This window comes from Camelus bactrianus, chromosome 1 (assembly GCF_048773025.1).
Source record: "Camelus bactrianus isolate YW-2024 breed Bactrian camel chromosome 1, ASM4877302v1, whole genome shotgun sequence".
NCBI lineage: Eukaryota > Metazoa > Chordata > Mammalia > Artiodactyla > Camelidae > Camelus > Camelus bactrianus.
Genome location: NC_133539.1, coordinates 126,262,832 through 126,334,394, shown reverse-complemented (window position 1 = coordinate 126,334,394; position 71,563 = coordinate 126,262,832). Strand labels below are relative to the sequence as shown.

The following is a 71,563-nucleotide window of genomic DNA, read 5'->3' as shown; positions in this document are numbered from 1 at the left end:
CCACAAAATGGATAAAATATATGAAGCAATGATTTTTAAGACACTTGAAAACGATCATCCACTAGGACCTTGTCCTGCCACCTCTATGCCAAGGCTGCTAGGCCTCCTACTGCCATCACCAATAATGTCCACCAAGAGGCGGCATTTCCTTCCTCTGCTCCTACTGCAGAGCCAGTCCTGAGCAGTCCTTTTCCAGGTTTTGGCAGGCAGCTCCCAGAAGTGCTCTCATAGGCCTTGGTCCCTTTTAGCCACCAGCAAAGGGATCAAGGATTATCAGTGAGCATCCTTCCTCATCCAAGACCTAGGAACCTATCTGACTTCTGAGCAGCCCTTCACTCTTGTCTGCTGTCTGGTACTCTCCGCCCAGCTTCCCGAATCCCTGGCTTGGGCAGCCTGTACGCTGGCCACAGCCCATCAGAATCTGTTCCCCCGCCAAGAGGCCACGCATGATCGTGAGCAGGGCTCCAGGCCTCTGGAACAGCGTGGCTTGGACTGCGTCCTGGTCCTGGGCTCGCTAGCTCCATGTCCTTGGTTGAGTCAGTTAACATCTCTAAGCTACAGTTTCCTCATCAGTGAAATGAAGACATAATCAATATGGAAAAAAAATCAGAATCTGAGGGGGACTAAATTTCTGGTGATTGAAGATTATTTTAATTTTGAATTATACAGCCAAGGACATCATACAATTTTTACTACTTCATAATTCTAAAGGACAGCTTCTACTATTAAAACTAATACATGCACGTACACACAAACACACGTGCAGACACACTGGCTCTGCTCCACATACATCCCCACGGGCACACACACATGGAGTCATGTAACACACACACACTCATAACATACACACAACCACACACGTTCTCAGGCGCACACACATACATAACATACAGAACCATATACATCCCCAGGCATGCGCATGCACACACACACACACACAGTCATGTACCACACACGTCCCCAGGTGCGTGCATGCGTACACACACGTCTTACACACTTTGGCGTTATTCTAAATCAATTTACAATTGAGGGTCACAGTGTCCATTGTTTTATCCACTCAGAAGATCCTGACTTTGGAGCGTGAAGCAGGAACCCCTCCTCTCTGGAGATGGTCTTTACCACTTACAGTCTCAGTAGAGCCAACATAACTGCTCTGGACCTTTGGAAGTGCAGGGCCAGAGCATACCTGGGAGCTCACATCCTATACATGTAAACATGTTAAGTGCAGTAGGGTCTAATCTCCTGCCTTTACAAATATACATTCATTATAAGGGGGAAGGCCAGGTTCAAATTTAGAATTCCCAGACACAGGGGAGTCCGGCAAAGAAAGTGAGCGTGTGGGGAGAGCTGATTCCCAGTCTCTGATCACTAGCCTGACCGTTTTCTTCCCAATGCTGGGTCCATCCCTTGCCACAAGGGGCCTTGGATGTGCACAGGGGGACACACAGACCTCATGTCCGGGCTCTGCTCATACCCTCCATGCAAACAGCTATGCTTTGGCCTCTCTGTGAGTCCTAGGAATCTGAACTCCGGGGAGAGCTGATGCAGGCACTAGAAATGGGTCAGGGGCTGCTGAGACAGGGCATTTGTGGTCCTGGGTTTCTAGAGCACAGGGCGGAGCCAATGACCATGTCCCCTTGGCCCTGCTGACTCCACCCCATGGAGGGCATGGCCAGAGGAAGTGTCAGGGCCAGAGGGACCCTTTGTAGTGCAGGACCCAGGTCAGAGGGCCCCCTTGCCGGGGTCTAAGGGCAGAAGCCCCAAGGAAAGGTCTGAGGAGGCTGTAAGGTATCTTCATTCCCATTAATTAAAAAAAATAAAAGCATACCACAATCGTGGGTGGAAAGGTTTTGTTACAAGGGAAGGCACTTGACAAGGTCTGGCCATAGAGGGCTGGTAGGTTTGCCAGGTTGAGGAACCAAGATGCCGTTAGTCTCCACTGGGTCTAAACACCTCCTGAATTCCTCCGGGTGACACTGAAATGCAGTGAGACACGGAAACCTCTTAAGTTGTTAAAATCTTCATGGTGAGCCATTCAACTCTCTCCTCATTCTTGGCTATGAAAGCACGATAAACACAGGCCAGAAACGCATCAGCCTGTTGGTTGGTTCACTATCCGCCTGGTGCTCCCTCTTGTAGGAGCTTTTATCACATCACCCAGGGCTGACCCGGCTCAGGATTATAGCTGATTTTCAGCACGTGGCATCACTTGCTGGTGACACGAATCAGGCAAGTTAGCCACCTCCAAAACTCTGAGGCTCCTCCTGGGAGGAGCCTGCAGACCCCCAGTCTAGCCTCTGCACCACAATGCTCCTTAGTGCCACTCCCATCTTGCTGCCCTGGCCTCTAGCTCTGACCAGAACCTCGCTGGATTGTCGATAAATGTCACCCATATACCACGTCTAAGCTTGGGGTCCAGATGTGACCATGGTTCTTATTTACTTCCCATCGATTGATTGATCTTTGTGTAATCGTGTTGGCAGGAAGGCCATTACCACCCTCTTGAGGCCTCCTCGAGCCGCCTCTGTGTATAAATGTCCTAGCACCCCAGGGGATCGGGTCTGAATCCTGGAACTCAGACAAGATGGCACCTGGAGAGACAGGAATCCACTCTTGCCATGGCTTCTGCTGAGGCTCGGTGTGGCCATAAAAACGAATCCCACAAACCCTGACGTCACTTGACTCGCTGCAGGGATGCTCCCACACTGCCCGGTTCCCCCCAGAGACTGAGGGCTTTCTGCTTGTTCCCGAAGGCCCCAGCCCCGTGGGGGCACCGGGTCCAGTGGAGCATCCAGCCTGGTTCCCCGCCAGCCCTTAGGGCCTTGGTGGGGACTGGAACATCAACTACCCTCCCCTTAGGGACCCGTTTGTCTTTTCCAGCCAACAGACCTAGGTCTTAAGCACTTTAACTCACCTGAGGGTGTTTTCCTCACTTCAGGGGCAGTGAGGACTGGGCTTCTTCACACTCCAAGAGCCCCCGGTCTGGATGCAGACAGTCTGGCTCTCCCCCCAGTCCTGCAGTTCCCGGCCACACCTGCTGCTGGTCACAGTCTGTGCTGTGTTCTCTTCCAGGACAAGAGGTGCATTCTGACCCCAACCCCGCCCCCACCAGCGGTGGCAGAGGCAGCGGACAGGCAGGTGAGCAGGGGCCTGAGACCATCTCCGAAAATCAGTGCCCCAGAGGCCGCTGGTGACTAGAGGGGCCACTGGGCAGAAGGCAGCATGGGATGGGAGGAAGAGGAAGGCTCAGGACAAGGAGATGAAAGGGGGAACAGATAGCACTGTGAAGACCTCGGCCATGAAAGGGAAGAAAAAAGATAGTGACAGCTGAAGCGGTGTTGGCGTTAAAAGCTGCGGGCTTTTTCATTTAATTTTATTAATTACCATTACATATAGTGGCATTTTTTATTTGATTAAAGATTAGGTGCCATGTCATATAACAGGATACAGTATGTTATTATTTATTAAATAATACATAATAGTAGATATACTACCATAATATGTTCTGTTTATTTATTATCAGATAGTATATAATACGTATGTAGGTATTTATATACATAATATATAATTCATGCATCTATATAATATATAATACATAACAATGTAGGATTATGATTAATATATTTTATAACAAGATTACATAACAATAATGATGTAATATTACACATTGTATGCCTTGGTTCATGACACAATCTCACCTTAGGTGCCTTTGAGAAGTATTTATGTATTAAAATTAATATTATAAGAAACAGTTGTGAACCTATCACCCAGCATCAGAACAGGACTATTGACAGTGACATACTGTGTCCTAACCTGCACTTGGCCTCTTCTCACAGGAAGTAACCAGCATCCTGAATCCTGGCTTACCCTTGCCTTGTGTTACTTTCACACACACAACACTTAAGATCAGTTAAAACAAATGAACTGCAGGTACATGCAGCGAAGTGGATGAATCACACACTCTATGTTAAATTGAAACATAAGCCCTAGAAGGTAGGCGATAGTGTGCTATGCTTTTAAATGTGTATATATATGTCAACTAAACTCACTGAATTAAGAACTACAGCTAGAGTCCAGGTGGGAGAGGGACAGATAAAAGATGAGGTGAGAAGATTTGCTGCAGGTGAGCGAGTTCCTTTCCAGTGACATGTCATTCTCTCTGAAGCAGGAGGGAAGACCATCTGCTGGGAGTCAGGGAAGAGACAGAGGGAAGCTTAGAGGTGTGCAGAGAGCAGAGAATGTTGACACCACTGAGTGATAAGTGGGGAAATGTGCTCACTAGAGAAATCCTGGAGGATTGCCTGGCAGTGGCAACACGGTGGGCATTGATTTGTAGTCTTAGAAACCTGTGCTGGGAGAGCCTGCTGCCTGCAGGCTCAGAACAAATAGAGCTGGGTGAACCGAGATGGAAGTCGGCCTGGTGAGGAACTGAAAAGGTCAAGGCTCAAGGGGGTTTTGTTTGTCATAAAGAGAGTGCTGACTGTGGATGCAGAGCTGGAAGGTGGGGTAGTGGAAGTAAGAGGAATGTGGACAGGCAGGAAAGCAGAGGAGTCAGTGCATGATGCCTTAGTGAGGGTGAATGAGGGCCAACGTGGCTGGTGGAGAAGCAGCTGGATGGCTAGAGGTGGGCAATTAAAAGAGAGAGGCTAGACCTGGGGTGGAGACACACCCGGGTATGAGCCCGTGGGTAGGGTGAATGGGGGGTGGCTGGCTCAGGCTGACGGTGAAGAAGACCCTAAAATGAACATACTGGGTGGTGGAGGGAGAATGAACTTTGACGTCTTGATGGTAGGAGGCGAGGCAATACAGAGCTGGTGGTCCAGGTGCTCCTGACTGAGGCAGATGAGCAGGGAGGCCAGGGTGGCAGGCACTGCTAGGAAAGGATCTGGGTTTTCCAGGTGCTCCCAGGAGAGTAGGAGCAATCATCTGAAAGGGGAAAGTGAGCACAAGGAGGCAAACCCAGGCTCCTTATCAAACGGGGGGTGTGAGGGGGCAAAGTGTCAACTCCAGAGATGGTGGGCCAGGAAGCAGGGACCACGGGTGAAGTGAGGGGACACTCAGAAAAGAGAGGGAGAAGAGTCTTCTGGGTGTAGGGGAAAGAGAGGCCCCAGGACAAAGTAGCACAGGGGCACAGTGATGAGGATGGTCTGGCTCTATGGTGACACTGCAGGGCTGGCTGGATCTTTGTCCTGAGGGCTTAATTTGGGGGGGCTGCTGGCCTCAGGAGGACACCCCTCTCAGCAGCCTGGACAGACGCTCCCGTTCTTGAGAGCTGTGTGGCCAACACTGTTCTCGGAGGGGCTCTGCCTCCATCTTCTATCAGACTTTCCTGCCCAGCCCCCGTCCGCCAGCGAGGGAACCTGGGCCTTGCAGCTGTTTCCCCTGGAGGGAGACAGGCTCCTTGGAGAAGCAGGCTGATCTTACTTTTCTCCGTAACCCAGGTCCTAGCAAAGCTCCAGTGTGGCCCATTCAGAGGCTCAGATACTTAATAAATTAACTTAAAGCAGTAGAATAGCAGAGCTGGAGGAATTGACCACTGAGCTCACAGAATTCACTGCCCACACCCCCATTCTACAGATGTGGAAACAGAGACCAAGCGGTGAAGCAGCCTTGGCCAAGGTCACGCTGCTCCTTAATGCTGGCCTGTGTCGGGCATGCCAATTGATGAGCTGCAGTGAAAGGCCTGAGAGGGGGCTCTGGGGCCAGACAGCTTGGGTTCAAGTCCCAGGTCTGCCATTTACTAGCTGTGTGATTAATGGCTGTCCTTCCTGTAAAGTGCCACCTCATTGGGTTGTCGTGAACACAGAGTTCCTCGAACAGCAGGACAGAGTTCTGTAAGGGTTTGCTGTTGCTTTGTTTACTATTATTATCACCAAGTGAACCCTGAAATGAAGAACAAAGACAGCAAGAATTTTTATTTTAAAGGATTTTAAAATCCGATGATGAATGTTTGATTTAGTCAATTCAAGTCTGCATTTGACCCTTATTAACAACTACACAATGGATGACTTTTGAGGAAATGTTGCTTCATGTCTTTAATTCTCACTAACGACACAGGCTATTCAACAGGAAGCAGCTTTTTTCCAGGAAGAGGGACAAAAAGTTAACAAAATCTCGATACCTCTCGGTCCCCAGTGAATTGGTTGTGACCTGTCAACCCAACTCTGGGGAACTGCCCGCTCCTCCTGGGCTTGCTGCACTGCCCCGCGGCATCCAGGGGGCGCTGTACGCCCACACGAATCCAGTCTCTTGGTTCATATCTTTGCTTCAGATCCCTCAAGGACTGCCCATGCCCCAGGGCCCCATTTGCCCCGCCAGCCTCGCCTGCTGGACTCCAGGACACCATCCTGGGTCTCAACCATTCTCTCCTCCTATGCCCGCCCCACTACTCTTCACTTTGTCCTTCAAATGTGGGCTCCTGTGGCTCTCCACCCAGCAGGGGTCTCCCTGTCCTCCACCTCGGGTAACTGCATCGTCCTGCACGGTGCGGTGCGTAGCAAACCCATGTGGAGTCAGGAAGAATACAGAACAACAGGTGCTCAGAGGGGCTGCCTTTCCCACTGCAGGGGCCCTTGAGAGCTTTCTCCCGGCTGGTTATTCACAGGCGCTGAAGCTGTAGAATCTTGATCTCACCAATTTAAAGGGCATCATCACTAATTACAAAAGAAATCATTTTTTCAGTAGCAAAAGGACAAAAGACTTTGTGCCCCGCACCTCCAACTTTCTTCCTCCGCCTTCAGAGGTGATTCTCACTCTCTGGGCAAGGGTAGAAAGCAACACACAGAATATTATTTTTCAATGTTTTCTTTCCCACTATGAAGATTGCTTTCCCAGAACCGATGAAGGCAAGGATGGTTTGGCTTCCCTGCACTGAGGATTCAGAGACGCAGGGGGGGAGGGGAGTGGGGAGATAATTCAGCATTATTGAACCAAACCGAGACATTAAAAGTTTCTATTCTAAACAGAAAGAAAGCAGGATGCTATACAAACGGGAAACCATAGTTGGAAATGCAATAACGAGTTACAAGACAATAAACATGAAGATGGAAAAAAGAAAAAGTACATCAAAATACAAAAAGGTGGTAATGGGAGACGGTAGCATGAAAAGATAGATTTTTTTCTCTTTCTTTCTTTTTTTTTTCTCATTATTCTTAGGATGTGTTGGAGCCTACGTGATTATCAGTCTAAAGGAAATAGATATAGTAATGAGTTGATATACTTGAAAAAATAGATAACCACAAATCGAAAGCATACAATAGAGTCGCAAAAAAAAAAAAAAAAAAAAGAAACAAGCTCAAAATTGCTTAAAGACTTAAACATTAGACAAGACGCTATAAATCTCTCAGAGGAAAACATAGGCAAAATATTATTTGATATATATCTCACCAATGTTTTCCTAGGGCAATACACCCAAGCAACAGAAATAAAATACAAAATAAACAAATGGGACCTAATTACACTTATCAGCTTTTTCACAGCAACAGAAACCATAAGCAAAACAAAAAGACAACCTATGGAATGGGAGAAAATTTTTGCAATAGATGAGACTGAACATGGCTTAAATTCTAGACTATATAAATAGTTCATACAACTTAATAAGAAAAAAAAATAAACAACCCAATCCAAAAATGGGCAGAACAACTAAACAAGCAATTCTCCAATGAAGATATACAAATGGCCAATAGGAATATGAAAAAAAGGTTCAATATTGCTAATTATCAGAGAAATGCAAATCAAAACTACAATAAGTTATCATCTCACACTAGTCAGAATGGCCACCATTCAAACATCCACAAACCACAAATGCTGGAGAGGCTGTGGAGAAAAGGGAACCCTCCTACATTGTTGGTGGGAATGTAGTTTGGTGCAGCCACTGTGGAAAAGAGTATGGTGAGTCCTCAAAAGACTAAAAAAAGACTTATCATTTGATCCAGCAATCCCATTCCTGAGCATATATCCAGAGGGAGCCTTAATTCCAAAATATACCTGCACCCCAATGTTCACAGCAGCATTGCTTACAATGGCCAAGACATAGAAACAAACTAAACACCCACAGACAGATGATTGGATAAAGATGTAGAATTTAGATATAGAAGAATATTACTCAGTCATAACAAAGAAGGAAATAATGCCATTTACATCAACATGGATGGACCTGGAGATTATCACACTAAAGTGAAATAACTCAGAGAAAGACAAGTATCATATGATATCACTTGTATGTGGAATTTTTAAAAATGATACAAATGAACTTATTTACAAAACAAAAACACACTCACAGACTTAGAAAACTAACAGGAGTTTGGGATTAACAATTACAAACTACTATATGTAAAATAGACAAACAACAAAGATTCACTGCAGAACACAGGGGGAAATATTCAGTATCTTGCAACCTTTAATGGAAAAGAACCTGAAAAAGAATAGACTATGTATATGTACAACTGAATCACTATGCTGTATACCTGAAACTAACAAAACAGCTGTATATCTGAAACTAACAAAACATTGTAAATCAACCACATTTCAATTAAAGAAAAAGATAAGTTCTAAATACCTTTATTCAAAGAAAATCTTCAACTCTTACCTCTTACGGAAAGTAAAATGGGAAGCTTGAGCAGGACCAAATTATACTGAATGAGAGGTTACATACCTTCTCCAGCACGTGGCCCATGCTACACACACATCGTGTTTTCCTTCAGGTAAGAATGGCCCTTACTGCCCAGGGAGCGAGTCCTCTTTAGACAAGGCCTGTGTGGCAGTGGCCTTCTTGTCACCGCTCCATCTCACCAGGAGGCCAGGATTTTCAGAGCGGAGGGAACACATATCTCATACACTTCAGATCTATTTCCTGAGAAAAACTATGGAAAGAACAAATTCACCTGCAGTGCGGGAAACATGAGCAGGACCCCTTAGCAGACCGACAAGCCCGAAGCAAGATGGCCTGATGTTCACATCAGAACCAGAACAACAACCGTCTGGCCCCAGTTAAATGATCACCATCTCCCCTGCAATGAACGGTTGGTACTCAGTGTCAGGGATGTTTCTGTTGAGACTTGAGAGATCAAAAATTCAGACCAGGGAATCCGGACCTGGTGGATGTCCAGGCTCTGCCAATGGTAGAGGCGGCCCCAAGGGGGTATCACCAGCACCGATTCCTCCATTTTCAGCAGGGTCTTCAGGAGGAAGGCGATGTGGATACAGACGCTCCTATGGAGGCTGAAGCCCTCTGGAGGGTTGACGTCACACAGAAGGTACCTGGCAGGGAGCAAAGGAGAGCGGGTCTTCAGGGCCAAGCCTCTGCACAGGAATCCCGGCTTAGATAGAACAGATACAACGGGAATCCCTGCACAGCCCATGGCCTACAATCCAGACACATTCAGCAGCTTCTGGTTTGTATAGTGGAGGCACTGCCCACCCGTCTCCATGTGGCCAATTACTTCGAGTCCGGGAGCACATGCAGAAGACATCTTGGCATCTGTCTAACAACGCTAAGTACCTGACTAGTACCTGAGCACACGTTCTCCAGGGGCTCTCAAGCTTCTTGGCCTACAGACCCCTGTACACTCTTAATTACTGAGGACTCAAAAAGGCTGCTGTTTATGTGGGTTAAATCTATCAATAGTTCCTGTGTTAGAACTTAAATAAGAACTTTAAAAAATGCTTATGATTTCACTTAAAAATAATAACAACCTACTACATGTTACCATTAATACTCTTAAGCAAAAAATAAGTATATTTTTCTAAACAAAAATCATTAATGAGAAGAAGAGCAGTGATTTTAATTTCTGCAAAACTCTTTTGGACTGGTGAGTTCTGAATTCTATCTGCCTCTAAATTCCCTGTTTTGTGATATCACAGACCAGGTTTTCCCTGGAAATCCCCACAGGAAACTCGGGAGTGCAAGAGTGTGCAAAAGGCAGGTGACATACCGGCGTTTCTATGAAAATAGTCTTGCATCTCAGGGGCCTCAGACACACTTTGATAACTGCTGCCCTACCCTAGGCGAGACTCTCCTACACAAGAGCCAGGCAAGGGTCCTGGCTTCTTTAATGAGTTATCGCAGCCACACTCCTCCCTTCTCTGTGTTAATGTTCCCACAACCTCCATTACCGCAGATGAAGATGTAATCCTCAACTGGGGCCTCTAATCCCAGAAGACTGCTAACTTTGAGAGGGAAGGCCCATCTACCATCCCTACACCCCGCACAGTCTATTTTGAGTCAAGCCCTAGATAACTGCTAATCGGCAATGACCCTTGTCTTATTCCTGAGTTTTACCGAAGGAGCCAACATCTGGATGGAACTGAAATTTCCCTGCAGATAAACAAGGCTGATAAACCACCCCATTCAAACATCTGATTCTGGGGCTCTTCAAAACCCGGATAAGGCCCCGCTTCATAAAAGTCAGGTCCTCCTCCTGCCCTTCCCGGGGGTTCTGGGAGGCCGCGGCCAAGCAGGGCTACCCGGACTCGCGGTCCCAGCCCCAGTGCCCGAGGGGGAGGAAAGCCCGAGGCTGTGCCCCAGCCCTGTCCTCCCCGCCCCAACCCGCTCCCTGGCACCACAGCGCCTCCCCGGCAGCCACACCAACCCGGATCCCACACCGGTCCATGTCCACTGGCCCCGCCAACGGCGCGGCCGTACGTTTACCGTCTGTGGGACGCCGCCCCAGACAGGTTGTCGGCCGCCGACTGACCAGGCAAGAACTAGTCGCCCAGGCGAGCAAGCCGCCAGCCCCAGCAGCAAGCACCGCCATGGTCCCGGGTAGCTGCACACTTCCGGAGCCCGCTGCCCGCCCCAGAAGCACACACCGGCCCGCGCAGAGCGCGGCGCATGTAGCCATGGCAACGCCGCGGGGCCCTCCTCTAGCGCTTGCGTCTGTGTCCTCCCGAGGCTAGATGTGAGAGGGCAGAAATTGCGGAGCCAATGGGAGCCAGGGCTCGGCCAGGACGGGGGCTGGGGGGAGGCTTATGGGGCAGCTGGGCGGGGCCGGGGCGGGCGGTGCCGAGCAGACGTCCTCACCTGCAGCTGGCGCCGGCCGGATGCTGGGGCGGTGCTGCCACCAGTGGGCGGGGCTGCGGGGCGGTGGGGCAGCGGGGCGGGGGCACCCTCACCTGTCCGTGTGTGTGGCTCAGCCTGGGCTCCGCGGCCTCCCCTTGCACCGGACGTGGACCCAGGCTGCCGTTGGGCAAGATAGAGGACTGAGCCAAGGCACAAACGGCTGGCCAGGTAGGGCACCTGAAGTGCAGATCCTCCAGGCCCGCTGCCGGCCTTGAATTCACGCTGCTGGGCAGTTTCCAAGGAGACGGGATCTGTCCTAAGAGGGGAGATAGGGCAGGGGTGCCAGATGCCGGGTTAGGTGCGGTCTTACAGGCTAGCCACGGTGAGAGTGTTCAGAGAAGCCCCTGTGTTGGCGGGGCTAGGAATTTGGGGTATGGGGTGGGGATTGTGTGTGCCATGATCTGTGGTCTCCCCAAGAACTCTCACCCCCAAGCAAGGGACCCTGCTCCCTCCACCATTCACTGCAACCCCTGCCTTCCCCAGCACCACTACCCCTGCCCCCGGAGTGTCCCATGACCTCTCCCCACACCGGGCACCGTCCCTGTTACAGGTACTGAGGTCCTGGTGGTTCCAGCCCGAGGGTGGGGGCTGTATCTGACCAGTTAGGATGCCTGGAGCTTTGTATGAAACCTCAGAGCATAATGCAGACGTGCACAGAGGCCCCTCAAACAGGATTCCCTGCATGGCCCTCCCACCACGGACCCACAGCGCAGCTGCCACACCAGGCCAAGCCTGCTGGAAGACCGCTGGTCCCTCTCATCCTGTTCCTGATCAAGAGTGCACCGGCCACACTGCTGGGTATTTAGGGGGCCTTAGAAGAGCAGCTGGTATTTTCATGGGCAAATATTTGCTCTTTTGGGAAGATTTCAGTGCAAAGGGATGTAGGATATGCTTTTTCTGTTGCCCTGAAACTGGTGACTAGGATGCAAACTTAAGTCAAAACAGGTTTTAGAGAGAGCTGCAAAATATCTAACCCAAAGATCACTGTTCCCCAGCAAAGGCAACACCACCTGGCCGGTGGGGTCCTGGTCCCTCATTCTGGAGGTTGGGGTTTGCACCCTCCAGCTGGGACAGAGCCCGAAACAGCTCTGAACACGCTCCAACAGGCTTTCCCAGCAAAAACGGCCTTTATTTTGCATCTGGGTGAAGGAACCAGCTGAGACATCTGAGTAAATCTTCCTGGGTGTAACCAGGCCTTTTATGCTGAATGAAAGAGCTGCTCTCCACATGCTAACTTCTTAGAACTGAATGTGTGTCAAAACCTTCATGCATGTAGCATGTTGGGAACAGCGTTTCATGGTGAGGGGAACTATATAACTTACATGTGTATGGGGAAGCCCTCACTCCAACCGGCTTTTCCTGCGCACAGTGCCTTTATTTCGAAATTGGCTGTTGCTGAGAAATCTTGGTAAGCTTTCCTAGGTGTAACCATGCCCATTATGCTGGACGAAAGAGCGGCTCTACACTTGTTCACATCTCAGAAATGAATGTGTGTTGAAGCCGTCATTCATGTAGCGTGTTGGGAACACAGTTTCGTGGTGAGAAGAACTATGTAAATTACATGTCTATGATGAAGCAATTGCTCGAAATGGGTATTCCAGCGCATACTGCCTTTATTTCGAAACTGGCTTCTCAGAAGACCTGTGGTCTCCACTGCAGGTCTGTCTCCAAGCTCTGGGCCAGCATGGTGACTCTGCTCCCCCTGTCTATTCTGGGAGGTCTAGGGGTCCTCCATGGCCCTTCCACCATTGTTTCTTTTGGAAACACCCCACAGATGAAATGGGCCTGAGAACAGGAGAGCTGGATGCCAGCAGCCACTGCCCAGTTTGTGGCTCCTGGGAGGGGCATCTCCTCTCTGTGGGCTCTGATCTCCCCTACCCTCTCCCCTACCCCCACCCCTCTCCTCCTGCATTTCCCGATTGATCCCTGGATAATGGTCCATACCAGGAATGACCTGGGAGAGGTTTTATGAGTCTTTAAGGGAAAAAAAAAAAGAAATCTTTAAACAAATTACTGAAAGTAACTTCCAGCTTTCCCGGGAAAGCCCTCTTTCCAATGTTTAAGGCTAGTTGACAGGGTGTCAAATTGCCTAACCACTCACATCTGAGCAACTGCTAACTCTTTCCAGTTCCCCGCAGGATCCACCTCTGGCAGCTTGGCCACAAGAGGGCAAGAAAGCTCTTTCCCCATGCCAGCTCCAGCGTGGCTTTGGAGGCAGTGGAGGCTGAGAGAAAGGGCCCCGCCCTGAAGTTTGGGGGGCCTCCAGCCACAGCCAGAGGAGCAGGAGTTTTCAGAGTGCCCCAGGAGGGAAACCAGGCAAGGCTGCCTGGCCCAAGTCTTCCCTGCCCAGAGAGCCCCATGAACTGCTTTGGGCCCCACTCCCCATTTGGGCCCCCTGCAAAAAGGTACCACGGGATCCACACCTGAGAAGGCAGAAGGATGGCCCTTTGGCCTGGGGTCCCAGCAGGTGTGTCCTGTGATACCTGTGGCCACATATCTTCCTTGTCTCTCCAGGTCAGTGAAGGGTCTGTGCTGGGCACCTTGGTGCTCAGGAACATGGGAACAACTCTAAACTCAGAAGGACAGAGAGACTCTGCCTGGAAGCAAGGATTCCAGGGAGACGCCTTGCCCAGAACTGGGGGACTGTGTGCTGAGTAGACCCCTGGAGGCAATGTGGGGCTGTGGGGTCCTCATCAGAGAAGGGAGCAGGTGTGCTTTCCGGGGGTGGAGCCCTGCTTTGTCCAGTCATGTCCTTGTGTAAGACTCATTTACAAACACCTTCCAGTCCACCTAGGGGTGGCCTCAGAGTTGGGGGTAGAGGAGGAGAGTGAAGGGTGCAGACTTAGGGCCCCCTGACCCACCCAGGGAGCCAAGGGTCAGTGGGAACATCGTGGGAGTCTAGTGCAGGGGTGGAGGACGAGAACTAAGAACATGCCAAGTCATGCAATAAAGTGACCTGTGATCACGAGACACAGGTGGCTGTACACCAAAGGAGGGAGATAGAAATTTAGACCCAAGCTCTGAGAAACTTGAGAGGGGCTGGAGGGTCCCAGGAGCCCTGAGGAACAGCTCTTCTAGGGGCACAGATATCCCAATAAACACATTTCTCATGGATGCTTTTTGGGGTGCAGAGTGAGTTACCAGGATCCTAAAACTAGTATGGAATCCCACCCCCTTGTTCATCACGATTCCTGGCAATAAATTGCTGTCATTTGTTCCTGGACATGCACAGGGGAGGTGACTGCTGTGGTGGTCACTGCAGGACTAGAATCTTCTGGTGTGGGCTCTGTGACCACAGAAACCCAGGGGGATTTCTTAACGGGAGCACCTGGAGTCCATGCCTGCAAGGACCACCCTCATGGGATGGCCAATGATCCCGTGGTACCCAGGTCACCAAGTGACGAATTTGTGAGGTTGCCTGGGATAACCTGGGGACATGTAGGTTTCTGTGGTCAGCACGTGGGCCCAGCACTGCGGGATGGTCTGCACAAAGAGGGGCCTGCCCTCCTGATGATGGCTTCTAACACCTGCAGGGAAACTGCTCCCTGGGCGCCTGGAGGTCCATATTGAGAGCGTCCTGCCAGCCATGAGGGATCACCTTCCCCTGATGCAGAGGCAGACCTCTCCCCCTTGAGGCCCAGGGGACACCTGGCTCAGGTCCCAACTGTGTGCCCTGGACACACAGAGCCCCAGATCTCTGGCACAGACTGGGGTGTGGTTGTGTCGGGGCAGAAAAGGCCCAGGTAAGGGGCTCATTCAGGGACAGAGGCCACTCTGCAGGGATACTGGACCTGGCAGCAATACACTGCTTCAGAACTTACCTGGGCTGGGTTTCCAAGCTGTGGGATGGAAGGGCCTCTCCTTCCTGCGGTGCAGTGGGGGGAACTAGATCCATCGTCAATATCAGCCCTGAAAATGGAGGCTGCACTACATCCATTCCTGGAAAGAAAAATCAGGCCCCTCCAGTCCAGGTGACTCAGAAAGTCAGTCAGCAATGTTCGGGGCCCCCAGTTTAGGCTTTGAATTAGAGCTGAGCGGCTCAGGAGGCCAGATCCCTGTCCGTGGCTCCAGGAGTAGGCTTTCTGCTGGGGGACAGGATCCTCACAAACACCTGTGTCTTTGTGGGACTTTCCCCTCTGACCAGCTGGGAGGCAGGGTGCAGTTGTGGGAAATGGTGTTTCCATGAGCAGAGGGCCACCAAGTGGTGGGGGCACAGGAGACTGTGAGAATGAGTCCCGCAAAATTTCTGGAATCAAAAAACTGGCAAATGTGAAAAAGTGCATAATTTGTTTTATCGAAAAGGCTGCTTATGTACGTTTGGAGGGCCAGGTTCAAAGACTCTGCATCCATCCAGGACAATAGCATCAAGAGAAGAACAGACAGAGCAGAAGGAGATCTGGGGTTTCCCCCAGGAATGAGGTGGAACAGGGATTTCTGCAGATTTGCAAGGCGTCCCCTACCACTGAGCATGGGGTTACAACCCCACGTGACCACCGTCGTGTTTGGCTTGGGCTCTGGATCTGGCCTGCTCATTTATTCTTCCAGCTGAGTTCCAGAAACTCAGAGGGTGGACTTTGAGGGGCTGCGTTTGGAACCTAGTGAGGAGCTGGATGGTCCTTTATATTGAGTCCCTTCAGCCTAATCACCGTAGCTGAATCCCAACACCCCCCAGGCACCCAGGGTGGCTGTGGAGGGAGAGAAAGCCTGGCAGGCGACCTAGGGGTCCCACTGCTCTGTCCCTCCCTTGTCTTCATTCCCTTTCACCCCAGAAGGTGTGATTGTCTCGTGTCATGGTGGCCACCGTAGTGTCCCTCCCAGCAATCTCTCTTCTCCATCAGGTGGGGTTCCCAACCCCACTCAGCCTTCTCTCTGCATGGATGCTGAAGGACCAGGACCACCTGAATTTCTGAGCTTGAGCAGTAAGGTGGAAAAAAAGAAACCAATGGAAACAAAGAAACAAGTTATTGTGGCAAAACTGCCCACCACAGAGAAGCTGCCCTGAGTGGAAGGGAGGGTGTGGGCATGCCCATTTGTTTCCTGTCTCCCAGTGCTCTTAGCTTTCTTATTGCAGACCTGCATGGTTACAACAAAATGATCTGCAAAACTGAAAATATTTACTCTCTCGCTTTTACAGAAAAGGCTGGCCAGCCTCTGGTCCGGTACCAGGTAAGTGATTGGAGTCCCTTTCCAGTTTGGAAACATCTGGGCAGGCCCAGGTTTGCAAAAGTCTTTAAGAGTAGTTACGGAGTTTTGCTTCTAAAATTCTTTACGGCTGTATATACTTCTGAGATGCGGTTGTGCTGTGTAATTCTGAGCCGGGATTTTCTCAAACTGTTTCTCACTTCTTATACCAGACATTCCTAAATTCCAAGGGGAACTGTATATTAAGGAAGCCATGGAATTTAGGAAAAGGATACAGATCTCATTTCCTTTTAAGCATCAGTGTACCTCCATCATGGCAGTATTGGTTATGAGTTATTGATAGGGGAATTAAATAGTAACCAAATTAATAGAAAATAGGGGATTTTAGGTACACAGGTTCATCTTTTCAACATTTTTTGTAATATTTGCAGTTTAAGATGGCCATTCCTGAGAAACAGGTAGCCTCTTAGAATGAAATAGCATTTCCTCTGAACCATAATTAATTTTTATTTCGTAGACAGCAGGAAGGGTAATCACACATCACACATTTGGGGACGTCAAAGAGAAAATGTAACTTTCTGGGAGCGCACTCCCCCATCTCCCCCTGCTCTTTTCACTGTCCCATTCTCCCTGGAAGGCTCTTTCTTATCTTCTTCTCATGGCTCCAGTAACTCTTTCTTCCTCCTCATCCCTCAGCTGGTAAGGTTACTTTTCTACTTTGAACAAGCAAACAAGCCAACAGAAGAGAAGTTTCACAAGCAACTCCCAGCACATCCGCTCACCTAGTGTTGTCTGTGACCTCACTCTCGGTGCCCCACCTCTTATTACAGGTAACATAGAAAGCCAATTCCTCGAAAAGTCCCCAGGGCCCCATCCCTCCCATCTTCTCTGGGTTGTCACTCCCAAAACCATCCTCTCTTTCACTACCTCATCTATTTTGTTCTCCTGCTAGTTGGCTCCCATCAGTATATAAACGTCCATCTTCTTAAAAGAAACAAACAGCACTCCTTGACCCTAATTCACCCCCACCAATTGCCACCCTGTGTCTTTGCAGCAAATATTTAAGGAGTTGTTTAAACTCACTGTCTGCATCTTCTCTTGAGACATCCCCTTTTACACCCACTCTGGCTCTTCCCCTGATCCCTCGCTCTATGGAAACTGCTCTGTCAAGGCCATCAGTGACCACACGTTGCTAAATATAGCGGTCAATTTTCAGTCCTCATCATGCGTAGACCCTCGGCAGCATTTGACCCAGCTCTTCCATCCCTCCTCCCCCGTGTTCCTGCTTAACTTAAACTCCAGCCCATCGCTCTGTCTGTTTTCTGCTTTTGGTCTACTGGCTGGTCCTTTGCCAATGTCTCCTCTTTTTCCCAAACATACACTGTGGGTGTGCCCCAGGGTTGGCTCCTGGGCCTCTTATCTCTCTCTCTGCTATTCCTTTGGTGGAAGCAACCCAGCCTTGGAAATTGGCATGCCATCAATTTCTCGATTTCTCCAAAACTCCCTGATTTGCCCTTTCCATCTGGACCTTTATCCCTGAGACTCACATTCTTTTTCTTTCATTAATCTTGCTTTCACATTCATACATATGTTCTACTATGTAATTACTTTTCCAAATTTTGTATCAGTAAATATATATATCATGTAAAATGCTCAAATCTGTATTATTTCCACTAAGATGCTTATTCTACCTTAGAACCTTTCTGCATTTCTGTATTTATGTGAAAAAAGCGAATAGCATTTCTACAAGCCTTATAGTTAAACAGTGTGTTTGTTTGGGGCTATTATGTAACATGAAATAATGATACATTAACATAGTCCTTTTTCATTTATTTTTATGTAACACCAAGATGAGGTTTTTGCATTGAACACTGGTTTTATTGAAATTTTACCTACGTTATGGACAGTCAGTTTATGTGAAAGCCCTCATTTCTCCCCTTTCTGATATATTTTCCATTTGGCTATATATAACATATACCTTGGCATGAAACAAACTTCCCAAATCATTCACATAATACAATTAATACATTTAAATTATATTTTTTAAATGTTAAAAAGAAAAAGAAAACAGACTCCTCTACCTATTAGGCATTTCTGTGGCAATATGTAATACACACCTTAACCATGACATTGAAGAACTGAGCTGATACCAGCCCTTTCCACCTGCTCAGCCCCACCTTGTCCCATCCCTTGTGGATGGAGAGGACATCCCTCCCATTGTCCAGGTCCAGATGTTTTAACAATGTTCTTTCTGTCTTTCTCTTACACACACAGACAGCAAATCCAGCTTGTTAGAAAATTCTGGGTATTCTGTCTTCATTAACCACCTGCTCCCTGCTCCCCGCCCTCCTAAGAGCCACCTTCAGCCCTTCCTGGACACCAATAGCCTCCTGTTTCCATCTTTGCTTTCCTACAATCTCTCATCCACACAGAGTCAGAGGGAGCCTGCAAAAGCATACATTGATGGGGTGGGTTTAGTTCAGTGGTAGGGCGCATGCTTAGCATGCAAGAGATCCTGGGTTCAAAAATGATTATAAATCAATAAAAAATGTTAAAAAAAAAAAAAAAAGAGATCCTGGGTTCAATCCCCAGCACCTTCATTAAAATAAATAAATTACCTCCCACAAAAAAACACAAACACAAAAGCTTAAGTTGGACTGTATCACCCCTCCCCTCAAAACTCACTAAACGGGTCATCATTTCATTAGGAGCCAAAGTCGTCACAAAGGCCTCAGGACCCGGCGTGCTCTGCCTCTCTGCCCACACTCTCCCCCTCACTCAGGGGGCCTCTGGCTCCGGCTCTTCCTTCTTCCTCCGGATCTATTCTGCTTCAAGTTCATTACTCCGTGAGATCTGCCAGGATTGCCTTATTCCCTCCTGCCTGCCTCCCACCCCACCGCCATCACCGGAGTTTGCTCATATCACTCTTTTTTTTTTTTAATTTTTCCAAGCTCTTACTACCCCCAACATGCTGCCTGTTTCCTCTACTAAAACTCTGAGCCCCCAGTGATGGGGAGTCATGTCTATTTTGTTGACTGATAAAGCCCGAGAACCTTGTGAATTGGTCTAGTTAGGAGATTCCCGTACGTAGTAGGAGCTTATACACATTTGCTGAATGACTGTAGATGCCCTGGTCCAATCCGATGGAGCACTTCTGTGTCCTGCTCAAAGAATAACTGTCCTTTCCACCTGAGAGGGGGTGACAACTTCCTTGGTGATCAAAGGCAACATCTTTTTGCTTTATGCTGTTAAACTTAGGCGGGGAGACTGGGGGATCTTCATATATATTTTTAAATTTGGTTCACTCTGCAGTTTGTCTTTGGTCTCTGTATAATTTTGAAAAACTCTTTATGAGTGATCATTCTTCCATCAGATTGAACAGGGTCCAGGGGGAAGGACCAAGCCTGTCCCATCGGCCATCCTATGTGTCATGTCCTGGGACCCAGTGGATGCTCAGCACGTAAGTGAACAGACTGGAGTGAGTGAAGAAATGGGAGCATCTCCTTATTGTGGTGGCTGCTCTCTGTCAGATGCCTTGAGATTTGAGGAAGGGTTTACAAGTGCGGAGAGGGGAGATCAGGTCCTCTGTGCTCTTCCTGAGTGCCCTGGCTTTACCCATTCCCCCAGCCCACTCTGGGCAGCCAAGTTGAGGAGCTGGGCCACCGGAGGTTGTGCTGATCAATAATCCACCTTCACCCCAAGTCCGGGGGGTAGGGACCCCTGGTTGTAGTCTCTGGAGTCAGGTCCTTGGAGGAATTCCTCACTGAACTATGTTTTGGACCTTTTATTTTTCTCTATAACCTCCAGCTGAAGAAGATTGTCTTAGACACATGGAAGCTGAGGACGCCTACTGTCCCCTCGGAACCCAGGTGGGGCTGGGAGTCTGCTGTTTGTATAGCCGGTGGGCTCGTTTTGCTTTGGGCATCCCTGTGTCTGAATTCCTGCAGTACACTCGGTGGTAAGGAAGGGGTGCCTGGCAGGGAGGGAAGTGGGTCGGGAGACTGCACAGCTGGGGAGATGTTAACCTGGGGTGTGCAGGAGCCTGCTGATGCATGGCATCTCGGTTCAGGGAACTCTTCACTCTCAGAGGGGTTCCCACTCCCGCAGGGGCCATTTGATCAGGGTGGGCTGTCAGGGGCCGCAGGGGTCCCAGTGAGGATTACAGTGCCTTCAGGCAATGGGAAATGAGGGGTCCAGCGGCACTTGAATTAACTGTGCACCCAAACCCAGCCCCCACCTCTTTCAGCCTTTATCCTTATCTGCAAAACTGGAATTTTATTAACCATCCCGCGGGGTCGTTGATGGGCTAGGACAGACTAGACAGTCAAGAGCTGGAATTCTTCTGTCCCCTGATTGTTTTCCTTCTTTCTGACTATTTGCTCTCACAAGCTCAGTCTCTCTGTCTCTCTCTCTTTCACTTCTAACTTTCTCTCATGCTCTGGTTTCATTTGACTTCCAACCACCGCCCCTCGCCAATCCCCAGATGAGTGAACTTGATTTCTGTGTGTCAGTTCCAAATTCCCAGGAAAGATGCTCTGTCTCCCTCTGGATCTGTTGTCCAACCCATCAGTTGTGGCCAGATGAGGGAGTCCCTCTGGGACCAGTGGAGGGTCTCCGCCCAGCCCCCCAGCCACCAATTTGGGAGCACATATCTCTCCAAGGAGGAGGTACTGGCTGTGACCTTGTGTCAGTCAGTATGAATTTATGTCTCCTCTTGCCCCTCCTTCATCCTCCTAAACAAAGATGAAAATTAAACACTCCCGGGATTTGTGTCATGGGACACGCAGGGTGGGGGCTAAGGGGGCTGGAATCTCTGCTGCATTTAAGGGACTACAGTGAATCCCCAATGAGAGCCTGCAAAGGGAACACCACCGCCCCCACCTGGCACTTAGGGTGCTGAGTCTGCATGATGTTGAGCTAGGCTTCTGACCACAGCTCAGGGGTCTGGTCTGACCAGTTAGCCTTTGAAACCAACCAGCTTTGGATTCCTCAATCCCTCCCTGAGGTTTTACCTGAACCACCAGCTTCTGCATCTCTGAAGACAGATGATGAGGACCCTTCACGTAAGCCGTTCGCACAGCCCTGTGCAGGCCTTTGTGCTGCACGGTCTGCCCGGCGAGATAACTGAGGTTGGTATTTTACTGATGTTAGAAATAGTCTGGTTTCCCTATGTACTGTTTCACTGAACAAGCAACAGAAGCCACCTCTCGCTGATAAAAGCAAAAAGGGACTTAATGAGAAGATGCTGGGAGGGTGTATGGATTGGCCAGGACCGGAGCCAACCCAGGAGCTGTAGGAGGTGTTAGGGAGCCCCAGGCACCAGGCCGGGCTGGGTGCTACCGGGCCCCCTGCCACCCCAGAAGGGACCCCTCTCCACCCGACCCTCCACCTCACTCACTGCAGGTTCATATCCCGGCAGGGCCAGGTCACACTGAAGCCACCAGCACACACCTCAATGGGGGAGTTGACACCGTCTCAGCTGAGGGCGTGCCCGGTGTGGGGAGAGGCCCAGTTAGAAGAAGGCGGTTCCCCTACTGTTCCGAGTTAAGGTGCAAGTCAGTGCCCATCACTCAGGAGAGCCAGGCTGGACGGACCTCATTGCGGTGACTAGGCCGTCTGAGTTCACTTAATACTTTCTATGTTTGAAGGCCCTGGAGGGAGAAAAAGTGAAGTTTCTAGAACTTATTTTGTGTTTCCCATGTACCAGGTGCGGTAAGCAAGCCACTTCAGACAAGACCCAGAGCAACCACGTTAATAGGCCACGGAGCAAGTAGTGCAGTCAGGCCTCTGTGGACCCGAAACCCGTGTCCCCATCAGCTCAGTAGTTACCATTGGAAACTGGGGGTATTTATGGGACTGTGTGCTCCTGTAGGGGCTGGGATGTTTGTGTTTAAATCCACATCTTCAGAAACTCGGCTAGAACCACAGCCACTTATTGCACGGAGGCAGAGGAGGGGAGGATTCCAGCCTTTGTTCCAGCTCGTGTGGAGCTCAGAAATTGCTCCTTCTGTCCTGAAAACAACACCAGAGCTGAGGGAGCTGCAATCCCACTGTACTTCTTAGATCCCAGAAAAATGAGGGGAAAATCTGCTCCCAACACAGAGAGGCAGCCAGGCAGGCTTGGCGAGACATAGCTCCCAGGGCAGAACCCGCTTTTGTAACAACCCCCAGGGCAGGCAGATTTAACAGGTCCCTGAGGCCAGTGGAAGTCTCAGCGTGGGGAAGTCCGAGTGTGACAACTCCAGGGGGCCAGTCAGAGGGGCCCCCTGCTCTTTTTCATGCATTTTACCTCCAGGACCGTGTCCTGTTCTCAGAATGAAGGCCTCAGAGGATAACTCCTCATGCTTCCTGCATGGAAAGGAGAAAATAACTCTATTGAAATATACCCAAAACATTCTGTTTCATTTGGGGAAGTTGTTTTTTGTTTGTTTGTTTTTTTAATGAGAAATTATTTTACCAGAGCCTAACCAACCTGGGAGAAGGGAAATCCCTTCTGTCTCACCCAAATTGGGGTGGGGGGAAAGAGACACACTTGTGGAGGTCACAGCTCAGGGCATAGGCTCAATGAGAACTAATCACAGGACTACAGATGCCCTGCTCTGTCCTGCTCCCCCAACACCTTACCTCCATGTCAGTAGGGCCCCTGTGTATTAACAGGAATAAAACTAAAAGAAGTAAATGTCTCAGGAGTGTCAAGGGAAAACCCAAAGACAGTGGGGAGATGAAAACAAGGACACACAGGCTGTTTTAGCCTCTCACACCAATAGCTGTAGCAAACTACACACAGCCCATCCCAGTAGATAAACAGAAAACCTCACAGAAGAAAGTATTTATTTTGGTTCTCTTACCCAGTGCATTCCATGGTGCATCCTCGCCTAGAATTGAGTGGAAGCAAGTCCATCTCAGAAGGGACATAACTGAAGAGGGATGGCTTTCCAGACTCTGATGGGCAGAGAGAGCAGCAGCCTGGGTGAGAGCATGGTGAGGGGTGGGGTAGGGGGTGGGCTGCCTTCTTCCCCAAATAAGGAAACTTCCTGAGGCCAGCACAGGAGGGAGGGCCATGGGGTGGAAGCAGCCAGACTTCTTCCTGAGAACTGATGGGATGCCTCAAAGGGACCATTCAGGTACCAAAACTGGGCCGTGAGGGTGGGAGCCAGTCGGTCTGACTCAAAGCCCAGGACTGAGGTGGGCGTACAGCAGGCCGGTCTTACTTGGCTGGATCCATTTCACTTCTCCGAAGCCCTGTGTAAAACATGAAGCGTGGACGGCCTGGTGAGCACAGCTCTGCCCTCAAGACCTGTTTCAACTCCTCTCTTCCCGTAAAACAGCATCTCTGAGCCCGCCCTTGGTGACCTCAGAGAGATCACCCTAGTGGCCCAGGCTAGTGACCGGGAACATGTACCTTCCTGCAGCCAACCCCAGACTTCCACTGATGCATCATATACTGGCAAAGATGTGAGTTCCTGTGCATTGGTCTAACAGCAGAGACTCTGCCACAGGCCCAAGAGGTGGTGTGTGGGACATGCAGGGGTGCAGGAGTGTAGGCAGTGCAAAAGTGTAACTGGTGACAGGGGTGCAGGGGCTGTGGAGGGCGCAGGAAGTTCAAGGGATGCGGGGGTGCAGGGGTGCAGAAGTGGAGGCAGTGCAGAAGTGCAGATAGTGGCAGGGGTGCAGAGGTGCAGGGAGTGTAGGGATGCAGGGAGGTGCTCAGGCACGTGGCCAGGATTAGAAGGCAAGTGCACATCCTCGCAGTCAGCCTGACCCCGGGAGGCTAGTGCAATCGTTTGGGGCGGCAGAGGCGGCGATGCGTGGGAGGCTGCCAGGGCAAGCCGGTCGATTTCTTCTCTTCCCTGCAACTTGGCCTAGGGGGGCCTTGGCCGCTGGAGATTCGCCAGATGTTGGACTCCAGGTAAGCTTGCTCCTGGGAGGTGGGGCGGTTAGGTCAGGGGGCAGCGGCAGCGACAGGGGGGCGGAGCGCGGCTGCCCCTGGCGAACTGGTGGAATAGCTGCCTTCTCCCGGCTGCCGGGCCTGGGAGCGGCCTCTGCTGCCCCTGGTCACCGTACACGCCTGTCCCACTCAGCTTGCTGAGTGGGGACGGTGCCATTAATGTGCGGGGCCCACGGGGTTAGGGGTGCTGCCGCGCGGAAACCGGTCAGTTCGCTCAGCTCTCCCCCGCGGCGGAGCCAGTGGCAGCTTCTGCTGCCGTAGAGGCGGGACGCCGGTCTCCAGGTGAGCTTGCCCCTGGGAGGCGGCGGCGGCGGCTGCAGGGGGAGGGGGTCCGTTCCAGGGAGTAGCTCCATTTCTTCTGTCCCGCGCGGCCTGGCCTGAGGGCGACCTCTGCCGCGGGAGATTTGCCTGCGGTCCGACTCCAGGTGAGGTTGCACCTGGGAGATGGGTGCGGTGCAGTCAGGGGGCTGGTAAGGTGGTGGCTGCAGGGATAGGGAGGCTGCCCCGGGGTAGCTTGTGTATTAGCTCCCATGTCAGTGCCGCGTGGCCTGCAGGCGGCATCTGCTGTGCCAAGTCACCGGACACCCCTGTGCCACTTTGCCTGCTGGGGGCGGGAGGCAGGGTAGTCAGGGTGCACGGGTGGCGGGGGTCGGGGGCCTGCAGCGGGGGAGCGGGCCCATTTGCTCCCATCTTCCCCGCGGCTTGTCCTGGGGGCGGTCTCTGTTGCCCTGGGTTACGGGACACGTGTATCCTAGTCGGCCTGACCCCGGGAGGCGGGCGTGGTACGTTGGGGGTGGTGGCAGCAGCGGCAGGTTTTCCCATGGAGCCGGTCCATTTGCTCCCATTTCCCCCCATGGTTTGCCCTGAGGGCGGTCTCTGTTGTCCCAAGTTCGCCGGACGTCCATCTCCAGGTCAGCCTGCTCCCTAGAGGAGGCCACCGTGAGGTCAGGGGTCAAGAGAGGTGGCTGCTGCGGGGGTAGGTGGCTGCCTTGGGGAGCTGGTGGATTGGCTCCCGTCTCCCCGATGGCCTGGTGTGGGAGTGGCCTCTCCTCCCCCAGATCACCAGACACACCTGTCCCATTCAACCTGCTTGGGGAGGGGTGCCCTTGGCGGTGCCTTTAAGGTGCGGGGGTGGCGACGGCGGGGATAGAAGACCTGCAGCGCTGAGCCTGTCAATTTGCTCTCCTCTTCCCCGCTGCCAATCCTGGGGGCGTACTCTGCTGCCCAAGAAGCCGGATGCCCGTCTCCAGGTCAGCTTGCTCCTGGGAGAAGGGCGCGATGCGGTAGAAGGTCAGAGGCAGCTGCGATGTCCGGCTGCCCCGCCTAATGGGGCCACTTCTTCTCCTCTCCCCTGACCTGGCCTGGGGATGGCCTCTCCCGCGCAAGATTCGCCTGACACCCCACACCCGGTCAGGTTGCTCCTGGGAGGTGGGCGCGGTGAGATCAGGTGTTGGAGAGGAGAGAGGGGCTGCCCCTGGCGAGGTGGAGGATAAGCTCCCATATCTCTGGAGGCCTGACGTGGCCGACCCTCGTTCCCAGGTCACGTTTCTCCGGGTCATATTGCCCCGGGGTTGCAGTAGGGTGAGGGGGCGGCGGGGTGTTGGCGGGGGTATGGAGCCTGCCGCTTGGGAGCTGGTGGTTTAGCTCCCATCTCTTCCGCAGCTTGGCCTGGCGGCAGCCTCTTTTGCCCCAGGTCCCAAAGCACAGTTTCCCTGACAGCTTAGCCACTGGAGGTGGGCAGGATGTGCTGAGGGGGCGGAGGCAGCTGCCAAGGCAGCGACGAAGGGGGCTGTCCCTGGCCAGCTGGTCAATTTGTTCCCATCTCAAATTTTGCTGCCCCAGTTTCGCAGAAAGCCCTTCTCCAGTTAATTCTTCTCCTGGGAGGTGGGCGCAGTGCATGCAGCCCAAGGTCTGGGCTCTCCCCTGGGGAGGGGCAGAAACCTCTTGTTCTCCTTTGTCTTTATTCTTCAGCGAAGGGGTTACTTGACCCAATTCTTAATTCTGAGGAAGTGTAGCCTGTGTTACGGAAGAGATGCTGGACAGTGAGGTTTCTGGGTGGGTTTTCACATCAGCTGATGCTCCAGGCAGGCAGGAAAGCTATTACTCAGAGCTCCTTAGTGTGGAGTTGGGGGATGGCCCCGCCATCCTCACCATGCTTTTTAAAAATGTGTTACTCCTCTCTTTTTCCTAGGTGACATTTTAGGTTATTGGGTCACAGATTGCTGGCACACTCATCCCTGTTCTCAAATATCTTTTAAACTTGGGTGAAGTGATAAGTAGGAGAAGATGATTTACTGAAAGGTAAGAATACTTAAATTTGCATTAAAGCTAAATTCTGTCAGTCATTCTCAAATGATTTTTCTCTGATTCTAAATCCACGACCTAGTGAATGTTGTACTCCTGTGTAAATCATTGATCTTCACATCACATTGGTTGAGTGGTCAGCGAGATTTGTTAATTAGATTATTCCTGAAAGGAAAAGCTCAGGCTTTTGAGAATTCCTTGTCGGATATCACCCAGGCAGTCACAGTAGAAGACAGAGCTGATATAAAAATCCCTCACCTGCCTGAACTGCAAAGCTTCTGGAATTACTGATCCCTGAAATGCAGGTGACACTTGATGATAATCTGGGGGATGGTTTATATGATCAGATTCTTCCAGTCCTGTAAATGGGTTCCGTGGCCCCAGCCCTGTAAGAACTGGTCTTAGGGGCCATATCATGAGGTGTGGGATGGGAAGGCAAGGTCTAAGAGCTGAAATCACTGAGATTCCACACTCGCTAAACACAGACTCCAGAGCCTAATTGTTGTCAGGTTCTGTACTGGATTTGAGAGTGTGTTCAGACATGATTCTTGCCCTTCAGGAGACACTGCCTGCATGGTAGTAACCTTTACATAGATCTGGGGAGGATGGCAATTACGTGGATGGGCTGTTACGGTTCTCAGTGTGCCCAGGCTCGCTCTTCCAGGCACTCGTGGGAATAACGAGTCATCTTATTCACTCACTCACTAATTTATTACCATTGAATTGATCATTTGTCCCACAGTAAGTGAAAGAAGGTATCAGGAAGCTGAGTTTTGTCCCCTCTCCTATCACTGATTGTGTCTGTCAGTCGGAAGCCTTGAGTATGCATTGTGAAATGGTGGTATTTCTTGCCCAATGGGGCTGCACTGTGAGTTTTGAGAATCAGGGGAGTCACGTGGGTAGGACAGCACCCTGACACACATGGCCACCCCACCACATGAGACAGCATTGTCGATGCTCAGGTGACCCGATGTAGACCGCGGTGCTAAACCTGAGCATGTTTAGTGATCTTGGTGGCTATGAAAATACAGACTACCCGTCCTTACCTCTGAGACTCTGAGGGTGTGCACACCAGAATTCTGCATTTTAAGAAGCACTTTAACTAAATCTGATGAAGATGATCTGATTGTCCCACTGAGAAACACTGGTGTGCGAGACACCAATATTGAGGATTCTCAGGGAGCGATGTCTTTTCAGGATTGTCCAAGGGTCCTCAATTGAGACTTTTGCCTTGGGTGTAATTGTATGTGTTCAGAAGTGATGTCTTTCACTTCCAGTGCTTGCCAGCATGCTCTCTGCAGGGGTTTGCTCTCAGTAGATGGCAAAAACTATGATTCTTCAGGTCACCGAGCTAGAGTGTGAGCGATATTTTATTTTGGTTTTCTTTATAGCAATGCAGAGTCTCCCGAGAACAGATTCAGACTGAACAGATTTGTGTCAGACTTTGGGAGACCGCTGGTGCCCAAGATGTTCTCTGGCAGGTCAATGACGAATCTAGGTCCATCTTTCACAGCTACGTCAATGAAGTGGGACACTTCGACAAGGCCAAAGCTGGTATCCCAACCATAGCCCTTGACAGTGATGTTCGGCTCCAGGAAGCCATCAGATGCAGCAGGTGGCCAGAGGAGGAGCCGAACTTGCTCATGAAATGTGACATCCCCAACTTCATCAACACGGACCAGAACTCTTCCTTTGGGGAAGATGATCTGATTTTCGATCCACCGAATGTTCTAGAAAATAAGCCAGTTGCCCAGACCCCACACAAAGACTTGAATTGAGAAACGTGCTTTGTCAGGTGTATTTTTGAAGATATGAATTTTGTCTTTGTATGGCAGGAAGTCCCCTTTCACAAAATTGTATGTGTTTTTGTCTGAGAGAGAGAAATGGAGACAGACAGAAAGACGAAGAAGCAGAAGAGAGCGCCCTCAGAAGAGAGCTAGTTAAGGTGAGTTTTGTGCCATTAAAAAATATTTGGGGTTTTGGGGGGAACAAAGTATTTACACTGTCTCATTCTACTCGTTGGAAACCTTGGCCCCACACTCAGTGTCAGCATCCTTGAACAGGGGTTGGCACGGTGCATTTTATCTCGCGCTGCCTCTTCCACGTTCTGCCTTTAGCACGTTGCTTTGCCTCCCAGGGCTGCCACCCTTTAAACTGTAATGTGAGGAGTCTGGAGTAGATGATCCATCCCAGCTCTGCTGTTTTGCAAATTTCTTATTTCGTATTCGGATAAGGCTGGGATACACCCAGAGCAGTATAAACCAGGCCCTACCTCCTGTCTCTTGCTGGGGCAACCCTCAGGTCTGTGCCTTCTACTCAAGCCTTTACTGAGCCCAGCTTTTGTCAGGAGCCCAAGTGCCTACCGGGATGGCAGGAGACCTGTCTCTCGTGGTCACGGTGGCAGACATTTCTATTGGTTGTGCTGAAACAGCTCTTCTGAGATCCTCCGGCCACCCTTGCTCCAACCTGAGGACAGAACTACCGTTCCTTTCCTAGGAGGAGGATCAATCCATGCTGCATTTTATGACAATCCTGTCCCCAGGAATGCACGGAAGGTTATCAGCTGAGTGAGGGGAAGTGCCTCTGTGTCTCTGTGTCCCTGTATCTCTGTCTGCTCACAGTGCCCTGCCACCGGCTACTGAACAAGAAAAGTGCTATTCACCATGCTGTGTCTTTTGCAGATGTGTAGGTGATGGTCTTGTGGCTCATGTGTGGGCTTTGTGCTGGGATGGTGAAGGGCTTATAAATACCTCATCAACATGTATTCGAGGTGACCTGGTGCCACACAGACTTGATTCATGAAGGCATCAAGCCTGCACACTGGTTTGGAAACAACTTGGTTTTGATCAGTCACACTGCATGCATGACTCACTGCTGATCTCTGGGTGGTTTTTTCATTTTAGATTTATTCAACCAGTGTCTTGCTTAAGCTGAAAAATAAATTTATTTCACTAGAATATTCTCAGATTCTTTGTTTTCACACATCCAGTTGTTTAATTCTTTAAAAATCATTTTGTGTTTATAATGCCTCCTAATTTCTATCAACTCTAGGTTCCCAGTGGCCTGAGCCATGCACCAGATTTGATGTAGGAACTGTTCCACCAAAAGAAATCCCTTTGCCATAAAATCTTTTGAGGAAAATATTATTCTTTAAGGATCTAACAGTAAATAGTAGAACAAAGCATGGAACATTTATTGTAGTTAATACATGTTCATGCAAAAAGAAATGATATTTTCATTAAACAATGTTGATTTTAATAACATTTACTAATGTGAATATTATTATTCATAATTTAAATAACCAAATAAAACCACAGTTATTTATTATGAAGATTGAAAAATATTTACACTGTCTCTCAATTAGAGGTAGCTTTATTAGAAGACTGAAGGGTATTTAAAAGATAGAAAAATACCCATGATGACACCATCATTTTTATTAACTAAATATCAAGAACTGTGCAGGGTTAAGATTTAACCCTCTGCAAGCTGCCAAGTTAGCATGAGGTAGTTTGTGGATGCTGCCAGAAGACAGGAGACTCCCTCAGGATCAGAGACAAAGAACTTCCTGCCAGCACAGCAGGCAGCTTGGGGTTCATGTTCATGTTGGTTCCTGAGTTTCTTTCCTTTTGCTGTTGTAACAAAGAACCACAGACTCAGTGGCTTAAAGCAATACACATTCATCATCTCACTGTTCTATTGTGAAGAAGTGGAAAGTCATTGTCAGTGGGCTAAAACCAACGTGTGGCCAAGGCTACGTTCCACACCGAGGCTCTAGGGAGGGATTCGTCCTCCTACCTTTCCCAGCTTGCAGAGGTGTTCACAATCCTTGGCCCAGGGCCCTGTGTCACTGTGACCTCTGCTGCCACTTTACATCTCTGTCTCTGACTATATAGATATAAAGGAAGAGTCTTCTACATCTGGTATGGACCCTTTTTCCTAAATGGACATTGTATCTCTATTTATGTGCAGATTAAAACCCCTTCCCTGCAGGGTGTGGTGGCATCAGCTCACAAGATTACCACTCTGGGCTTTAAGTGTCCTCTTTGTATTGTCACCTGGGAACTTCTCTTTCCATAGTTAGCTCTGTGTTACATTTGTTGTTGTATTTTACCCGGCATTACTGAAAGTTTTACTTAAAAGGGATCCTAATTAGCTCTGTTTACCTGTTTCCAGAGCTGAAAGCTTCAGTTCTCGAGTATCTGTTTGATTTCTCTTAAAAATACATTCCAGTATATTTCTCTGGTGAAAGTCTTTACCCTGTTGTCTATTCTCCCATAATTTCCTTATTTTCTTGAATATATTAAAAGTATTTTATAGCCTTTATTGGTAACTCTGATGCCTACATCACCTGGGGGTTTGCATCCTTTGTCTAATGTTTCTTATTCTCATATTATCCGTTATATAGTCTTGACATGTTGCATGTCTTGAAATTCTTTATTACATGGCAGACATTGCAAATGAAAAATCCATATGTTATTTTCCGTGAGAGGTTTTCTACCTTCCTTTTAGGCAAACAGGGTGAGGGACTGATCATGTCGCTCCAATCAGGCGCTGAGGTGGATCAGGAATGAAGTGCCTTTTTTCTTAAAACAGCTTTGAGGTATACTTGGCAAAGTAATTTTCACACGTATAAAGTGTACAGCTAATACGTTTTGACATAAGTATATCCCCAAGAAACCATGACCACATTCAAGAGAGTGAACATACCCATCACCCACAAAGCTTCTCTCCTGCCATTTGTTGTCCCTCCCTCCCTCCCCATCTCTTCCCCTGGAAACCATTAATCTGCTTTCCATCACAACATATTGGTATGCATTTTCATCATCGTTGTATGAATGGATTCATGCAGTATCTACTCTATGTTGTCTGACTTCTTTCATTCAGTGTAATTATTTTGAGAGTCATCTGTGTTGCTGTATTAATAGCTTATTTGTCTTATAGCAGAGTATTGTTTTGTGCTGAGTTTTTACTGAATAGTTTGTTGTGAGCAGTGTTTGGATAGACCATCATTTGTTTCTCCATTTACTTCTTGATGGATGCATGGGTTATTTACAACTTGAGCTATTATAAATAAAATTGCAGTGAATATTTGGTTACAAGTCTTTATATGGACATATGCTTTTCTTTTCTAAAGCCCCAGATGAGGAATATCTGGGTTATATGGTAGATAGGTATTTACCTTTTTTAAAGAAACTGTTAAAGACTGTTCCAAAATGGTTGTACTATTGTAAATTCCTTGTGGCCTGTATCAGCTCTGCTTGCTCTACTTCCTTACCAGCACTTTGTAAGGTCGGTCTTTCTAATCGTATTCATTCTTGTATGTATGTGTACTAGTATCTCACTGTGGTTTTTAAAAGCATTTCTCTAATGACAAATGGCATCTTTAATCAGCATCTTTTCATATGCTTATTATCCATCTGGATATCTTTACTGAAGTGTGTTTTCTGGCCTCATTCATTCATTCAGGTGTTTGCATTATTATTGAGATTTGAGACCTCTTTATTCTGGATCAGATACAAAGAGAGATCAGATATATGATCTGCAAATAGCTTCTGTCTATGGCTTGTCTTTTCATTTGCTTAGCAGTGTTTAGAACAGCTTTGAAGGGTCTTCATTTTGATAAAGTTCACTCTATCAGTTTCTTTTTAAAATAGATTATACTTTTGGTGTCATAGCAAAGAAATATTTGCCAAACCCAAGGTCATAAAGCTTAAGCCTATGCTTTTTCTCCTAGCTGTTTTGTAGTTTTAGATTTCCTATTAAGTTCTATGATCAATTGTGAGTTAATTTTTGTATATTTTCTGAGGTGTGGATCAAAGTTCATTTTTTTTTTTTTGCATATCACTCTCTAATTCTTCCAGCACCACTTGTTGAAAAGATCCTTTCTCCACTACATCCTTTTTGAGAATCAATTGTCAATATAAGTGTTGGTTTAGTTCTGAACATTCTATTCTGCTCCATTATTCTATTTTCCTGTTTTACACCAACACCATACTTTCTGATTACTGTAGTTTAAAAAAAAAAAAAAGCTGAAAATCTGATAGTGCAAGTCTTCCAACTTTGTTTTTCTTGTTCAAAATTGTTTTGGATATTTGGGATCCTTTGTATTTTTATATGAATTTTAGAATCAGTTTTAAAATTCCTTACATCCTGTTCTGCCAATATTCAACACATATCTTTGGCCATCTCCAAAGCCACATTTTCTGAAGAAGTCTCTCTAGATCCCAGGTGAAAGGAATTTCTATTTCATCTGTGCTCCAATCACATTTGATAATATTTGATTACATTTATTCATATTTGGATGGATGTACTTGTGTGATCTTTCCTGCCATATAGTAAATCTCTCAAGACTTGGAATCTTGACTTGGTTCCCTCTGTCTGCTGAGAAAACTAGTTCTATGCTTTGCAGGAGAGCGCCCTGCAGTAAGAAGCATCTGCAAGACACATCTAGCTCATTGCTTGCATATCGTCAAGGAATCCTGCAGATTTAGAATTGTTTATTGATTGTTGTCTATAAGACGGCTCAGCCTTTTTTATTTCTATTGCTACTGCTGCAGTTTCAAAGGACAATGGGCTAATTATTTTCCAAATATCAAAACATACTGTAATTGAGTTGTGAAGCAAATTATGTGCTGCTGTTTCTTAACAACCTGCTTAGTGTTCACAGGTACCTTCACTCATGGAACTTTTGGGAGAATGTCATATCCTCAGAGATAGCAATGCTGTCTTTGGCGACCTGAGTGGTAGTATCTGAACCCACTCCTGCTGTTTTTCCAGTGCCCCCTGTAGCCCTCCTCCAGCCCTCCATGGGGGGCCTGCAGTTCTGCCCTCGAAAATCCTGTTGCTTCTCAGGAAGAATTCCCTATGAAGCATATTCATGTCCTTCTTGTGGAGACATTCAGTCCAGAGACCTGACAGCAGGGGAAAATGTTTAGACTGCTTTTGGTAGAACGTAAATTCTTCCATACTTGTTAGAAGCAAATCAAATGAGGAAACTCTGTTGGCATCTAACAAATCAGGATAAATGTCTGATGAGGAAGATCAGCTTCCCCATCCCACTCAGGCGTCATGTTGATGTGACACTCAACTTGGCAAACATTTTCTCCTGTGAGCAACGTGAAGTTCAAGACGTTATGAAGGGCTTTTTGTTTTTCTTCCTTAGTCTTTCCACATTCACTGTGTCTGGTGAGATTATATGAATCCTGCTTAATTTCAGCCCAGCACTAAGCTTTTTAAAAGGATCACGTGTTTAAAAGGCTAGTGGACAATTTGTTAGAAGATCAAAATCTTTAGACTTTGGTCCTAGAGTTGAATCTTGGTTACTGGTGAATGAGAATTCCCGTTAAAATTTTAAATTCAGCGATATAAATTTTTAAAAATAGTTAAATATTAGGCAATTTCATTAAACACTATAGCAGTTATTTACTTTTAAGCCTGTCTCTGGGGCAATTTTGCAATGATTCCCTCCCTTTATTGATTCCCTCTTTATCAGAATCCTTGAGAGGTCCCTGTCATCATTGTCAATATCATCATCATCATCACCATCATCATGGAACTGATTCCTCTGGGAGATTCTAGGAAAATAAAGAGCTGGACTGGGTTCTGTGCTGGTCAGTGTGTGCATATACAGTAAGAAGAGTTGTCAGACATTAGATTCAAGATACCCTTTCCATTTAGAGAAGAATGTGGTCATGAAATCCTGATGTGCTGAATGAAGGAAGTGATGGGAACAGGGTAGTCAATGGAAAGGAGGAGGAAGTGAGTGAAGCGGGGAGCATAGAGCCTTGGTTAGGTGATCAGCACATTGGTGAAAATGAGGGGAGTGTGATGGCAGAATCATGTCCCTCCCCGGCCACAGGGTAGCCACCTTTGACATGTTACTGTACATGGCAAAATGCATGACAGATATTTTAGGACAAAAATCTTAGAGGATTTCTGTCTTCTAAATTGTCTATCAGTTAGCGTTTTAAACCCATGATACATTATTAAAGATTAGTGCAGGGGAACAAATAAAAAGGATTCATATAATCCACCAGACATACTGAATGCAGAAAGGCTAAGGAAGAAAAAAAAAAGTCATTCATAAGTGCCTTGAACCATAAAATGCTCATGAGAGGAAATGTTACACAGGTGAGTGTCTCAGCCACATCCAAAATGCCTGAATTGGATGGGACAAGGGGATCCTGAGATGAGACAATAGGGTGAGTAGCCTGGATTGTCCAGGTGGGCCGAATGTATTCACAAGGGTCCTTAAAATGGAGGATATTTCCGAGCTGAGTTTAAATTCAGAGGGAGGTGTAGCCATAGAGCAATGTTCAGAAAGGCTGCTGACCATGAAAATGGAGGAAGTCGTGGGGCACAAGCTAAGGAAGGTGGGTTACCTCTGGAAACTGGAAAAAAAAAACAACAACAAGGAAACATTCTCTTCTAGACCCTCTAGAAGGAAGGAAACCTGCTGCTACCTTGAATTTAGCCCAGTGAGAACTGTGTTGGATCTCTGACCTCCACAGCCATAAGCTGATAAACCTGTGCTGGTTTAAGCTCTTAAGCTTATGGAAATTTCTTACATTGGTAAGAGGAAAATAACATAGTAAGCCGTATTGTAACGGATTAAAGGTATAGGATGGGGTGTGGAGAGGATTCTGACATTTACACCTAAAAAACAACCAGGTGAAATGGGAAGGTGTTTTAAGGAAGACTTACCTGGCAGGGCTGTTAAGCAGACTGGAGCGAGGGGAACATAGGAGTTAGAGGAATCAATTAAATCTCTACAAGAAAAATAAGGAATAAAATGTAACAGGGCTTCAGTGATAGTGGATGTAGGAATGGAAATGGGCAGAGAGATATAAATATTACTTTGATATTAGCTACAGGTTTGATGACTGCATGTTGGGGAGACTTAGCCGATGTGTGGACTGAATGTTTGCATCCCCTCAAAATCCGTATGTCGAAACCCCATCTCCCAGGGTGATGGTATTGCGAGGCGGGGCCTTTGGGAGGTGATTTGTAGGATAAAATGAGGTCAAGAGAGTAGAGCCCTCATGAATGGGATTAGTGTTCTTATACAAGCCCCCAGAGTGCTTGCTTCTCTCTGCTCTCTGGGATATGAAGATATTGGGAAGACAGCCATCTTCGAGCTGGCAATCCTCTCAAGGTTACATTGACCTTGAAAGTCTCAGCCTCCAAACCATAAGGAATATGCTGGTTGTTTAAGCCACCCGACACGCGGTAATATGTTACAGCATCCCAGACTGACGAAGACAATGGAGAATGCCTCTGAGTTTGGCACTGATTGCCTGGAGAATGCTGAAACCCAGGGAAGTGGGCAGCACAGACGTTTACTCATTTAATCCTGCCAACACAGTAGGAGATAGAGTCCACATATTCCTCGCTACTTAAAAGGTAAGGAAAAAGAGGCACAAATAATAACAACGACAACAAAAACAACAATAATTTGTCCAAGATTCACACAGAACCCCCTGGAGGCAGAGTGAGAATTTATACTCAGGCAGGCTGGCCCAAGAGCCCCTGCTCATAACTAATAAGTCAGATCAACTTGCTTATGTGGATCAGTTTTTTCAACTGTGTTATGAGGATACTGTGTCTAGTAACTTATAATTTCAAAATACATCACTGTAACGGAATCATTAGTCACAGGCCTTACAAACCACAGAAACCTACACATACAAAAATAACTCGTTAGGTCAAGATAACCAATAACGTTTTTAAATATTATACCTGCTGGGCCTTTGCAATAAAATGTCTTTTTATAATTCTGTCTGGCTACAGAATAACTTCATAATCCTGCATGTTGCTGGTGGCTCCCATGTTGGACAGCACGGGCCTAGAGATTTTAAATTACTTGCCCAGACTCACCCAGGAAGCTCGTGGTGGGATTCTAGCTATAGTCTGGGACTTTTACTTCCTATCCAACAAGTCCCTCATGGAAGTTTAGAAGCTTCTCCTTTGGTGCCCAGCTGTCTATCCATACTTATAACATATTGTCAGGTGTTCCAGCCTGCTCCTGAACATCAGCCAGAACCCACTTCTGCTCTATTTTGTCCAGGTAATACCTTCTAGCAACTTCCATTGCCTTCTTGGCATCAGTTCTTACCTGGAAGGGTAGTGGCTAGAGGTGGAAATGTGTCCACATGACAGGTTTTTCATAAACATAGCAGGAGTGTTCAAGAGAATAAAACGTCAGGAAGATGAGTAGAAGCAGGTCATTTAATATACCAAATGGGTACTATCAATGTCTTTGTTTCCGAGTCCAGGCTTGTTCTGCTCGTGCATTACAGGCCAATAAATCAGGAGACCAGGTTTTGGGGCAAGAAATAGCGACTTTAATTTGGAAAGCCAGCTGAGAAATGGTAGAATAATGTCCTGAGGAACCATCACCCCAAGTCAGATTTCAGGCTCTTCTTTTATTAAAAATGGGAAGTGGGAATGCTTGGTTGTTGCAAACTTGGTGTATGAATTCTTTGTTGTTAGAATCCTTTGTTCTTGCAGCTCTTCACCTGGGTCACATCCGTGTAAACCTCCAACAAACAAATGTTGTTTTCTATTCTGTAACTTGTTATCTTTATGTGAATAGAAAAGTGTTAATATCCTTCAAAGTCAGAGCCTTGAGAATAGGTTCTCCTGTATATTTCAGGCTCTAGGCAACATTGTTTTACAAAAGGTGCAGAACCAACAAGACTAAGCCTAGGAAACAGGGCACAGGGTTAAAGTCAAAGGAACAGATCTAGTATGGAGTCAGGTTTTTTCTTTCCTATTTCAGTAGTGCCATGGAGAAGGCAGTTTGGGCAGCTTTTCGTAGGGTCCTGGAGGCTTTCTCTCTCAGCCTCTGTGTGCCTCTGTTGAAAACCCTTCATAGCTATCTAGCCTGCTGGAAAACCACTCCGCCTGTTTTGCCCTGAAGATGTGTTCTGTTTATAACTGATCTCTACTTCTTGGAAAACAACTCAATAAAAACTCAGTTGGTTTTCCACCAGCCATGGGCAGGGGTGAGGAATAGCACTTTATTATTTTATAAAAAAAAAAAATAAAAGAAGTCTTAAAACAGCACTGGGCACATAGGAGAGAGTCAATAAATGCTTCCTGGCTAAAATCAAAATTGATGGCTCAGTGATTCCATGCCTGCTGTATTTGCTGAACTTGCTACTCCTTTGCTCCATTACACATTTTTTTTAACTGAAAAAGAAATACATGCATGTGGTTAAAAAAATTCAAACAGAGCACAAAAATACACAAATGAAAGAAGTTTTCCCTCATCTTCTCTTCTTTCAGCCCTCCCTGGAGATGCCACTGTTTACAATCCTTTTTGTGTTTTGCAGATATGCTATGCACATTCCGACCTATGTATGTAAATTCCTTTAAAGTATTACTTATTTTTAACTTAAAGGGATTTAAAACCTCAAGTGTCTTCTGCCCTGTTAATAGAAAAGAACAAATCTGACTCCATATTAGATCTTTTCCTTTGACTGTAACCCTGTGCTCTGTCTCCTAGGCTTCATCTTGCTTGTAAAACAATGTTGCCTAGAGCCTAAAATATACAGGAGAGCCTATTTTGAATGCTCTGACCTTTAAGGATATTTAACACTTTTCCATTCATATAAAGATAACAAGTTACATAATAGAAAATAACGTTTGTTTTGTTGGTTTACAGGGATCTGACCCAGGCAGATAGCTGCAAGAACAAAGGATTCTAACAACAAAGAATTCCTACACCAAGAAGATTGCAACAACCAAGCACGTAGGAAAGGAGCCTGAATTCTGACTTGGGGAGATGGTTTTCCAGGACATTAGTTTGCCATCTAGGTCTACAGAAAGTTGCTACTCCATGCCCCAACACCTGGTCTCCCAACTTACTGGCCTGTCCTGCACTAAGGAGAATGAATTTGGACTCAGTAACACTCCTATCTTCCTAGCAAGCTGGGCACTGGAATTGAGGGCAGCTATCCCACACCCAGGGACATACTGTGTGCCCTTGATGTTTCCCCGAGGGTGGGGTGTGGTTTACCCTGGAAGGATGGGGACTATGCACCAACACTCAGGCAGTATGCTCCTTCTCGGATCTGACCTCGTACCTCCCGCTCCCCGCCAGCACAACACCTGGGACAGTGGAGGTAAGGCAGACATCTTGCCTGCCTGGGTCCCAGCATGTAAAAGGGGAATATGTACTCTTTCCAAGGTAGTTCTGAGCGACAACACCTGCGGGTGCTTGGTTCCCAGAGCAAGAGAAACCCAGCTCCACTTGGGAGCAACGGGTGTGATCCCCATAGGCGTTCTGCAGAGGCCTTGGGTGGAGGGCTGGACCAGGGAGGTTAAATATGAGCTGCGGGCCTTAAAGGGTTAGAGAATTGTGCAGAGGCAGGACTGTTGCCTCCTTCAGGATGCCCCCAGTGTTAAAACTATTTCTCTCCATCTCTGCTACTCTCCTCCACCCTCCAGAACCCTGCCTTCTCTCTGCTCCTCCTGTCCATGTCTCTTCCTCCACTTTTCCCCTTCTCCCGTCCTCCTCCTATCTTCTCTGTCCCTTGCTTCCCCACCTTCTCTCACAGAACTCGGAGAGGATCTCTGGCCCTCCTGCGCATGCGCAGTCTTTGCCAGCTGGAATGAGGGTTGGAAACTCCAGCTCCGAGCCGGGGATCGGCCCCAAAGGCTGCTCAGCTCTTTCGCCCGGTAGGACATTTGCTCCTGCCCCGGCTCCCCGGCCACAGCTGTCCAGGGCCAGGTGTGCACCTGCCGCCTCTCGCCCCAGCCGGGCTCCCCTGTGTCCGTGGCTGGCGTCCCTTTCCCCTCTCCCACCCGCGAGTCCTCTCCTCCCGGGCTGCCTCTCCTCGGCCGCCGGCCCGTCCCCGCCCCTGGGCGGGCTGTGTCCCGGGCGGGCGGGGTCTGCGGACCCGGATGGGTCGGGCGGCTGGGGCTGGGGCTGGCCTCCGAGCGGGGCTACAGCCCGCGACCCCCCCGTCTTTCCCTGCCCCGCGACCCCGGGGCTGCCCTCCTCTCCCTTTCCCTCTCCCTGGGGACCAGCTCAGTGGCGTCTGCGCTGCTCCCCCAGCTGAGTGCCTCCGGCTGTAAACCCCAGCTTCTCCTGGTGGAGTCGGTGAAAGAGAGCGTCAGTGCTGAGCGAGCTTCCGTCTCCTCCCTCAGTGTTTCTGCCCCAGGTAAGTACCTTGAACACTTTCACGTGTTATGATGGCGGTGCTTGATGATGTCACTGTTTTTATAGTGAGAGGGATTACAGTGTTGAAAGCAAGGCTTGGTTCAGTTAAAAATCAGCTGAAGGCATGAGGCTGTGACATCCTCCATCCTTCCCTCTCCCAGGGTGAAACGTGTGACCGTCGATGTTAAAAAAAATAGTTACAGTCCCTAACTAGCCCAATCCAGCTAGGGTGTGTTAACAGGAACAGCACCACCAGAGGCTTTGTAGACTCAGGGACATTGCAGTCCTAAAGAGCTCCTGGCAAAATTTGCTTTGTTTTGGTTTTCTTGTTCTTCTTAAATTGTGGGGCAGACTAGTTGTATAGAGGGAAAAATAATTGTCAAGAAATATTTTTTCATTTAACATCTTTATTGTGATATTGTTCACACACCATGAAGTCCACCCACATAAATGCTACAATTCAGCAGCTTTAGCATATTCACAGTGGTGCAACCATTAATATTCCAGAACGTTTTCATCACTTCAGAAATACCAGTGGAAATGAATGACCTATCCACACTTTCCCAGTGCTGGTTCTAAAGAAGTTTCTTGGCTGTTCCTGACCATAAATTATCTTGTTACCCATAAAAAATCTGGTAGGAAATCTAAACAGAATTGTATTGAATCTGTCTATGAAAGCAAGAAGAATTAATGTCTTTATGGCATAAATTTCTTCTACCCATGAATATATCTCGGACCCTATATTTTCATATTTCCAGAGCCTGGCCCATGGGAAATCCTCATTAATTGTTGGGTTTGTGAATTATGAGATACATCGTTAGTTGCAACTGAAGCCTTTCACAGAAGAGAAAAGTAAACTCACTGAAGCCAAGTGACTCTCTGATGGTCAGAAAGAGTGACAGCCAGTGCTGGAGTGATCCAGTGGACTTGGTGTTTGTAACCAGAATTCTCCAGCACCTACAGCTAAGGGGATCAGAGTATTCTTTTATTTTTTCTAAATGGCGTTGCTTTTATTTTTACTTATTTTTTAAAATTATTTTTTATTGAAGTGTAGTCAATTTAGAATGTCAGTTTCAGTTGTACAGCAGAGATTCAGTTATAAACATATGCATATGTATCTACATATGTTTTAGATTGTTTTTAGTACAGCTCATTACAAGAAATTGAATATAGTTCCCTGTGCTATATAGTAAGTCCTTGTCACTTATTTTATATTTATTAATGTGTATCTGTTAACCCCCGTTTTCCTGCCTGCTAACCACAGTTTGCTTTCTATGTCCATGAGTTTATTTCTAGCAGCATCGATTTTCCTAGTAATATATGCTGGTTGGCTGCTTTCAGTTTCAGTAATTCCACCTTATCTGTGGGCATTTTCCTTCTGGTGCGCCTGTTTGTGTTTTGCACACGTGATATAAGAGTTGTGTATTTGGGAGAACTCCAGGCCTCGTGTAGTGCCTAGTACAGAGCACCCACTGAGCTGATGCTTGAACTGGGAAAAAAAACATAGTAAATGTTGGAATTTCCACTACGGTTGAGACTTCCAGGTTTCTATAACCGGTTTAGCCCACCTTAATGTTGGCTGCACCCATACTGGGTAATTTGGTGGAACTTCATGGTATGGTGGTGTAGAGACGGGGCCTTGTATGCTTCTTCTCTTTCCGTTTTCTAAGACTCATTCTCCTGGGCCTTCCAGATCCTCCCCAAGAAGTGCCCAAGGCTGGCTTGGTGCTGCGCTGAGGCAATATTTGTTAATAAGGCCCTTTCCTCATCTCTTCTGAGCCTCCGTTTCCTTCTCTGCACAATGAAGACTTAGACTAGAAAAGTGCTTTTCAGTTTCTTTTAAGCCATGTTTCCTTTGAGAAACAGAAAATACAAATCTCTCCTCCCATTCAACATATACATTTTGACACATCCTCCAAGGAGTGACATAGCTCTTTGTGGAAAATTTAAGTGATTGTGATTCCAGGTGGCACAGAAAAGACTCTTCAGACATTTACTGCAGGGAGAGGGCAGGAAAGGGGCAGTATATCCCACTTTCTAGTGTGAGCACTTGAACAGGGGCTTGGGCTTATATACAGTGTCCGAAGTGGCCTCTCTCTAATCTTTTTTTTTTTTTTTTTGCCTCTCTCTAATCTTGCACAATGTGATAAACTTCTCTCCCTCAGTTTCTTAATGCGTCAAGTTGGGGTGATAACAATTTAAGTCTTTTGTGAAACATTATACACATAAGATATTTGTTTCTCGGTAGAAACAAAACCTGCGAGAGAATCAGGGATTTCTTTAAAAAAAATAAAATCTTGTCCACAGCTCTCTGTCTGTGTCTATTTTGAAGTTCCTTGAGGGTGAGTGTTGGGTCTAAAGTCCATCGTGGGACAGGTGGCCCATGGGTCTGTGTGCCGCAGATGGCCCCCTCCTCCCCAGGCCTCTTCCTCTCAGTCCAGGATGAGGTTCCCTAGTAGATTTACACAGAGATCTTGTGGAAATGGCTTTTCATTTTATTGTTTCATGAAGAAGGGCTGCCATCATGACCTCTGTGGTCAGGTTTTGGTGACCTGAAGGCTATGCTATTACGTTTTTCTATTTAATAAAAAGAAAAAAATTACAAGTACAAAATTAGGCCTACGTTGGTGGCAGGGGCTCTTGAAAGTGGGGACCATTAGCTTTGTTAGCTTCAGGTGCAGGGGCCTCTGGCCATGAGGACACATCATCGTGCTCTGAAGTTGGAGGTACCAGTGGGCTCAGTGGGAATGTTTACTGAGTGTATCTCATGGGCTGGGCATTGACCGATTTGTACTGTGTGTTCCTTATTTGAGACAATGAGCTCATTTAACCTCAATAGCCTCTTTAATAAATTAGACTTTTTAATTTTGAGATATAATGTAGATTCCCATGTAGTTGTAAGAGATAATATGGAGAGGGCCTACGGACTTTTTGCCCAAATTTCTTTAAAGGTTCCATCTTGCAAAGTTGGTATACAATTCAGTAATGACTCACTAACCCTTTGAGGTTTGTGTTATTGCCCTCATTTCTATTCATGATTAAACTGGGGTTAAGAGGAGCACACAGGCCTGCCCAGGTCACCCATGGTTAGTGTAGAGTCGGGTGAAACTTGGGCTTGGGATTTCCTGGCAGTATCAACATGATTCTCTGTGGCAGGGAGCAGCATTCACATTGCTTGATTATTCATTCATTCAACAAGCATTTATTGAGTAAACTCTGTGGGTCAGATGCTATCATAGATTTATCTGATTCTTCAGCAGTATGGAGAATCCGGTAATGTTTCCTTCTTTTTTTTAATCTGAGAAAATTAGCTCTGAGATGTTATAAACCGCCAAAAGGAAATATAGCTCATAAATGAGGGATAGTAAATTTGTACAGTTCCTTCTTCTTATGCATGTGGTACCCAAGGCATTTTACATTTCTAAAGTTCCATAATCCAGATATATTCTTGTAAGGCAAGGATTTGTTTTTAATTGAAGTATACTCATGTTTACAATGTTGTGTCAACTGCAAGGTTTTTTTTTTCCTTGAATTTGGAATTCAAAAAATATTTTTTGAGGGGGGTAAATAGGTTTATTTATTTGTTTCATTTTTTTAAAATGAGGTACTGAGGATTCAACCGAGGACCTCATACATGCTAAGCATGTGCTCTACCACTGAACTGAACCCTCCTCCCCAAAGCAAGTTTTCTTATCAAGTATTCTGCAGCTTAGCAGTTCAAATAAATTGGAGTTGAAATCCAGGTCTTTTGATCCTACTGTGTTTCTTTGCATTATATCCTGCTGAGGGGTGTGGAAGCAGTTCCTTTATTCATTCCTTTATTCAGCAGTTTTGAGCACTGACTTTGCATCAGGGCCTGGCTAGGTGCTTGGAAACAGAAAACAAGAAATGACCCTTTCTGCAGAGGTCGGAAGCCTAGACCAAAAGCTGCGTAATGTGATCCGACCTGCGGTAGCCATGTGCAGATGCTGAGGACAAACTGTACCCCCGGCTTTGCTTGGGCTCCCCCTGCCTTCTGACTGGTACACACCAGGTCACCGCAACCCAGTGAGGCCCGCAGCCCGCAGCAGAGTATGTACCTCGGTCTCCTCTTCCCTCTCGTCAGGGCCTGCAACTTGAACATCCCTGACTACGTGCAGTGTGCTTAGGACCACCAGACTCTCCCCGTGGTTGTCCAACCCGTGGGGATCATCTCAGAGGAGAACTTCTTTTGCATCTATAAGCGAATCTCCTTGGTGAGGCAGATCATCCCTTGCGGCTCGCAGTGGGCACTCTGTATCCACTACAGTCACCACTATGCACCCGAGAATGGGTGGAGCGACTTCGAGACCCACCGCAAGGTCGTGGGCCTTGTCACGATTACCGACTGCCTCTTGGCCAAGACCTTCGAGAAGCTCCACGTGCAGAGGAGCTGTATGGCACCACGCTCTATGACTCTCGGCTCTTTGTCTTTGTGCTGCATGGGGAGGTGGCCGAGCAGCCGCGCACCGAAGTGGCCTTCAATTTACGAGGACTGCAGGGTGGTGGAGAAGAGGATCGAGGACTTCACTGAGTCTCTCTTCATCATGCTCAAGTCCAAGTGGCTGGACTGTGCATCCGACAATACTGGGGACAAGATCCTCCTGCTCTACATCCTGTTTGAGAAGGAGGACTTTGTGGGATTGGACACAGAGAGCAGGAAAGTCTACCAGGATGCCCGGGCACCCTGGCTGTGTGAAGGGTTGCTTCCCTACATCCAGAAAGGGATCAGCAAGGAGGAGGGCTGTCTTGTAGCCAAGGCGTGAGGGAGGTGAAACCCGCCTGTTTTCAGACGTTTAAAAGTGAATCCGCCTTTGTTTCAGAGAGATACTTTTAGGGTTATTATGGACACTTACTCCCGCTTTTCAGCCAATTCCCCTGGTGTGACCCCTGGAGTTGCTGTCCAATAGAGTAGCCAAAGCCACTGATGCAAGGAGAGCTGGGGAGGAGGCTGCTCTGAGCTGAGATGTGCTCTAGGTCAAATGCACATCAGACGCTGAGACTTGTCTAGTAAAAAGAATGTAAACTATCTTGTTTCTTTCTTTATTGATAACATGTCAAAATGATAGTATTTTACATACTGTACAATAAGTAAGATATGTTCTTAAAATCAGTTTCTAGGGTTTTTTTGGGGGGGTTACATTTTTAAATGTGGCAACTGGGAAACTTTCTTTACATGGCTCACATTTCATTCCTGTTGGACAGCATGTCCTGGGACAGTCTCATCCCTTTGCTTATAGATGTCATGCTGAATCCTGAGACGCAGAATGAGGTGCTGGTTGAGCTGGGGTGGAGCCAGTGTCTCCTGCTTCCCAGGTCCAGCAAGTGCACGGCTCAGGCCCTCTCTCCCTGCCTGACAACCACCATGCCAATTTAGGACAACAGAAACACTGCCAGGGTTTCCAAATGAGCTCCTTACGCAGGGAAAGGCGTGTCACGGAGCATGGGGCACAGCAGGGAAAGATTCGTCCTCACTTTGTCCCTGTGATTAGGTCAACGGACCCACTTTGCCTTGGAAGTGCAGACGAGCTCTTCTGGGCTGCCTACCCCCCCACATTCTGCTCTGTTTCCCTGTGTATCTATCGAGATGTCCCTCGGGAAGAAGAAGGTGAGATGCCTTTGCCGAGAGGTGGTCCCCCTTTGCTGGGGAGAGTGTGGGAATCTGTGCCACCCCGACCTACGGCCTCGGGCCTTGAGTCTGGAGAGGGCTCATGGCGGTCCCACAGGTGACGGTCGGAGGGCCTGGCACGAGCTGCCGGGCCTGATGTGGAGGAGGGTTTCTGCGATTCTCTGTGAGTCTAAAATCAGATTCTACTTTCTGGTTGTTGGTAAGTTGGAGGAGAAGATGCCAGAGAATTGATAAAAAGAAAGTCCAGACCAGTCCTGTGAGTGACAGGCACAGGGGACCCGAGTCCCACCTGCTTGTGGTGCCTGGCGGTCTCTGGATGAATTTTCACTTCCTCCCCGGACATACCTCTATATCTTAAGGAAGGGGCGAGGCTTGTCGTCTCCATGACCTGTACTTGTCCTCACAGGGCACCGTGATCTACACGGCTTTCTCCCCTTCTGCTTCTTGTAGATGAGCTGGCAGATGTAGTGGCCTAGGCAAAGCTGAGGACACAGATGCCAGCACCGTGCCACTCCCAGGCTGGCTCCATTCCCGTCACCTGTCACCTCCTGCTGAGTCCCCAGGCGTCAGTCAATGTCGGTACATCGGTGCAACGTAAGTAGGGACCAACATCTCCCCCTGGACATAATGGTGGGTGAGCAGTGGAAGCCTGGAGCCCTGCCCCAGCCCCCTGACCAGTGCCTCCTCTTTTGTCACAGGAGGCACTGGTGACATGTTTGCTCAGCAACTGCTTGGCTCTGAGTCTGCAGACCCACCAGAGAATACCAGCTTGTTTTTGCCTTTTGAAGTCTGTCCTTGGGATTTGGCGGAGTAGCTGGTTGTGTGCTTAGCCCATAGTGGTTGACACTGTCACCATTGTTTACCCAGATTCTTGTGTACCAGGCATGGCTCCCGGCATCAAAATACAGCAGCGCATTAAACCTCCCTCCTGGTGGGTCTGTCTGTTTTGGTACCGTAAGGGCTCAGCCAGCATCTGAACGTCACTGAGATAAGGCGGCCAGTGAGCTCCGGTCAAGTAAGTTCTCCTCCAGTCACTTTTACTCCATTGTTTCTTTTACTATTACACAGTCATTAATTTTTTAAACAATCCTTTGGTGCAGGAACAGAGCCTAATTCTCTCCTGTTACTCTTGTTGGGAGTGAGTAAAATTGTCCAGCTTGAAATGCGACCACATTTTGTAGCTCAAAAGCTGTCTACACGCATCTAGGTGAAGTTTAGGTTTGGGGCGCTGACCACGTTGGGGTCCCCCGGCAGCGCCGCTCGCCTCAGGCCCCTGCCTTCCATGGAACAATAGGTGAGGGTGGGTCTCACCGTCCCCTCGTCCCTGTCCTCACCAAACTCAAGTAAATTCTTGTAATTGCTCTCAGTTATTTTTGTTCTCATGTGTTTCTAATTTTCGCTGTTCCTCTTTTCCTTTTTCTATTTCCCTTTCTATCTTGTACCGCCCTGTGAGCATGTTGTTGCGTCTGAAAAGTGGACTGTGCACACCCTGCATTGGAAATAGCGAGATTGTCCTCCGTGCTGTCCCCATCGCTTTAAAAAGCAAAAACCTTAACAGTTGCCTTGATCCATATATTATCCTAGTCATCTTTTTATTTTCTAGATTTTTCGAATATTTGCTTTGTTAGCACATCACCCACTGGTGTTTGATACCTGTTAAAATCCTTGCTTTGAGGAACCAGTTTGGTCCTCCTTATGTTTGGTGACAAATGTGCCCTTATTAAATTTGTTTGATTGTTTTGAAGCAGTGAGATGCGAATTGATTTAGGCGGCTGCTGAGGGATTTTTTTCAAGGAGTTTTTAAACTTGGAATGTCAAAATATGCAGCATCTTCCTTGATTCTGGCTTTTAGACAAACGTGCTTGGCACGCGGTTCAGGGCTGTCGCTGTGTGACGTGCGTGACGGAGCTTCCTGGCCGGCTGTCACTGGTGAGAAAGTGGCAGTCTCGGGGGTGAGCAGCTGCAGGGGATGCTGTTGGAAGAAGCAGTCACCGGTTTTTTGTTTTTTGTTTTTTCATTCACCTTCCCGGTGCCATTTAACTTACTTTGCCTTCATAGAGAGGCAGGAGCGGGTCTAAACTCCATGCCACTCTTATTTTCCCTTTACGAGGCTGGTTTTTCTGAGTATCAGAACAACATGGCCTTCTCCTAAGTAGCTGGCTCACTTGGATCTGGTGGACACAGGGACCGCTAAAGGGGACTGTAGCTTCCTCTCTGCTCCAGCCGGTGGGCATTCAGAGCCGGGTCTGTGGTTTGCCTCAGCAGCCATGCAGTCCTCCCTGCACCAGCCTTTACTATTAACCCATTATGGCAGTAAATAGCTGACTCCGTCTCTGTTGCAGCTGACGTCCACCACTGACGGCCGTGTCGTTAGTTTGCGGTAGTGAGTCTCCAACACCCTAGTCAGCTGTGAAGTGACCTTGCATTCTCACCCACACCCTGGTTCATCTCACCCGGGGGAAGGGTTTGGCCACCACCGTCATGCTGTCCATGAGACCTTGTTTCACCTTTCATGCCCTGGTCCAATTGTGGACACTTCATCCTTCACTGACTTGGTCTCGCTTGAGACAGGCCAGACATTCTGAAAGAGCCCATCACATTCTGGGGGGGAACAGAACACAAGAATCGCAAGTAGGATTCTAGGCTCTCTGGGTTGGCAAATGCAGGCTGGGATCTGTGAAGGCTGGGCTGTGCCCTTCACAGGCCTTTCCCGTGGCTCCCGAGAGCCCAGGGGTCGGAGTGAGAACAGCCTTGCCTGGGTTCCCCCATCCTCTTCTGCTCACTGGCAGGTGTGTCTGCTAACTAGGAACTGCCCCAAACCTCGGGCCCTTCAAAGTTCAGACCACAGGAGAAATTTGAGTCCCTTCTCCTGGGCCTCCTTTGTGAGAATCCAGTGCCTTCTGAGGTGACCAGAGGCAGGAGATGCCTCCCCCTCCAGGGAGCTCTCTTCGGAGGACTGTGACGCACTGCACCTTGCTGTCAGCTTGTGGGGTTCCATCCGTGGTCCTTGCAGAACCAGACTTGAGTTTGGCTTAGCAATAGAAATGACAAGACTGATTCCAGGGCAGGGCCGGGGGGAGGAACAGGGGAAATTCAATGTGACCTCAAACACCTAGGTTGGTTCTGGGTCTGTTACTAAAATCGGGAGCCTGGGAAGTACCTGCCAGGAATCGAACTCTAGACTAAATGGTGGACATGAGGCATTTTTAAGATTCCATTTGTCATCCAAGTTAGGACTTCAAAGAGGCACTCGGGTCTATGGCCCCGGGGCTCAGGTGAAGGAGCCGGACTAGAGATACACGTTGGGAGTCGTCATTCTTAGCTGGTGTTCACAGCCGTGCAGGTGGATGAGCTCATCTCGAGAGGTGCAGACTGAGGCTGAGGCGGGTCAGGGCTGTGCCTGGGTTGGAGGAAAGCCCAGACCATGCAGCTTTGGCGTGTCACTCAGTGGCGTTTGGGATTTTCAGAGCAATGGCATTTATCCTTATGGGTCTTGGGGGTGGGCATGGCCACCCAGGAAGAAATCTGAATGGAGGGTTGTGGCCACACGTGCGCGTCTGGGGATGAAGCAGAGGCTGCATGTTCCAGGAGGGGAACCTCCTCGGAAGATGGAGTCAGAGTGGGGAGTGTTGAGAATGTAGTCACACTCACCTGTGAGGGAGGGACAGAGGCCTAGGGAGTCTCCACCCTAGCGGACTCTCTTTCCCACGAACAAAAGGCCAGCAGACAGAAGATTTGAGGTGAGAAAGAGCGAAAGTGGAGAATGGTGGTTGGACAGTTCTGGAATTGTCTCCCTGCAAAATAGAGTTAAAAGAACCCAGACTCTTAAGAACATTGATAGTGACGTTGGAGGAGATAGTTCTTTTCTGGCCTCCTAAGGGTAAGACATGTATCCGGGGATACACAGAAGAATCGGGCAGTCTGGTCCGGGGCTTGACCCTTACCAGTGGGAACAGGGCAAGTTTAAAGGGGGAGAAGGGCAGCGGAGGGAAACTAGCCAGGTCTCGTGTCAGGTAGCAGTCGGCCGCACTACTTGCGTGTTGCATTCACATCCGTGCCTCCCAGGTGGGCGGTGTCAGCCCCCTTTTGCAGATTGGGAAGCCTTCTCAGAGGGGTTAAGGAATTGGTCCATTTCGCGGCTAGTAAATGCTGTAGCAGGATTCAAGCAGGGCCTTGTCAGACTTCAAGGGCATGTTCTCTCTACTAATTCCGGTACCTCCATGTTGTACCTGGATTGGTGAATTGGGTCAGTATTGGAGCCTTTCACAAAAAGTACGATTTAAGTGCCTCAGGACTCTTTCCCAAATCTCAGTGTTCTTTAATTGTTCAGAAGCACCGCAGTGCTTTTCGCCCCACAGAGGTAAGGTCTTACTCTTTTGACGATGACGTGGTTGCAAATGACGTACAGGTGCAAAACCAGACTTAGCAGCTTCTGAAGGGAAACTCTCCAGTTCTCCCTTGATAGGCTTTCTTCCACGGGATGTAACCTGCTGCACCGTAGGCCTGAGCTTTCTGTATGGAGTGAGGGTTTGATATCCAAAGTTAGCAAACAAGGGTCAGATGGAGAAAATCGACGTTAACAATTTATTTTGGGGTTTCATTAGACAAGATGCACTATCGCTTACTGGCCCATATAACGTAAGTAATTGAGTACAGAACATTGCATTCCTTACTTTCTAATGAGAGCTGTCTTGCAACGTAAGGTTGTCTGCTTTGGAACTTCAGCTCAGCCAGTAGGGCACCTGTCAGTGTGTTGGTGTGATTGCACTTACACAGTGCATGTAATCTGGGCTTCCTCTGCCCCAAACACTCCAGTGCAGAATCATAGGCTGTAGTCATCACTTAGTTATACAAATACTTCTACAACTATATGATACAAAAAAAAAAAAAAAAAAAAAACAGAGAGAGAGAGAGAGAGAGATTGCCTTTATCAAATTTCCTTTGATTTTAACTGCAAACTGTTGTTGAGCAGCTCTGGTTTCCTTTGGATATGAATATGTACATTTCTTTGCATGTAACTTGGATTTTAGACTAGAACACCAACCTCTTGCTTTCCATGAGCCACAAAAATCATAGCCAAATGACATACGTATTAAAAAATTTATTCTTTTCTTCTGAGACAGAATCCTTGACTCTGGGACTTGGGCTGTGATTTTGCTTTTTGCTCTTCCCACCCCTCTTATCGTCTCACTCCTTTTTCCCACGTGGCATCCAAGAGTTCATAGTCTCAGAGGAGCAGGTGGACAAACACCAGTTGGTCGCCAAGCCGTCCTGCTGTAGAGGGAGCCCAGCCAAGAGCTAAAGGACTTCATCAGAGAGGGCTTCCTTGAAGAAATGGGCTCTACATTCAGTTATGAGGACAGAGTAAGAGTCAGCCAGGAGAAGGAATCAAGAGGGTGACTCAGGTTGCAGGAGCAGCCCGAGTAGAGGCCTGGAGGCTTGTGGGGTGGGGACTCGGGGAGAGTGCACTGTGTGGTCCAGGGTGGAGGGTGCCCCTGCTTGGGAGGACACTGGAGTGGGCCTAGGGATGGAGGGCTTAGGAGGAGCTTGGTTTTTTACTAGAATTGACACAGAAGAGGCAGTGAAGGGTGTCAGCAGATAGTGACCCTCAGGAGAGGTACTCCTGGTTTTGCTTCTGATGTTCTACAGAAAGAAGGGGTCGGGGTGGGTGAGAGCAGCTCTGCCCGTCCCTTTGAGACCCACCCCTTCATTCATTTATTCATAACACATGCAATTCTGAGTGTCCAGGGGAGAGAGGGTGGACTCAAAGTAGTAAGCAAAATGAATTGCTTCTTGAGAGTTTAGCATTGTCAGAAGTTGTCTTAGCGTAGAATGTTCTAGGAACACAGCAGGGGCACCTAACCCAAAGTGTAGAGTTTCGAGGGAAGGAAGGCTCCCTTGACAAACAGTCAAAATGGGCTTGGAGGCAAGTGGGAAGTAGCAGCAGTTCAGGGGGCGCCTGAGGTCATTGGGGACCTGGGTACTGAGGTGAGGCTGGGCGAGCAGCGTCGGGGGTGGGGCTAGAACTCTACCAGGGAGCCTCTGAAGGGTTTGAAGTGGGGGTGATGTAATCAAATTTGTGCTTTGGGAAGGCTGTCCTGGCTGTGTGTGTGTGTGTGTGTGTGTGTGTGTGTTTGTGTGTGTGTGTGTGAAGCAGGGAAGAGGGGGAGAGTGCCACCAACTGGGAGGGTCATTAGAAGACCATTGACAGGCTGGGCGGCCACCAGTGGGAGAGGGGCGTCGGGGCTGCTTGGGGACGGCAGGGGCAGTGTGAATGCCGGATTTCCTCATGGGGAGAGCTTATTAACGGGGACCCCCTAGCGGCACCTTGTGGCTGGAAGAAAACGGATGCAACCAGGTGGACTTTTCTCTTCTTCCCTGCATTGTGTGATGATCTTAGCTCAGCCAACATTTGGAACAGAATAGCTAAGTTTCAGGGTAGCACAGGACATTTTTGAGCTCGTTCGAGAGAGATCTGATAGGATTTAGTCTTGTGTTGAGATCTGCATGTTCACTTAGCTAGAAACGTCCCGTCTTTTGGATTTCCATAGGGGTATTTATTCTTGATAAAGATTGCTTTCTTGGTGAGAGGAAATTTAATACAGCTGCTGTGTTTCTCAAAAAAAACTTATCTTTTAAGAAATTTAATATTCAAAAGAATAGCAAAATTTAAAAATGATAAAGTAAGGCTTTGGTGTAGTTTCTTTGGTTTCTGAGTTAATGTAGAGTTAGAGCCTTTGCATTACTTAAATAGCACATCCTTGTCAGTATTTAAAGAGCTGTTAGTGAGCGCCCCAGGCCCCACTTCTCAAAGCATCATTAAATCTTGCTCTGAAATAGTGAAGTCATAAAGGTCTTGTTGGCAGAAGCCTAATAGTTGGTTTATAATTTGCAGCATAGCACCCTTTATAAAATAATAATAGGTTCAAAATTAAGAAAGTGGAAAATAATTGATTTTTTTTAAAGCTGAAACATAATCTTTCTTGTGTTAATGTTGCAATTGGAAATTTCGAAAAGAAAAATCCTACTGTAATATCATCTACGTGGAATACATATATGTCTATCACGTTTGCAATGTAACTGCGCAGTGGTTTTTGAAGTCAGGACCATTCCAGCTGAGTTACTGGCAGTGATGGTTGCTGGTTTTCAATGGAAGACCCTAAATTTGCCTTCTTAGCTTTATTCTTTTCTTTTCTGTTCTCTCTCTCTCTCTTTTTTTTTTTTTTTTTTTTTTTTTTTTTTTTGTAGTGAGAGGGCTCAGTAGTGCTTTGCCAGCATGATTTTGGGGCAATTTGGGGGCAGATATCGTGCACAAGCAGTGAGAAATTTCCATGCATTTTACTTTCCGGACATCACCATGGAACATGTGGGGGTTTGTGCCTGCAGGCCGGGATGCTGCAGGACTCCCTGGTCCATCACCTTTATGTCTTGGAGCTGCTCCAGTCAGTGAATGACTTTCTGTGTCTTGGAGGTAAGGTGATCTGATGCAGATGATCAGATGTGTAACTAAGTACTGTTACCTGAAATAGAAAACCTATCAAAAATGGCTCTAAAATACAGGATGAGGGAGGAGAATTGGCTGAGCTGCTTGCATGGGGAATATTCTCAGGTGACTCCCTCATTGTGTCTCCTGTCACTCCCCCCCCAGCCCTGCACGGCAGTCATCGTGAAGCAAGCATGCACTTTCTCAGAAACGCGCTGAATTTCCTTGTGCCTCTGTTTGTTGGCTTTTTTTTTTTTTGAAAGCACATCTTGCCCTTTGCTTAAATGCCATCCCTGCCTAGTCACCTCTTACACTCATTCTTCTGGAGCTCGTCCATACATAGCTGCTGAATGGATGAACAGAATGTAGTATCTCCATGTAGTGGAATATTATTCAGACGTAAAAGTGAATAAAAAAGAAAAAATAAATAAAGGGGAATATGAAAAAGGCCACCTGCTCTGGGAAGTCCACACTGACTGCTCAACCCGCCCTTTTCCCTTTGAAACCCAATCACTTATGCTCCTCTATACTCTTTTTGATAGTACTTACCACCTTCTAATAAACTTTAACACTTTCAAAAAAAAAAAGAGAGATGCTGATACCACTTCAACCTGGACGAGCCTTGATAACAGCACGTTAAGTGAAAGGAACCAGACACAAATGGCCACATATTGTTGAATTCAGTGATCTGAAATGCCCAGAATAGGCACATGCAGAGGCAGAGGGCAGGTGATGGTTGCAAGGGGTTGGGTGGAGGGGGGTAGGGGAGTGATTGCTAGTGGCAGGGGTGTTCTTATTGGATGATGAAGTGTTCTGGAAATAGATGGTGGTGAGGGCTGCACAACCGTGAGTGTGCAGAAGACTGCTGAGCGCTGTCTCTGGGAGTGCCTGTGGTTGGGGGCGGGTTTATTTTGTTCTCATCCGTGAAGAGTCATCTTGTGCTGAGGCCATTCTTCTCCTGTGAGTGGTGAGGGTCAGATACTTTGCAGAGTCATGTGTTATTTTCCCACTTGCTGAGTGTAGGCAAAAAATGTTTAAGCCTGAGAAAGTGCTCCATCTGCAGAAACGTCTTTTAGTATTGCATGGTGTAAAATTCTTGAGAGCTTTTTAATAGTTGAGGACAGCCTGTGGGGGGGAACAGCCCGTGAATCCTGGGTGAGTCCCGGAAGAACTGCGCTTCCCTCCCTGACACGGGTGGGGATTTCACCCCCGTTCAGGCAGTGAAGGTCCCAGACCCGAGAGCGGCGTTGACAGTCGTGAATATTTACATGCATCAGCTGCTTCATCTTGGATATTAATTTCAAGCTGAGTCAGTATGTGGCGGCAGCCTCATCCTACGTCAGGAATCTATAGTATCTGCTCTTTGAGGTGAAGACCTGACAGACTTGATTATTTAACAGTCTCCCTTGTATTGATATGTCAGATTCCTTTCTCAATAATAGAACAGCAGAATTATAGACGTCCTTTATTGCCGATGTGACCTGGAGCAGGTTTAGTCTCTGTGCCTCAGTGGCCTTATCTTCGGTTGGGGAAGATGATAACAGTGCTTCCCTCAGAGGGTCTGGTGAGGGGGGAGTGAGAAGCAGAAAGGGAGGACTTACACGTGATGCTCATGAATGACCGAATTTAGTGCTCCCAGCCTGGTGAGGCCTCAGGGGCAGAGATGGCAGAACAGACCATTCGTAGCCGGAGCTCGATCCGTGTTGGCAGCTGTTATGATCAGGATCACCCCTGTGGTTTATCAGGCAGTTTTAAGACTTGGTAATATGAATTCATGAATAATGTTAAAAGATTAGACAACTCAGACCCGGTTTACATAGTTCTCAAGATTTCCTGTGAGAAATGGATATTTTTTTCCCCATCTTAAATCTGAGTTGATTCTCTAAAAAAATTCTGCATTCCTCCACCTTTTTGAGTTAATTCTCCATTTCTTAAAAAAAAAGTTTTTAAATGGAGTTACCGGTGTCTGAACTGAGGGCCGCATGCATGCTGAGCACATACTCTCTCAAGTGAGGTATAATCTCCCCCCTGATTTTTTTTAAACATTACTTTCTTTGTATGCAGAGGTTAGTGACCTCTAATTCTTTTTCTGAAGACTTGTCCATGAACCTGTAAATCTATAATTAGTGGACAAAATTTGATTTATTAAAAAAATCAATGGAACATTCTGCAATCCATTCAAAAGGAAATGCTCATTGACATAAAATGTTTCTCCTTTATGGTGATTTTTAATTTTTGGTCTGCCTTAACTTATTAAAAGTAATCCTCATCATCATAATGACCAAGCTTGCTCTGAGTGGACACTTACCTAAGGCTAAAATGCTTTCCTCATGTTTTAATTCATAGCAGGTGTTTAAGGGTAGGTATCAGTGTCTCCTTTTCTGCAGCTGAGGGGTTGAGAGATGGGGCAGCTTGTCCCAAATCTCACGCAGCTGGCGCTGGCAGGCTCAGGGCTGGAACCCAGGCTGCACAGGACGCATTCTCAATGGCTCCTCTGATCAGCCCCAAGTTGAGTGGTTTCCCGAACTCCTGTGAGTCCATAAATGACCGATTTTAGCGATCTCAGCTTCATGAAGCCTTCAAAGGAGAGACACCAGTGAGAATGTTAGACAGAGTGGCATAAATTAAAATTGTACATTTTCACAAATGTTGCTTTCTCAGGCAATGAGTTAAAAACTTTATATTTTTTTATTTTAGTGCTATGTAAACACTAAAATCAAAACATTAAAAATGATTATAGTGCAAAATTGGAGTGGGCTTTGAAAGTCCAACCATTGCTAATGATCTTGCTTGTTTTTCTCTAGTGGTGCTTATTGACAGAAAAATTTACAAAGACTGAATTTGTTCTATGTAGTCTTAGTATGGAGGAAAGTTTCGTCAGTGAATATTGTAAGTAAAATCTTTACTCTTTTCTTTCCTGATGATGAATATGTAAGTTGTTTTCATGGCTTAAGTACATTTCCTCATTTGTGAAATTTGAGTGATGCCTTTTAACTTGTTTGACTGTGAGAGGTGGACGCCTTGTATATGAAGCACCCAAGAGCTGCTTATAAAAATATGCTGTCACAAGGACAGATAGTTTAGAAGGATCAACTCTGAATACTAAAGAGGGTGGCTTGTTTCTGATGCATATTCAATATGCATATTTATGAATATATGAATATGGCTTAAAGTAACAAGGATTCAGGGTTTTGTGTGTGTGTGTGCAGTATGAAGTTTTAATGAAATCTTTATCATTCTAGTGAGACAGGGACTAGTTAAATCACCTTAAGCAGACGGCCTTGAATATTATTTACACAGAATGTGTGTTGTTACAACTCAGAATTCATGTTGCCGTGTAACCATCCTCTCAGACATTTAAATTCGTAGGAATCTGACCAGAACCATTAAGTTTAGAAAAATCTACATTGATCATTTTCAGGGAATAAGCTTCTCACTTTTGTGATTAAAGAAAATTTTGATTTATTTTTCTGCACTCTTAATAGGTTTTAAAATATCAAAACATTGATTTGACATGTCACTTTTTTTAATAGAATAAAGCTCATGCTGTTTTAATGTGCAAATAAATGTTTTTGAATTTCAATACACTTGTATGCTTTCCTGGCTCTTTGAGAAGTATTTTGCAAGATACCTAGATTAATTACTGTTGGAAAAATACAGACGTGACTTTTATGAATATAGGCCTAGTACAGATCTGTTGGTTTTTGCTACAGTGCAAGACATGAGGCCTAGGAGAGATTTGCTGCTGATTGCCAGGAGGACAGATCCCAGATCTCAGTCTCCCCTCCTGTAAAATGAAGTGGCTGGACTGGATTCTTTCCTCTACTAAGAAGTTTCCATGAGCCTGTGTCTTTTGTTTATATTCAGGAGTATTAGCAATGTCAGATTAAATACTGAATACACCTCCCTTCCCCGAAGCAAAGTGCACTATGTGCTACATAAGATTTAATTATCTGATTCTTCTTTCTGATCCAACAGGCAATTTTTGTGTTGCATCTTTCCCAGCAACCTGGAAGGTGTTTTTAGCCATAGGTGGTGCTGTTGCACCTTCTAACAGTCTTAATATTCCTTTTGCAAAAGAAGGTTTAACAAATGTTATTTTGTTTTGATTCCGTTGCTTAGTGCTTCAGAATAGCACAATGTCCATTATGTCTGTCTACCTGGAAAAATTATTCTGCTTATGTCTTAGACTTTTTCTGTCATCTCGCTGTGAACATTTCAGACTTGCTGTGCAAACAATGGCAAAATCGGTCTTTTCTTCCAGTGTTAGCAACCAGTGAGCTGGAATTTTATAAAGCAGCTAAGAGCGGCCTCTGGAGCACCTTAAAGCTGAAAAGTGTACTGAGTTCCCTGAGTATTGACCCAGCAGCTGTGTATCATTTGTTGGGAGGTGATTTTGTACATATAAGAAGGGGTGTAGTTTTTTGTCTTGGGTTTGCGTGCACGTGCTGCCACTGAGCCACGTGAGCCTGAGTCAGTTTGCTCTGAGTTATTCCCTCGTCTGTGAGATGGGAACGCTCTTATCTGCTTTGCAGAAATGTGAGAATTAGAAATTATGTAAAGTGTTTAGCACAGTGGGAATGTCAAAGGGCTCATAAAGTTTAGCTCCTGTTTTGTATGAAGCCATCATTTTACAGTCTTTGGCAGTTACTAAGAAACAGGAAAATAAGAAAAGCTGGTTTTATGCTGAAAGATATTTGAGGAGGTTCCATAGTTCCTATACCCATAATTTAGCATCAGCAGGGTCAGGACAGTTACACAGTCCCCTTGAACCAATGTTAAGCCACAGAATTCTTTGTTACTTCATATATATTGGGGCTTAAGGGGACCCAATACCTATACACATGTTTTCTCCAGCAGCCAACTGAGAGATGACACAGAAGAACAGGCAGGCGATAAATGTCTCCTGCATTACTGATGAAGCCACGTTCTCCATGAACTTCAGGGCTGTGGGAAAATGCGTGTCATGATACTGTGCCCCAGAACTAGAGACTCATGCAGTCCCAGTTAGCTCTGGGCCACAGTGAGCCTTCCCTTAAGAGGATCTGCCCCATCATGCACAGGGCTGCCCTGCCATGGAGCTGAGCATCCCGGGTGCTTCCCAATGGTGGCCAACACTGGAGGGAAAGGAAAGGTTTCATATGCCCTGCTTGTCGACCCGGACTCACACCTCAATCTGTTAGTGTGAGGAGGGCTAGCCGTTGTCCAGGGGTCAGGGGTGTGAAGGGAAAAACACTCTCCATGGACCAGATTGTGGAGGAGGCATCCCTTCCCTCAGTTTAAACAGGTGGTGGGATGCAACAGAAGGGTGCTCCCCAAGATTTTATAAGAGGGGAAATAAGGATTTCCTTTGGGACTCAGACTAGCCATGAAACACAGATGATGATTAGAAGGGAGATTTGTAAATCACTTTCTTATTAAATTCACATTTGTTGAGCACCAAAAATGTGCTACATTCTTTTCTGAGCGTTTTACAGAAATGAATCCTTCAATCTTCACAACAAGTGAGTAAGGAAGGTTTGATAGTTATCCCAGGTTTACAATGTGGAAATTGAGGCACGGAGAGAGTAAGTAATTTGGCCAAAGTCACAGAGCTAGTAAGTGACAGAGCTGGTATTTAAACCCTGGCTGTCTGGTTTCCAGGCTCCCAGGGATGGGCTTTGGGTGTTTAGAGGTATCTGCATCCCTGGATCTCTGTACCTCTGTGCATCACTTAGCCCAGAAAGGACAGGGAAAGGAGAGATACACAGGTACTCACAGTCGTGTCTCAGCCACAGTCCACGGACAGTGCACTGTGATTGGCGTTAAATGTCTTCTGGGCAGCAGATCTTTTCGTATAACAGAAATTTAGTCCATTGAGTTAATCTAGAAACCCTTCCTGCTCTGCTTCTGTCCACTCTTGTCATGTGACTGCCTGCCTGTGATTGGGCTGTTGAGGAGAATCTGTACTCATGGTTGAACTCTGATATTTCAGTCTGGTTTGTAGTTTCACATCTCCTGTTACATTAATAGATTAAATTTCTGGTTTTCTTGCATCAGTCTCTCATGAGTTTGGTTAATTTGAAACCAGTCCATGGGAGCCCAGGGGTGATGACGGTATAATTTCTGAGCACGTTGTGGCACTTCTACCTGTGCGGACCTGCGTGGAAGATTTCTGCACAGCAGTGACCCAGGCACTCAGCTGTAAACGCTGGGCGTGCTTGCTGTTAGATAGTACATTATTCCCAAAACAGGGACCTGGCTGATCTGGTGGTCTGCTTTGTAATGAAGATATCTAAAGAATTTATCTTGTTCCCCTCTCCCCATGTCTCCCCTAAAGGTAAACTAAGCCTTTTTACTCATTGCGGATTCTACAATCTCTGCCTCATCCCATCTTTCACGAAGTTCCTCCTTACTATCACACAACTGTTAAAGACTATTTCCTTTGATTATACACAATAAATATGGGAGCATTTGAGAGGTTCTTGGAGTTGGCTCCCTAATCCCTCTCGCTTTCTTTCCTTTTTCCACAGTCTTGAGTAATTCATTCCATGTTGGTAAGACTTTTGCCAGCCAGAACCCACAGTTCCAGGTGAGAAGGATGCAGACTTTATCTCTCCTACCCGAGGGAGAGAGAGAAGAGAATTGAGGTCTGCTCCCCCGTGGTCCCTTTCTGCCCCAGGGCCACTCATGTTCACCTGCAGCCTTCTGGCCTCTGCTCAGAAGGCCTCTGTCCCAGGACTGACTGCAGCCTTTTCTTCCCTTGTCTATATTTCCTGTGCCTTTCAGAAGTTGGTCTCTTCTCTGCAATTCAACCCTGGCAGATGTGATGGTGGTCAGCGAGCTGGTGGGCAGTCATTTGGTGACTCCCAGGAGCCATGATGATTCTCCTGATTCTCTCATTCGGGGTTACAAATCTGTCGAGCACCGGAGGAAGCCCATTCACGTGAGGTCAACACAACATCACATCACTTTCATTTTGTTTTTGAATTTTCAGTGGAGAAAGTATTTGTAGGAAACTGTTCCAGATTTTCGGCCGCCTGCTTTCCTCACCATTATTTCCTTTTTGGCTCTGGCGCTTGTTTAAAGAACCAGGTTACTTCTCTGGTCATTTGTAGCAGCTGGGCTTGCCGAATCCTTGATCTGCATTTGAAGCAGAATGCTTCTTCGTGATGTCAAGCTGATTTTCCTTGTCATGCCTTAATAATTTGTGTACACTCATCAACTGTTTCAAGTGAAATGCTCTTTTCCAATTTCGGTTAACTCACATTTGCTGAACTCCTGCTTTCATGCTGAGGGCAGTTTCTTCTTCCTGTAATAAAATTTAGCAATTTGCATTTACTATGGGAAGGTAACTGGCTGGAGGTGCTTTTTTTCTTACCAGTTTTAATAACAATTCACCCATTAAAATGTACGGCGGTTTTTACTCTATGCCCAGAATTGTTCATCCCAGTCAATCTTAGAAAATTTTCATAACCCCAACAGGAAGCCCCTTACGCATATGCAGACATTCCCATCTTCCCCATCCTCCCACAGCCCCAGAAAGCCACTTTTCTCTCTCTGTGGATTTGCCTGTGCTGGAAATTTCATGTAAATCTAGTTACTTCATGTAAGTGGAACCATCTATTGTGACTGACTTCTTTCACACTGAGTAACGTTTTCAATATTTGTCCAAGTTGTGGCCTGGGTCAGTATTCTATGCCTTGCTATTGCTGAATAATATTCCACTGTATGGCTGGGCCCCTCTGTTTACCCATTCATCACGTGATAGACATTTGTGTTGTTTCTGCTTTTTGGCTGTGATGAGTAATTGCGCCGTGAATATTCCTGTAGGAGTTTTTATATGAACATTTGTTTTCAGTTCTCTTACGTGTGTGCTCAGGAAGCAAAATTGCCTGGTCATTCAGAAACCAAATGTTCAACTCTCTAAGGACCTGCCAGGCGTTTTTCCAAAGTGGCCAGGCTGTGTTACATCCTCACCAGCAACGGCTGTGACCTCTGCATCTTCTGTGTCCTCATTAGTGCTTGTTACTCTTTTTTTGATTATAACCTATTGTAGTGAGTGTGAAGCGGTTTCTCCTAGTGGTTTTGACTTGATTTCCCTTACAGCTAATGATATTGAACATCGTTTCTTTGTGCTTATTGGCCATTTGTATATTTTCCTTGAAAAATATTTTTCAGATCCTCTATTCATTTTTTAATTGAGTTGCCTTCTTATTGTTGAGTTGTAGGAGGTCCTTTTTTTTTTTTATAGATACAAATTCCTTATCAGATAAATGATTTGAAAAAATTTTCTCCTGTGTGTTGTTTTTTCACTTTCTGTATGGTGTCATTTGAAGCAAAGTTTTTAATTTTGATGAACTCCAATTTATCTCTGTTTTCTTTTTTCCTTGTGCTTTTGTGGTAATATTTAATATCTGAGGTATTTTATTTAACCTTTTATATATAAAATAACTTAATTATTAGGACCGTTCTAGGAGACGGGTGTTGTTGTCCCTAGTCTATGGATAGGAGACTGAGATTCAGAAAATTTCACTGACTTATCAGTGTCAAAGCTACACAGTGCTGTTGGAATTCAGACCCTCATGTTTGTCCCAAGTATCTGTGATCCTCACCACCATGCTCCACTCCTTCCTGAAACCGTTAATGAAAAAGCCTTTAATTTTTTGATTTCTTGTTAGTTTTTGTTTTTCTCATTGGGGCCTCATCTCCTCATTTCCTTAAAGAGATCAGTGTAGGTTTATTTTAGGTCTCTTGTAGGCAGAAGCATTGCTATCAGTTAACTTCTATATTACTCACTCCACAGTGATGGCTGTTGCTAGTTGACCTAATGAAGTCTTGCTTTAGTCTTTCCTTCTCATGACACTAACAACAGAGTCATGACTTACAGAATGCTTAAAGAAGAAAGTACTTGATTGATTTTATTTTGCTAACCAATCAAACCAATCAAATAAATACCTGGTGTTGAAACATACGGTAAGCCCTCCAGAATAGGGTCACTGTCTTCCTTGTGTTTCATTTGTTTGGTCACAGTGTCTGGATAGTGCCTTGCTGTCCAGCAGTTTTGTTAGGATACGGTGCTTGTGAATCATTCTAAGGACAGAATTTTGACAACAGACTGTGTTGTTCATTTCACGGGGGAAAAGTTAATATAGAAATACTGCTCAGATCTATTTTAAAATTAAGTTTGGAAATTTGAGAAGAGTTCAAGAAACCATACAAAGATCTTTTTCACTAATTTTAGATCTATCTTAGACAAATTATGGTTACATAGCAGATTAACTTATCAAGTAGATTTGACAAGAGGAGTGTATTATTGATTATTTGTTTTAGTTGAAATATTCTATCTGGGATAAAATATTCAGTGCCCATAAATGAACAAATATGTTTGTGTTTCTATGCAACATGGGAGTAGACTTCATATGTTTTTTATAATATATATGACTGTGTGTTTTAATCTGTCTGTCAGTGTTTTTATAGTTTTTCAGCAATGTTGTAACTTTGCAATTCTTCTAAGAAAATCACCTCAGATTCTAGTGCAGTTTGTACTGTGTATGCTGTCTTATGCATGGGATTCCACTGTCCCCTTAGTGAGGAATTTCCTCTTCTATTGTGTTAGTATCAGATTTAAAGGAACTGTGATTTCTAGGCCTTTGCTTTCCATGTGTTTGCACTTGGGTGTCAATCACAATTTTCCCTTTCTTGAGTTTTCATTGTTCAATTAGAATTTTTGAAAATAACTTAATTTGTTGCATCGGTCTCCCTAGAAACTTGATGTGTTTGTGCTTTTCAGTTTTCAATTAATGAAAAATGTAAATACACTCTTGTTTTTAAGTAGTCCTTTTTCACTAGATATTTGTTTACCTCTTTATAGTTAAAATATTTTTTTCCCAATGAGTGAATCGGTGTGTATATTTTAAAAGAAACCTTACTTTTTATTCTTTTTATTGTAACAGTTATATTCATTGTAGAGAATTTAGAAAATAAGGATAAACACAGTAATAACTTCACAATGGCCTCTAATCTCACCTGGAGATACAGTTGTAAGGATTGAAATTGAGAATTACAAGTCCTCTTAAATTGTTCTTCTTTTTCAAGTACGATTTGGTTACTGAGACCCTTGAATTCCCATATGAATTGTAGCAGCAGCTCGTCAGTTTCTGCAGAGGCGCCCGCTGGGATTGTGATCGAGACCATGTTGAATATACGGATCGCTTTGAGGAGCACTGCCATTCCAAGAGCTCTGACTTCTGATCCAGGAATATGCGTGGTGTGTCTGTCCAGTTATTTAGGTCTTCTTTAATTTTTTTTTCAACAATGCTTTGAGTTTACAGAGTTTTATTTTACTTTTTGTTTTTTGCCTTTATACTGAGGACAAGTGTGCAAAGTACCAGAATCAGAAGTGTATTTGAGCCCCGCCACTTGCTGCCACAATGGTCGCTGCGCTCTTGCTTCACCCGCTCTACAATCTTGCACAGAATAGGACCTCAGTAACTCTCTCTCTCTCTTGAATGATTGTATGATTGTTGGATGATGCTTGAGAGTCCTTGTGATGATTTTATTTCCCCAGCCTTTCCCCACTTCTTTACTATGCCCTTTCTCCTCCTTTCCTCCAGCCTGGGTTTCAGTCTACCTGTGGCATTGATTTTTCTTGTCTGTAGACACTACCTTTCACTGGTTCACGATCATTTTACATGTGGGCTGTGGAAAATTGCTAGATGTCAAGAAAGAGCCAATCGATTGCATGCTAGTATTTTTAGAGTGTGTTACTGTTTTATCGATTGAAATTAAATCAGGCTGACCCCCTGAGCCCTCCCGTGAGCTGTTTTCGCCTTCCTACAGGTGATACTGCTCTGGTTGCTGAATGTGCCCTTTCCCCAGACTTGGTTTGGGAGTTAAGTCACCATCAGTGGAGCCCTCTCTTTAAAAGATGAAGAGAACATTTGCTCCTTCTCCCTGGTTGGGGACTTGGATGAGATGAGGTACCAGATAAAGAATGGAGCCCCACCTCATTCTAACACCCGCTCGTTCCATTCCTTTCTCCAGGGAAAAAGAGAACAATTCAACAATATAAACATTGATTGTGAGCTAATGAGATAGACAGGACAACCGATCATTTATTAAATATCCTTTCATGCCAGAAACAAATGTATTATACACACAAAAAGCACGCAAAGCACGGTAGTAACGTGATTACACACGTGGGTCCGAGTTCGAGTCCTGCTCTAGAGTGACCAGTCCTGAGAGATGGAGAAATGTTAGGTCAGCTTAGCTTCTCCCGGACTTGTTTGCTGTCCTGCAAAGACGGGCTTGCTAGGGGTCCCTCCCCCTTAGAGGTGCTGTGGGGTGTAAATGGCGCGTTGGCAGCCCGAGCACAGCTGCTCATTCCTCGTAAGGGCAGGATAGCATAGCTTTTGTGATTACGGCTTTAAGACCGTCCCGTGTAGACTCTTAGTGCTCCGAAGGGATGCCTTGTGGTTTGGAGATGGGATTCTCACTTCTGTAAATACCCAAGGATTGTGTTATTGGGCCGTGCTGATTTGAATCTATTCTTTAGAAAGTACATATTGTAGATATATTTTTCAAGCATGCATGCTTTTTTCTTCTATTATTTATAGTTCTACCCTCTCTCTTGGTGTGACTTTTCATGGAATCCAGGAAACAGTCCTAAGCCACCTGCCTCTTCACACTTCTCCGTGGTGGTTTTCTTCCCTGACTAGAAGAGGGTTCTGCATAGGAAATTTTCTTTGTTCCCCTTTTCTTGGAGTCTCTCTGTCTGTCTGCCCATCTCTCACCTGTCCATCTGTCCATTTATCTACCCACTGAATCTTCTGACATGTTCCAAAAAGCATTTCAGGCAGCTTACAGAAGAACAGATACCAAATAAACAGGTGAGAAAATGGGGCCAAGTTCAGACAGTGAGGCTAGGAGGCAAGCCTGTGTGAGTGTTGCAGGCATCAGAGACACGCGTCTGCCCTGTGATTTATAAGATTGACAGCAACAGTGTGCCTGAGGCTCCCAGCAGACACAGGGAAACAGGGTTTGTGGGAGATGCTCACTGGCTGTGAAATAAATAAGTGGCTGAGGAGAAGCCCAGCCTTTCCAGCTACTAAGGCTTAGGAGAATATTTTGAGTTTCTTCCAAAATCAGAATATTGCATCTTTTCTTTTTTCAGAGATCTATGTATAGATTGTTACATTCTATACCTGGAAATTTCTCCAAAACTGCTTCCCACATGAGTCCCATGGCTCGGGAATGGGGTGGTTCTGCTCATTGACGGGGGTTGGTCAGAAACAGAAAATGACAGCCTCAAAGGAGCCTGGGATTTGTCAGTTATGTTTTGTCAGTACTGTAGAGTTCAAACTCTTTCACAGTATCTCTCCATCTGAGGCGGCAGCGTGCTCTCTTACCAGCATCAGGAGCTCAGGACCACAGGATGGTGCGGGCTGAATGCACTGCCGTCAAGACAGCTGTGCTAGTCACTGCAGGTGTGGTTCTTTTACATACGGCATTTCATGTTCTTTACTAGAATGTTTCAACAGGGAGTTAATTAACTGAGTCAATTCACATTTAATAAATATGATGCTTTGTTGAAAAGACAGTTATAGGCAGAATATAAGCTGTGAAGACTTTAAAAACGGTTTCATTACTGAAATTTCTGTAGGGAAGATACACAGTTTATCTTATTTATGCCTCTCTTTTAAAGTAACAAAGAAACAAGACAGAAAAGGCAGAGGATGGTTTCTGTTCTTCCTCTCCGCTTGCAGGTGCCCTCACCTCCAGTAGCATCCATCCAGACACCAGCACTGACACTGGCCGTGCTCAGAACTGCCTCAGACCTGAAGACACAACTGACAAATAAAAGGGGGCCACGCCCTGTTACAGCAGGTGCTCTCACTTTGTGGGTCCTTATGTAACTGCACGATGTTAATCAGGATCGCCCGTTCTACATTGTGTAGCGCTGCTGCGGTGTCTCCTAGTTACTTGTTACTGTAAGTATTCATGTATTATTCCCCAATGCGTGGTACTACACGCCTAAAAATGCTTTTTTCAGATGAAAAATAATTTGCTTTTAATATAATAAGTCTGAAAAAAGGGGCAAAATAGTCTATCCTGGTCCCGCTACTGAGAGATAATAATTAACAATTTAACATTTATTTTCTGTTCTTTTCGTCAGTGTGTATCAGCTCTGTCATAAAAACCAGTGAGCACTCTGTCCCTGTTTACTGTGCGGAGATCTCCATTTTCCATTCGGCTTATTACATGTTTTTCTACAATATTCTATCTCCCCTGGCATGATTTTTAATGACCAGTGTAGCATTCTGTCTTAAGGAATGCATCGTCCATTTTACTTCGGACTTAAATAAACTTTTAAATTCCAAGTATACTTAACTGAAATACTGAAAAGAGAACTGTGGTGGTACAGGAAGGCCCCTAACTCCCTTCCCATTATTTCCTGAGAGTAAAAGCTGTGGAAAATTTGGTATATATATTTCATGACCTTTATGCCTATGAGATACATATATATACACATATGAGAAATCAATGTATAGGTGTGTGTATATATGATTTATTTAAAAATGAGACCATACTATATGTTTTTCTGCAGCTCGCTTTATTCACTCAGGGGTATATCATAGACGTCCTCCCACTCCAGACTCACCCGGTCCTTTCAGATAGATTGGAGGGGTCTCCTGATGTGCGGGTGTTGTCTCTTGTCCACGGACACATTTGGTGGGAGAGTGCTGTGGACAAGGCCCTGGACCACGGCGAAACGCCGGCTCCCTCAGCGCCCGCAGCTCGCCTTGATTTACCGTAACATTGTCTTAATGGTGGACAGTTAAGTTTTCTCCACTTTCCACTGTCAGAAAGAATGTTTGACTTGCATCCTTCTTGTACAGACATTCCTGTGATCTTGTATGTATATTCCTTTAGTTAAGGCTTCTGGAAATTTAGTCCCTGGATGTGACACTTACATTCATCACAGACTCCTTTCAAGTGACTCTAGAAATTCCTTCTCCATTGGGGAATGAAAAAATGCACAATTACTTATGTAACCAATTCTCTATCGCTGGATATGATTTCACTTCAGTTTTTCTTCCCACCTTTGTAAACAGTGCTGTGTAAATGCCCTGATGGATACATCTGTTTGGACTGATTGTTTTTTTTCTAAAGGAAACGATTCCTGGAAGTGGAGTTGAGTCAGTGTGTATGTACGTTTTTCAGAGTTTACATATCCATTGATATGTCATCCTCTGAAAAAGTCGCTTATGATTTGTTCTCACACAGATGGACACTAACTAGAATATCTTAAAAATATTCGCCAATATGATAAGCAAAAGTTCTTTTTCATTGTTTTTGTTTGCATTTGATGACCAGTGAAGTTTTGAGCTTTTTTCACTCATTAGCCTTTTGAATTTTTTAAAATGAATGATTCATTTTGTCCTTTGCAAACATTTAAGTGAGGGAGCTTCTTGTTGCTTTGTGACAGCTCTTTGTATGTTATGAAAATTTACTTCGTGATTTCATCAACATGTATCACAGAGCTTTTTCTTGTCATTTTTTCCTTTCATTTTGTTCAGAAAGTTTTTTATTCTTGTTGTGGCTCAAACTACTCTTAAGATAGTAAATGTCTTCCTTATGGGTTTTATCTTTGACATTCTTAGAAATACTTCCTTATAATGGAATAAATCTCTTCTGTAGGTTTTTTTAATCTCTAAGGTGGTGATTGTAATAGTACTTGTTATAGTGAGGAGAAGTTGAGTTAATAAGAGCAAAGGGTTGTATTTGCTGTTATTAGTACTTTTTAATATTTACATCACTATGTGCAATTTATCTTGTGGTCATTATGACAGGAATAGAATTTATTCTTTCTAGGTGATTCTGATTGTCCCAGGACAATTATTGAATTCATACTTTTCTCTTTGATTTGAAATCCCACCTGTACAAAATAATTACATACACTAGAGTCTCTTTTTGAACTCATGGTTCCTTTCTGTCAATCTCCCTTCCTTACTCCAGCACCATATCTTACATATTGTAAAAATTTATTTAATCACTGGCAGTCTGATTTTTTTTTGATTCTTTTCTTCCATCCCAAATTTTCTTGTCTAGTATTATGACTTTATTATTCCTGAACAGTTCCAAAATATTTTGTTGAAGTTAAAAAAAATCAGATTGGAATTTTCATGGGAGTTTTTAGTAAGTTTTGAATTATTCTTAGGAGAACTTACATCTTTACAAAACTGCTTTCCTCCATGCAATATGTTTATGTCTCTACATTCATACCTCTTACTTTAACACTCAGTATAGTCCTGAAGTTTCTCCATTAAGAACATGGGCATTATTTTTGAATTTATTCCAGTTTATTGTTTATGTTTTTGTTAATTTTGTGAGAATTTTTTGCTATTATATATTTAAATGCTTAAAACTGACATTTAGAAAGGAAGATTCGGTTTGTCAATACTCAATTTGTAACTTGTCATTTAAAATTGTAAGTATTAAGCACTTGTTCCAGAATCCTTTCTTTTCTGTTTTTAAAAATTTGTTTCCAAGATTCTCAAAATGGTCATAGCTAAGTAGTAGTATAGGTGGGGAGACAGATGGAGAGAGGTAGTGTGGCTCATGTACAGACTGTGAGCAGTTTCATGGCTGCCTTTAGGCTGGAGAAGCCGCAGAAGAGCCCAGGTTAGACCGGGGGTGGCTTTTTATGCACTTGAAAGCCAGCTTTCCTGCCTGTATGGTGAAGCCTGGTGGGCGTGGCAGGTAGATGATCAAGGTCCGATGGAGGTCATTGGCTGCACAGAGCGCTGTGTCTGTGAGAACAGGCTAACATTACCATGGGAAATGCTTGGCTCCAGGAACACTGCAGGGGAGCTGGGGAGCCTGTGTGTTAAGGATTTTCCAGTCCTGGGAGTGGGAAGAGCAGACTCTGCATTCAGATCTGAGTTTGAATTCATCCTCTTTAGTTTACTGGTCCTCTGACTTTTGTCAAGTTATACATCCACTTTGAACTCCTGTTTTCTTGTCTCTTAAAACAGGAGAATTACGGCCTGCTGCTAGAGTGTTTGATCAGTGTAAATGATTTGTGTCTATAAGATGCCACGTACAGCCACAATCTCAGTGAGAAATGGGTTGTCGCCTCTTCTTCTGCAACTCAGTGCTCGATAAGACATCGGGGGAAAGCCAGTCCCTAATTTGTTGTGATGCAATGAGGAACAAAATTAACGTCTTGCCTTTCCCTAGCAGTATTCTTACTTCTTTGTTTCATTTACCTCTTTCCTCCTTTACTCTCCCCTTTCACCTCCTCCACCAAAAGAGACTGAGACTGTCTGAGAACACTAGATTCAAATTACTTTAAATGTTGGCTCATCCCCATGAAATTACAGTGACATTAAAAAAAATCTGTACACATCCCAGATGATTATATTTGATTTATACACACACACACACACACACACACACACACACAATCAGGATGCCTCCCGTTTGCTGAAGGAGAAGGACCACTTTTTCTGAGTTTTCATTCACTGAGCGTGAGAGGAAAGTCTCTTAAGCAGAAATTCACCTGGCTTCGTGCATGGTTTTTTAAATTGGATTTCTGCTTTGTGTCCATAGAAATATTCTCCTATTAGAAGAGGGGAAGTGGAGACATAGATATTCTGCTGAGATATTGGTGTCATCATATTTGAGTTGGAAAGGACTTATGACAGCATAGAGTTGTAACTTTTTATGGGTGAGAATCCATGATAGTGTAACTTGGACAAGAACCCGGGTCTTCTGTCTTCGTGTCCACTTGGATGAAGAGGCAACTGGGTGGGGGATGGCAGGGATCCTTCTTGCTTGAGTTCCAGGGTCTTGTTAGTTTTCATTGTTCAGCTGCCTTTAGTTTATGTCCATGTGGCCTCTCATGGGAAGGTCACTATGTCCTGATAGATTGAGTTTCTAATCAGCAAAAAGGTCTGGACCCACTAATGGTTCCCAGAGATTTTCTGCTGACCTGCTGACACTTTATATACATGAGACCTAAGAAATTGCTGGATATAAAATCCTTAATGTTATCATTTGCCCTCGAGTTCCATAGGAATGGAGTGCTGTCTCAGGCTGTCTAAGGCTAGATCTGAACAAATATAGGGTGATAGGCTGCACAGCTGGACCCTCCCCAGTCTAGTGGGATTTCCACCTTAGTTTTTAGAATCAGGCAGATTAGTTCAAATCTTGCCTTTACCATTTATTAGCTTTGTGACCTTGAGGAAGTAACTTTACTTTTTGAGGGACCAATTTTCTTTATCTGTAAATAAGTTCAGTATTTATTTTAGGGTTTTTGTTTTAGAATTGAATGAATCAATTCCTTCATTTATTCCTAAAATACAGATCACATGGTTCTATGCTGGTGCCTTATTAGTTGATTACTAAGGGACTCAGCAGTGAGAATGTGGGTGAGGACCCCTGGATAATAGAGCTTATATTCCAGGATATGCTTGTAAAAGACTGGATTGCAGTGGATTTTTAGTAAATGTCCACTCCATTCCTAATCCCCATTGATTGTGTATATATCTTTATACTAATATATGAACAATTTTTTATTGCAATTTGTCTCTGTAGTATTTAAAGTATGTAGCTATAACAAAAATACGTGAAATAAAATTATCTGAGTTTTATTTTCTTTTCAATAAGCAAAACAAAATAAAATAGAAAAGAAAAGAAAAAGTTTTGAAGGAGTAGAAATAATTTTATTTCCGTGGAATCAACTCCCTATGTTAGGTTTTTCGGTTGTGTTCTTAAACAGCATATAAAATTGACAGGTTTTGTGTTCAGTGTTGATAGCTGGGTGAGTATAGTTTCTTTTTGTGGTTGACTTTGATGAATTATTTGCACTAGATCATAAGTAATGTGCATGTTACATATTGGAAACGAGGAAACAGTGGAGACATACTACCTCCAATGCAGTCATTTTGTTACCGAGTCCAAACTCATTCTGCTCACCAAATGACAGGCCAATAAACCGGGAGATGAGGTGTTGGAGCAAGGAATAGTGACTTTATTTGCAAAGCTGGCAGATCCAGAAGATGGCAGACTGATGTCCTGGAGAATCATCTTCCACAAGTCAGAATTGAGTCTTCTTTTATACTAAAAAGGGGCGGGGTTTTGATTGGTTGTTGGAAACTTCTTGCTGTATGAATTGCTTGTCCTTTGAATCCGCTGTTCTTGCAGCTGTCCATGCGGATCAAATCATGTTGCCTCTGTGAAAACACCAAAAAAAAAAAAACAAAGGTTATTCCCTATTTTGCAACTTGCCATCTCTACATAAGTGCAGATGAATTAGCATCCTTCAAGATCACGGCCAGGAGAAGAGGCTGTCCTGGATATTTCAGTCTAAAGGCAACTTTCTTTTACAAATGGTGCAGAGCTAGGAAGTCTGAGCCTAGAAAACAGGGCACAGGGTTAAAGCCAAAGGAACAGACCTAACATGGGGTCAAAATTGTTCTTTTCTATTACAATTCCCTTTTCTGCTTCATAGATAATTTTAGTAAGAAACATGAGCAATTTTGTATTTTTGCTTCTTAATAACCGATAAGTGGGCCAACTATATTTTTGTGAGCAGGGATGCTGTGCGGGCATAGGGGTCACAGCACACTCTTGTTGGGGGTGGCCGACCCTGAAACATGTCTGATGCCACGTGAGTGTTGGTGAGGGTCCCCCTAGCCAGCGGCACTCTTCAGGAAGTAGCATATGTGCTTTGACTTCTTGAGACCTCATTTTCGGCTGCAGGAAATTTTTTCAGATACTGCGATTGAAAAATCACTCCAGCTGGGGATAATTAGGGAAAAAAG

General features: G+C 46.0%; 3 long non-coding RNA genes across 5 annotated transcripts; all 3 read left to right on the top strand.

Moving 5' to 3' along the window:
* The first annotated feature begins 11,090 nt into the window (after positions 1–11,090).
* On the top strand, positions 11,091–25,682 carry LOC141578886 (uncharacterized). Of its 2 annotated transcripts, XR_012509738.1 has the most exons (9): positions 11,092–11,227; positions 16,194–16,225; positions 16,898–17,031; positions 19,575–19,661; positions 20,009–20,159; positions 21,207–21,330; positions 23,054–23,171; positions 23,530–23,656; positions 24,068–25,682. It is a non-coding gene; the product is annotated as an uncharacterized LOC141578886 (long non-coding RNA). The 2 variants fall into 2 exon arrangements; XR_012509737.1 differs by lacking the exon at positions 16,194–16,225 and having other exon boundaries at positions 11,091–11,227.
* Positions 25,683–25,754: 72 nt separating this feature from the next.
* On the top strand, positions 25,755–29,114 carry LOC141578888 (uncharacterized). 2 transcript variants are annotated; one of them, XR_012509740.1, is made up of 3 exons: positions 25,755–26,450; positions 27,845–28,398; positions 28,885–29,114. It is a non-coding gene; the product is annotated as an uncharacterized LOC141578888 (long non-coding RNA). The 2 variants fall into 2 exon arrangements; XR_012509739.1 differs by having other exon boundaries at positions 25,757–26,450; positions 28,950–29,114.
* A 9,899-nt stretch (positions 29,115–39,013) lies between these two features.
* LOC141578390 (uncharacterized) lies at positions 39,014–46,277 on the top strand. The gene is made up of 3 exons (XR_012508777.1): positions 39,014–39,622; positions 45,719–45,862; positions 45,967–46,277. It is a non-coding gene; the product is annotated as an uncharacterized LOC141578390 (long non-coding RNA).
* Positions 46,278–71,563: the final 25,286 nt, after the last annotated feature.